At 41.7% G+C, this 60948-nt stretch overlaps 3 protein-coding genes across 6 annotated transcripts in view; 2 read left to right on the forward strand and 1 right to left on the reverse strand.

Annotated features, from left to right (window-relative positions):
- The window catches only part of prkra (protein kinase, interferon-inducible double stranded RNA dependent activator), a 14468-nt gene extending 11644 nt beyond the window's left edge, over nucleotides 1-2824 (forward strand). Inside the window, exons 7-8 of the mRNA XM_034213225.1 lie at nucleotides 7-169; nucleotides 1509-2824. Of these exons, the coding sequence (XP_034069116.1) occupies nucleotides 7-169; nucleotides 1509-1666 (321 nt within the window). The 3' untranslated portion in view covers nucleotides 1667-2824. The remainder of the gene's footprint in view (nucleotides 1-6; nucleotides 170-1508) is intronic.
- Nucleotides 2825-6251: 3427 nt separating this feature from the next.
- Nucleotides 6252-56749, reverse strand: osbpl6 (oxysterol binding protein-like 6). Of its 3 annotated transcripts, XM_034213339.1 has the most exons (23): nucleotides 56482-56749; nucleotides 46608-46832; nucleotides 23505-23627; nucleotides 23035-23088; nucleotides 21949-22062; nucleotides 21692-21865; nucleotides 20106-20244; nucleotides 19557-19660; nucleotides 19155-19247; nucleotides 18037-18205; nucleotides 17413-17543; nucleotides 15275-15382; nucleotides 14725-14856; nucleotides 13551-13638; nucleotides 12513-12766; nucleotides 12079-12216; nucleotides 11692-11755; nucleotides 11437-11515; nucleotides 10813-10957; nucleotides 10585-10729; nucleotides 10316-10442; nucleotides 9752-9874; nucleotides 6252-9247 (listed from the first exon to the last, which is right to left on the reverse strand). In XM_034213339.1, the coding sequence occupies exons 2-23, from the start codon at nucleotides 46752-46754 to the stop codon at nucleotides 9136-9138; spliced, it is 2763 nt and encodes a 920-aa protein (XP_034069230.1). In that variant the 5' UTR covers nucleotides 46755-46832; nucleotides 56482-56749; the 3' UTR covers nucleotides 6252-9135. The 3 variants fall into 3 exon arrangements, with proteins under 3 accessions (XP_034069230.1, XP_034069231.1, XP_034069232.1); XM_034213340.1 differs by lacking the exon at nucleotides 19155-19247; XM_034213341.1 differs by lacking the exon at nucleotides 15275-15382.
- Nucleotides 56750-58972: 2223 nt separating this feature from the next.
- LOC117544313 (cytochrome c) lies at nucleotides 58973-60689 on the forward strand. 2 transcript variants are annotated; one of them, XM_034213245.1, is made up of 3 exons: nucleotides 58973-59147; nucleotides 59863-60039; nucleotides 60128-60689. In XM_034213245.1, exons 2-3 carry the CDS (start codon nucleotides 59868-59870, stop codon nucleotides 60271-60273), a joined length of 318 nt encoding a protein of 105 aa, XP_034069136.1. In that variant the 5' UTR covers nucleotides 58973-59147; nucleotides 59863-59867; the 3' UTR covers nucleotides 60274-60689. The 2 variants fall into 2 exon arrangements, with proteins under 2 accessions (XP_034069136.1, XP_034069137.1); XM_034213246.1 differs by lacking the exon at nucleotides 58973-59147 and adding an exon at nucleotides 59281-59300.
- The last annotated feature ends 259 nt before the right edge of the window (nucleotides 60690-60948 follow it).

The following is a 60948-nucleotide window of genomic DNA, read 5'->3' on the forward strand; positions in this document are numbered from 1 at the left end:
TTCCAGACTCCTAAACCAAGTGTCCGATTTGAGAACTTACGGAACTCGTCGGCGGAGAACATAACTTCACTGAGGAGAAACCCGCTGAGCATTCCCAACACAGATTATATTCAGCTGATGCTGGAGCTGTCCAAGGAGCAGGGCTTTGAGGTCACATACTTTGACATTGGTAAGAAAACACACACTGCAGTAGTGTTGCTGGGGTTGCTAAGATACAGAGGGCCTTCCTCTAAGCTCCTCTCACTAAAGAAAACACTGGACGCCGTTTGACTGCGGCTCTAGTTATTGTTATAGATCTGCTGATAGTAAAACACCAGTAGACAGTTGAAATGAGCTTATGACTGAAACTAGAACAGATATGAGGAATTATAACCAGCTATACATTCTGTAAATAATATTTATCAGTTTATTTTTAAAAGGCAGCCGGTGAGTCTGGTCTTTTCAGGTACAGGAAGAGTGCGTGAGCCTGTTTTACAAAACAATGCAGCGTGACATGCAGAATTGTCCTTTCGCTTTAAATGTAAAGCAAAAAAACCCAGTTTTGACTTAAACATTTTTTTCAATTTCTTTGCAGACATTTTGATACAAAGACATTCCTTTTTTGACGGGGCCTTTGCTTTTAATGTGACGCTGCTGGGAATGTTGGGATCAAATAAGCAATAACCTACCACAGCTCTGATACCCTGCTGTGAGAGTGGACACTGATGCTGTAATAAATGAGATCAAATAACAAACTGTTTTGGAGAACAACGCACCGATAATCTTAACAACTATAGAAAGATAATATAAGGATTATAAATACTTTTAATCGGTGTTGCTGAACATAAGTACTATCATGGGCTGGAGGAAGTCAAATGAGCTGAATGGAAAGCGCCCACACACTGTATTTAGTCTTTAGGTCACATGTGTCAAACTCAAGGCCCGGGGGCCAAATCAGGCCCTTGGTGGATTTAATTTCGGCCCGCAGGATCATTTTTAATTACTATTAGATCTGGCCCGCCGGTATATTGCACGCACACCTTCACTCAACCCTGAGGATCTCCTCAGCTTAGAGCCTGAGCCCAAACATTGATGAACTTGCAGCCAAGATGAGATGCCAAGTATCTGGCTTGAACTAGCATCACAGAGCAGCACACTGAGTTTCAATGTTTCCTTCTGCACTTTCTCTCTTGAGACAACAGGGCATGTTTGGTTTTTTCTTTGGGGGAAATTGTTTTTTTGAAGCTATTGTTGGCCTGTGGAAAAATGTGATCATAAGAAATGAAGCTGCAGATAGAGCCATAAGAAATGAATGCAACTGATTATTTAATGTTTAATGTTGTTTTTATGGGCAATAATTGAAGCTTTGTTAGTTCCAGGTTTAATATGTGCAATAAGTTAATTTCAATACGTTTTGCAATACACATTGAACCAGTCCGGCCCTCGACTAGTACCCATTTTTTTATTTTGGCCCACTGTGTATTTGAGTTTGACACCCCTGCTTTAGGTCATGTTGGTGTATTCCTCAGATGAGCTGACGGTGAACGGGCAGTACCAGTGTCTAGCGGAGATCTCCACCTCCCCGGTCACCGTGTGCCACGGCACCGGCATCTCCTGTAGCAACGCTCACAACGACGCCGCACACAGCGCCCTGCAGTACATCAAGATCATGGCCACCAGCAAGTAACACTGCCACGTCTGCTCCTGCTTCACCTGTCACACATCAGCTGATCATCCATCATCCTTCACACTAGTCTTCCTGCCGTGGATGAAGTCAAGCTATATTTTTATAATTATGTGTATCACAAAGCAGATCGGGAGCCGAATAACTGGACGTTCAGACTTGAATCAGGTAGAGCAGTATTTGTGAGGAGACAAATGGGATCAACATTAAGAAACAAACACAAATCAAATGTTGTCTTCAGGTTGAAGAGTTTTACTTGAGATGTCTAACGTACTGCATTTAGGATAATGTACATGTGTTATTTAAGTAGGAATAATATAAAGCACTTGTTCTTTAACTTTTTGTTTAGTTGTAAGTGGCAGTTCACCCCAAAATCAAAGATGCACTTTTTACCTTGTACCTTGTTGTGCTATTTATCAATCTAGAACGTCTTGTTGTGAGTTAAAGATTGTTATAATAAATATATTTGGAAGACTCCACAGCACCGATTTCTCCAGACTCTGTTGTGAGTAGTTGTATTTTGTACTAGCTGCTCCTGCTAACATCACAGTACGCTTCCTTCTGCAGATGGTGCTTCAGTTAAGAGGAAAACTATGTGTTTTTGATTTTGGGGTAAACTATCCTGTTTTCAAGCTGTAATTATCAAGCTGTGTTGTTTTTGCCTCTTTGTTTGTGAGGATGCAGATATATTTAGGTTGCATTTGTCTTAAATTATTTTTTTTATTACAGTTTTTCCCTGTAGCAATATATTGATCTGTATTGAGCCAATAGAAGATCTCAAACATTCATATTGCTTCAGAGATATTTACCTTTCTGTTAAACTCAAACATGAAGACGAATTGAGATTATTTTGACTTGTGTTATATATATATATTTAAAAAAAAGGGTATTCATTTTGGTTTACAAATGTTTGTTATTTCCTACTTACACACCGCTGTCAGTATGCAATCTACAGTGCAAGCCTCGCTGTCTGTATCTGGTTAACTCTTAAATGGATATAACACATTACTTCATATTACCATCCTGTTGCCATTTTTTGCAGTGTGCCTCAAACTATTTGTGATATATTAAATGCATTTACTGACTGTTGTATGGAAGTATCCCTGGTGCGGAGCAGCAACAACATGAAAACAGAAAATAAACCCAAACACTAAATGTTAACAAGTGTCAGTGGAGTGATTTTTAATGGTCACCTATATCCAATATCCAATATCCACTTTTTCACGTCTCATTTCATTCATATACTCTGTGTTAAGAGACTCGCAAAGTTTCAGGAAAAATTATTCTCTCTTTTTTTCCTGATCCATTTATATAAAAAGCTGTCTGAAAATGAGCTGATTTTGGCCACTTTGTGATGTCACAATGTTCAACCATGGTAGCCAGCCTTATCACCTGAATCTCCTCCTAGAGCACCATTGTGTATTTATTTAACCAAACACTTCACAGAGGGGCGTGGCCAGCAGCAGCTCATTTGCATTTAAAGCGACAGACAAAGGCCCCGGTTGCGTTCCAATAGTCCATTTAGCTTAGGAACCTTCCTTAACAAGTGAAATGACCCGGAAGGCCCTCAGTGGCAGCCATGATAAGTGCCGTTCCAATTCTCTAAATGAAAGGAAAGGATGTTTCAAACTTCCTTTATAACCTCCTTTAGCTTAGGAACCACTGGACCTCCCTTACCGAAAGGAGAGGAGAAAATGCTGCCCCACAATGCATTGCAGCCGCAGCATTTGCCGTCACTCAACAGTCGGCAGTTCACGGAAACAACCGATTATGACCGAGAAATGATATTATGATAGTTACGGTGCTTATTAAGCATTTTAAAACGTATGTGGTAAGTTGCCAAAGTGCTTTGTTTTGAACGTTCATCAGTATTATAATCAAAAAGAGAAATATGAACTTTAGTTTTTACTGAATGATCAAATAAAGTCAACATTTCACAGTGTTTACTGAGCTGTGTGGGGTTTGTCCAACTTTTAAAAGATGTTTGAATGGTGATATACACAGTGATAGATGTTAAGGACTAACGTTTATAATAAATACATTTGTATTTATTTTAAGATCTTTTCATACAATCATACGTATTGGGATCATTTGTATTAATGTGGACCGGAGGGAGAGGGTGACGACCATAGGTGACGACGAGCATAAGTTTCACTTTCCTTTTTTATTTCAATTCCAACTTTGGTCATGAAGAATATGTTTCTCTGTAGTCCCCGTTCATAAAGCATAAAACAACAGCATCAGAGCACGGTGCAGAGTCTCTAGATGAGTCCGTCGTACTTTTTAAACATCCATGATGTTGTAGTCCGCTGTATAGAAAACTAGTTTCCATAGTTTCCCCACAGCAGCAGACGCACATTCATGACGTCCGCTGGCGCATCATAAACACGTCGGATAGTGAAAGTGCATTCGGATTCTCTAAAGTACCGCATTCTCTTCTCATAAGTCCTTTTGAATTCTCCTATCCACTTTCCCTTAACCCCGTGACGTTTCACTCAGAGGTCAAGGAATAGGAGATAGGGTTATAATTTAGGAGCTGATTTTTGGATTATCGGAACGCAACCCCCGTCTCAGGTCGGTTAAATGAAATCCTTGCTTCCCTCACTTGCGTCGTTTCCCTGCGTCTAGTCCCTCCCACCAGGGAAGCATGGAGAGACCTTATATATATAGTATATGGGAGAGACCCAAGGGCCCCGTCTCAGGTCGGTTACATTCAATCCTTGCTTCCCTCACTTGCGTCGTTTGCCTGCGTCTCTCCCACCAGGGAAGCATGGAGGGACGCAAGGAAACCACGAGAAGCAGGGAAATGAGTTTTAAGAGCAATGGGACGTCCTTTCCTCCGGAGCGTCACATGAAGCGACGTCCGTTTGTGATGATGCCGCACAGCTGATCGTCTGACAGCAGCTCTGTCCCCGTTGTTTTCACAAACACCACTCTCATGTCAAGAAGCATCAGATCAGTGCATGCGCTGCATCGTCCAATCAGTGAGCGATACACAGTAAGGGGGCGGGGCGAGTATCTGAGGATTTCATCGGAGGATGGTCTGGTGGTTCCTCGGTTATCGCTCCTCCATTATCGCTCCTCGCTCCTCGGCCCTCCGGCAGAAATAAGAGCCATGGGACGCTACTCAAGATGGCGCAGACAAATCAACTTCCGGTGAGACCGAGGACCGAGGAAATGAAAATAGTCGACCTGAGACGGGGCCAAGGAAACCACGAGAAGCAGGGAGTCACGTGAAGCGACGTCCGTTTGTGATGACGCCGCACAGCTGTTCGTCTGACAGCAGCTCTGTCCCCGTTATTTTCAAACACCCAGCCTCTGTTAGTACACATTTACTGACACAAACATTTGTATCATCTGTTGTAGACCCCAATAAATAAAATAAGAACTCATTCTCAAAAAAGATAAACGCCATTCTTAAAATGTATAAACGAACAATAGTTTGATTAATATTGATTAGAGTGTACAAAATAAATAAAATAATTGAGAGAAGAAAAAGAGATATATTATCTATCAAACCCAGTTAGATTAACATTCATTGGATTGCACACTTTGTTTGTTTGTGTGGATATGTAGCAAATTAACATTTTAATAGCACTTAATGACTGACTGAATGGAAATGACAATAAATGAAAATGTAAAACGGAAAAAGCGATCATGAAAATGTTTCCAATAAATGAATAAAATGATTTTTGACCACTTTGTTGTTCAGATATATCACATATTTGTAACTAAATGAAACATTAATTGAAACAAAACACGGTATAAACTGAGGAGTGACTCTCGTGAGGTTCATGTATTTTCTTCACTCCGCTGGGAAACGGCTCTCACGTCAAGAAGCATCAGATCAGTGCATGCACTGCATCGACCAATCAGTGAGCGATACACAGTAAGGGGGCGGGGCGAGTGTCTGAGGATTTCATCGGAGGATGGTCTGGTGGTTCCTCGATTATCGCTCCTCCATTATCGCTCCTCGCTGCTCGGTCCTCCGGCAAAAATAAGAGCCATGGGACGCTACTCAAGATGGCGCAGACAAATCAACTTCCGGTGAGACCGAGGACCGAGGAGCGAGGAAATGAAAATAGTCGACCTGAGACGGGGCCACAGAATCAGCACTTTTGAAACAGGGCTGAAACAGAGGGGATTATGGGACGCTACAATGGGTGATCTGCTTGGTATTTGGAGCCAAACACTTCAGAGACATGTTTTTTATATATCTGAGATCTATAATATATTGTTGAAAAATAGTTAATAGGGGACCTTTAAGTCTGGTTTCTTTTAAAGACAATTCTGGACTTGCCCAGTTTTCTATAGAAATATTGACCAATTTAGAAAACACATTGGTACAATATTTATAATGTATTTGACGTCAATCAAAAATAATCCCAACATTCAAAAGTGGCGTTACATTCATTGATAACAGATGCTTGGTTTGCCCTTTTACGACAAATTGTTGGAAAGTGTGTTTGACAATGATATGTAACTTCTTAACCCTAATAATGTTGGCCACCTCACAACAGCTTTATAAGCTAACGTTAAAATGAATTGACTTCCATGGGATCTATGATAAACCACACTCGCCATCTTCTGAGTTTTACAGTTTTATTAGAACAAGCACTATGTAGCAGCAGTGTACAGTGTTCATGGAAAGATATGTACTTTGTTAAAATTGCACTTTTGAAGGTACCCATCAGGAAATAGATTTGAAAGGAACTGAGCTGACAGTGCTTTGTGATAAATGTCAGTCCAAAACTAAACACAAACAATGAGTCTAATTGGTCAAACTAAAAACATCTTTTAGTAAGGCATCTGCAACATTCATTGGCAGGCTAAGTTGTCTAGACATGCAGGTAGAATCGTGATTAAGAGGTTTTCATGATTTCCTTTTTTTTTTTTACTACCGTCTGACTATGATGCCAAACACTATGCAAAGCTTTTCTCCTACATCCACACACAACTGCTGGGATTCAGTTTTGTTCTTAAAAAAAAATCTGTAGGAGGATAGAGAAATCAGCTTCTGCAGTCGTGACCCATCTTCTAAATGTGCCGTATTTACAGTGATCACCAAAAATGATTTGGTTAAATGTTGGAGAAGCAGAGCAGTGCACAACATCTTTTAACCTCTGCAAGCGTTTTACAGTCCCTCCTTTTTTTTCTTTCCAAGTCATCTCCCTTTAAGACTTTAGACATCACCTCTATCCTCAGTTCATGTTTTCATTCGATGAGCCTGGGTAATGTGTGGAGTTTGTTAACGGAATACCTTCTTGCCATGGGGTTTCCTATCAGTAGTGTTTGTGAGGCATTAATAAATGCATTAAGGCACAGCAAGTGAAACCGACGACAACAAATTGTATCATTGAGTGTGTGATAGAATTTAAAGCACATTTAAAAAAAAAAAAAAGAGCAAAGCAGTACTACCCTTTTGGTGTGTGATCTACAGTACCGTATGGACAGTGCACACAAGATGGATTTGCTTCACATAGTTTTCACTCTTCATATATTCACTTCTTCCTGTTGTGGCGTCACCCTAAGCGAGGGGAATCCACTTAAATAGCTCCTACACAATGTGTCGCTACTTGTGTGTGTTATAGTTTGTTCCTCTGTAACTCAAAAGGGGGACACTAGTTAAAACAATAAAGCTGCTTTGCAATAAATACACAAAATGCAAACTGGTGCTTTGCATAAACCATAGCAGTAGAGTCTCTGGGGAATCACACGCATTGAGATTCTTCCAGTGTTTTTGTTACCGTACACAACTGGTTCGGCTTTAAAATCTTAAACATTTCAGTAAATATTTATTTTGTTGACCCAAAGAAACTGTATGTTCATGGGACGGCCTGCAGGTGGCTCTGGTGTTTCAACTGTATGTTTAGTCATGGGAGTGCAAACATAATTATGTAACTTATCAAAAGAAAAATGAATTCTTATTTAATGGTTGATTAATAATGGAAGCAATTAAGTAAGAAAAACACCAAAACAGCTGCTGGTTACTTTTTTTCTTCTTTGTTTCATATCATTTTAAGTTTTTGGTTGTTAGTCAGAACGAGGATGTAAATTAAAGGCATTGCTTTGGTAAACTGTGATGGGAATTTGTAGTCTTTTTTTTCAGAAAATGAATAATTTGTTAGTTAACAACTTTTTGAACATTTAAAAATAACTGTACGACTTCTATAGTTGGATGTAGATGAGAGTCATGCCTCGTGCTGGAAATATGTATCTGTTTTCCTCATGTTTCACTGTCCAGTCTATTTATAAAGCTCAAAATCACGAGTGTCTCTGAAGGCCTCACAGTCTGTACTACACCATATTTTCTGAGACCTCTGAATGGGGAAAGTGTTTGACGTTTGTGAGTACGGTAATATAGGGTGCACCTACTATATATGGAGGGAGTTATGTGTGTATTTGTGTAACCACGTGGTTCAGAGGAGTTGGTTTCAAGTAGCAATGTTTAAAGTTAGTGTGGTGGTGAGGTGGTCCCTCTATTTACACGGACTCCATGACAGATGTGTGTTGACCTTTAAAAAAAAGAAAACATCCTTAAAGGTAGTAGTATCCTGCGTCACATGTCCAAAACACCAGAATAGGTTTTACATTTTAAAACCCACTTCTCCTCCATGATCAGCTTTGAGAGCCGGTGTTACTCCATCAATGGACGCCATACTTCTCCTCCACTGCAGATTATTTTGAATGAGTTGTTTCCCGAGAGAGAGTACTGCTATCACACAGATTCAACAGTATTAAAAAAAGGCAAAAATAAATGAAATCTGCCAATTCACATGATGATATTTCACAAAATTCTGAGTCCAAGATATTTTATAAAAATACCTTTTTTTCTACGATGATTGATACAGTAAATGCGGCTTTATGCCAGTGAAAGCTGCTCTCTAAACATGCACGTAGGTATCGTAGGTAATCAAAAGGTCTACTTCATAGATTAGTCTAACCCGAACTGCTGTCAGAAATCAAATGGCTTCGACGATAAAGCGCTTAATCGTGTGTCTTTTTAAGGCAAGGACATACTCAGAAGTCAAAGGAGCCGAGGAGAGATCTACATGGGAGTGGTACGATTGTTGCCGTGACAACTCAGCGTCCACAAGCACAATGAAGGTGATTCTTCCGGATGTTTCCAGGGATGGATGGCCGTGTGGCAGCAGGACCTCCGCAGGGTCTCTGCGCATCAGGACGTCCCTCAGCTCTGCGGCCGCTCGTCTCCCTGCACACGGACGTTTCAACATGTCTCTCTCAACATGTCCCTCTCAACATGTCTCTCTCAACATGTCCCTCTCAACATGTCCCTCTCAACATGTCTCTCTCAACATGTCCCTCTCAACATGTCTCTCTCAACATGTCCGTCTCAACATGTCTCTCTCAACATGTCTCTCTCAACATGTCCCTCTCAACACCTCATTGTGCATAGGTTACGGCTGTCGTGCCTGCGATGACGATATGACGGACGCATGTTTCTCCGTGTGCTACCATAGGTTCACCGTAGACTCCATGTTGATGAAGCCGGGGTTTTTGCGCAGCTCCCAGTACGTGTTGTTGGAGACCCACCGCTCCCTGTGGTTGGAATCAACCACTTTCCTGGAAGAGGGAGAAGGGACACATGTTAATGTAAAACTACGACAGAATAGAAGGGGCATTAAAGGTTACAAAATATGTACGGAGCCGTGGGAAGAGGGGTAATAGGAAGACTAAGAATTTCTGTAATTTAAGTCTTAATTTGATTGGAAACATAAAAAAGCATGTATATTCTATGAGATTTAAAAGGAAAATGATGACGAAACATGAAAATGTTAAGTATTCTCTTATTTATTACATTTAAAAAAGAAGGGAAAATCATAGAGAATAGACGAAATAATATGATATTTTGAATTTAATTTTATACAACTTTTTATATGAATTTTTATGTTTTAATTATATTAATATGATATTTTATTATTTTGTTAAAACATACACACATATAATATGCACAAAATAATGAGTCATTTCTATACACCGCTTGATAAATTGGATACAAATAATGAATATGTGCATTTCTGTCTTTGTGCATACACAGAGTAATACACATCTAATCTCTGTGTTTACTTGAAGAAGCGTGGCTCCATTTTGATGTTGTTCTCCTCGTTCCACTTCCTCCTGACTCTCTGCAGGTCCTCAATGCGCTGCTTATCTGAAGAGGCCATCTCCAGGTTCCCCTCCTCCAGATGCCTGCGTGACCAAACATCACATTTCAGTCAATCAGATGTAAGTGAGATGCTGTACAAGAACAGCAACAGCATGTGCATTTACAAAACCTAAATATTAACTTGGCTTCTCAAAGTTGAAAAAGCCAACTTTTAATGATAAGTAAAAGTGAGAGTATTGACACTTTATAAAGGTCATCTCTGTCTGCACTCATCAGACAAAAAGCAATATAACAAGCAGATTTTTTTGCATTTGTATTTATTTATAGAAGGACCATGCATACAAAAACATTAATCTCAGCAAAGAGAAGAGATGCAATATGCCAGATTATAGCTAATAGCTCATTTCCATCTGTGGTCCTCAGGCAGGTTGACTCATGTTGCTATCTGTTTCTGGGAAAAGAGTGGTACAGTATTTGCACTTTGTGGCAGCAGTGTATTGGGAGCAGGAGATGTGACGATGCACCTTTGATCGGGCCTGAAGCGGGCGTCTGTACGGGGCAGAGCATCCTTCAGCTCGGGGCAAAGCTCGTTCAGCTCGATGGCGAACCTGGTGAAGCCGTAGTACAGCTCATAGTCTGTGGGCATGGAGCCTGAGGAGGAGAGGAAACAATGTTAAGAAAAATCAAATCGTCTCAGTTGAGAACTTTAGTTCCGCACAACCTGTCCTCTGGAATGCATCAGGAACAACATCTTCTGATTAAAAAAATGTATGGCCAGTAAACCAGCACATACCTGGCCTCCAGACGCATTTGGCAGAAGGTGGGACACCACAGTAAAGACCCTCATGCCATTTCCCAAAAAGCCTGTGGATGACTTTCCCTTCTTGATCCATCACAAACCCTTGCACCTCATTCACATTAGAACTCCAGTAGTTTCCCTGTAACACAAACAGTGGGTTCCCTTATTACAATGCAGTGGATTTGAATCACATCCTCACAGGGACTGCTGGAGGAGTTTTACCTTAACAAAGGTGAGTTTGCAGAGGCACGCGCTGCTCTTTGTGTTTCTGATGGTGATCTCCCCGTAGTGTTCGATCCATCGTCGGCCACTGAGGATGTTGTGCACACAGGTGGTGACTTTGTTCCATTCATATTGATCTCCAAACCTAAATGAAAATACACGAGATCAGCAGATTGGCTGGTGTGCTGCAGGAATGACATAAGCCCACAAAGGTCATGAAAGGCAAGTCATGAATCTGTCATAATAGATATTTCGATAGGCAAAAGATAGCCCAAGAAGTAAACATTAGATTTAGAGATGAGAAAGATTCACATATTTTGAGACCTGTGTGCACTCAGACAACCCAAAGGGATGCCCTTAGGGTGAAAGCACTCTAAATAAAGAATTCCCCTAAAATGATATAGTTGTTTTAGGGGCTAAAACATCTTGAACTACTCCCCGTAAAATACATTGAGTAGCTTCTTTGCAAGTACTGTCTGTTCCTTAAAGCTGGCGGTGTGCAGACCTCCATCTACTGTAGTTAACTGACTATGGATAATAATGTCCCTTTTCAAAAAGTCTGAACTGTCCCTTTAAGGTCTGAGGACATCTGTGGCTTTAGGGTTAATCAGTATGCAAAGTTACCTGGGAATCATGAGGTTCACGGTCCCGATCGGCAAAACCTCCATAGACTTTCCCCAGAACTTGTTTTTCCATCTCACATCTGGAAAGGGAGAAAATGAAAAACATCACATCTTAAATATAACATACTCACTCAAATCCTTGCATTTCTTCTCAATATATAATAAAGGATAATCATTAAATGTTAAACTGGATATCAAAGAACCTAAATGAGACTGTCCCATGAGGAGACCCCTCACTAATCAGGTCCGTGCCTACCTTGCCAGAAGGTGAAATTCTTGGACTCACAGTGGCAGGCGGAGATGGGGGGGTGGTGGCTCACCTGCGAGACCAGATCAAATAAACAGTCTGACAGCTGCTGTTGTTGACATTATGCATCATGTACATTTCTACTAGTCTCCAAACACGTTTACACACTAGGAATGCATTAGAGAGCTGAAACAATTATAAATAAATAATATAATACATATTTTTGTTGATTCTCTTAAGATGTATGAATTCATCTTTTCAGATTTTTTAATCAAAAATTAAGAGAATTTTCCAATGCCAGTTTTAGAGATGTCAAGATTTTCCTTTACTTTCTGCTTATTTTGTAAATGACTCAATAATTAAAATGTTTCAGGACCTTTTTGGTTGATATCATACCTGTTCGGAGAAAAAGCAGAAGCCCTTGTCTTCCCGAATACATTCATAACTCTCCCCGAGCAGCGGGTTGAATGGCTTACTTCCTGCTCTGTAGTAGGTGGATGAGTAACCAGAGACGGCAAAAGCAGCAACGAGAACCTGCCGAGAGTCAAAACCACACAGCCATTATAAACAGGAAGGGATTACTTGCTTCATATTTAAAGGCTTTGTCAGGAATAATCCCAACATTAGCATGCATTGGGCGCTATCAAAAGGACAGAGGAGCGATACAAATAAGAGGATCCAAGGTCGACAGCTGCATCGAAGCGTAGCGACAGTCGTGACTCTGACTGGGACTTTTTCTATTGGTTGTGATGTCGATCTTTTACAGTAGATAAACAAATACAGAAAACTGCATTATGAATAGCAATGAGCAACCATCATGTTTTCCTTACCATGCGTTCAAAGGGATCCTCGGTCTCAGCAGCTTTGTCCAGCAGCTCGCTGTACTCCAGCTCCTCACACATGCGCTGCAGGGTGTTGAGCGGCTCGTTGAGCTCCACCGGCATGGACACTTTGGACAAGTCTTTGCCGATGTTGTTTCTCAAGATGTTCCAGAGGTTGATGTTGCTGGTGTCGGGGCACGGCGATGGCAGGCAGCTGCGCCGCCCGTTACGGAAGGCACTGCCAGCAAAGTCTCCATTTGCCACTGGGAAGAGGAAGAAGAGAAAGACGACCTGTTTAGAAATATACTCATTGCACATCATTAGCTATGACAGTCTCTGCTCCAGGGCTGCACAGAATATATTGTTTATGTTGTCATGGAAAATCTGTGATATTGCACAGAGGGATTTACTGTTGTGTGGCTTTGGTGAATCCAAAGTTAAACCATTCCTATCAAACCAAACTCACACAACAACACAAACAAACAGATTAACACTGCAGGGGTAGACCAGCAGGTTGAATTACTGCTCATGTTATTGGAGTCTAGTGGCTTTAAAGAGAGCATCGATTATGGCTTCATTTACGCGTCGGAAAGAGCTGTCTGACTGTAGAATAAAGCAGTGAAAATATTCATAAGTCAGCATACAGTTGAACTGAAATGCTGATTTTATAAAAAAAAGACTGATTATGGATGAGTTCCTCGTAAAACCCCACTTAAAGCATCCCAACCATGCCTTTAAATCACCCTGAAATAATATTACCACACCCAGATATTTTCCCAACCTCATCATTTTCATCATCATGAGGTAGTATATTTTACTGTGTGTTATGTGACAAAGATGGAGGAGAGCGATGCCATCCCTCTCACACAGATAGCTTTCAAAGAGGAGCCCTTGGCACAGAGCAACCCTGCAAAGTCAACTGCCTCGGCCGCGCTGATAGATGATCTTGCCAGAAGTGTCTGTGTCCGTTAGTAATGGTCATACGTGCTAATAGGGAGCACATGGATGCTTTTTGAAGGGCCAATCATGTCGCAGGATTGGACTTACTTTGTCTGGAGACGTTATCGGTCACACTGGCGTTGTCCTCGGAAATGTTATCGCTCACATCGCTGACATATGACTCATCGTCTGAGCCCTGCGAGCGGAACAGGTACAAAGCAGAGTGAGTCAGTGCAGCGGAGTACAACACCAACTCTGATCACAACAGCAGACGGTCGTAGCCCCACACACACACACACATACCATGTATACATCACTTCAGGGGACATTACATTGACTTACATGCATTTCCTGGAGACTTATCCTAACCTTAACCATAACCAACACATGCCTAACCCTAACCCTAAACCTAACCAAGTCTTCACCCTAAAATGAATGATTCCCCCTATGGGGACCTCCAATTTGTCCCCATAAGGGAGGCGAGTCCCCACACGTGACTGTGTAAACAGATTTAGGTCCCCACAAGTATAGTAATGCTAGGCCACACACACACACATACACACTGCGGTTTGCCAGTGGCTAACAAAATGCAGCAGTCGTCGGCTATCTGTCCCGCTGCAGTAATCATAAGATGAGACACTGCAGCATTTTCATATTTTTTATAGCGAACACAATGAGGCCAGTGACGCCGCCAAAGTGGAACATATTGAAGCAACTAGTTGTAGCAGCTTCTATATGCTGGTGGTGGTTTAACCAACAGTGAAACACAGGTCTAATGTGCTGCTGCTGGATGGAGAATGGGGGGAGGGGTGGGGTGCGTTGATGAATTTCCTTGTTGAGTAATCCTTCAACAAGGCTCAATGCATGCCTGGGGAGCTACAATGCTTAATGGCTCTTCAGAGACCACTTTTATTGGGAGCTGGGTGTTAGAAGGGGAGAAGGCAGTGAGTTTCAAGTGATGGTGAAAAAAGCAAGTCGCTACAAATCAAGAGGAATAGACCGAAGAGGCGTGTTATGACTCTGAGACTCAACTGAGGGATGAAGGCTTGAGGCAAATTGAAAATAAGTCCTCCCATTTGTTTGAGTTTCTATTATATGCTATCTCTGCTTTTCATGCTGCTCTCATTATTTGCTGACTAACTCCAGGTCCATCACAGTGGCGTTTTATCTCCCCAGCAGCAGGGCTAGTGTAATGCCTTCCTTCCTCTACAACCCCCCCCCCCCTCTCCTCATGGACCACACTGACGTATTTTCCTTATCACGCAGCTGTCCTCCGTTTTACCTCATTCTCCGACGAGCTGGCTGACAGAAGAACTTCCTGGGCATCAAAGAATTCGGAGACAGACTCCGACATGGAGAGTCGACTCTCATTAGAGGCCTGCTGAGTCAGAGGGATCCCAATCTGTTCTCCAGCCTGCAGGAAAAACACACATTGCGAACACACATGATGTTCACTGCCCCTTGCTGCATAATGATGACACGTTTAAGAACCGAAACAGACCTGGATAAACACCATGAGAAGACAACACAGGGTTCATTTTGCAGCATGTGTATCCTTCCCAGAGGGCAAGCTCCCATCCGTTTCTAATTAGTCATTTTTTCCATTAACCTTGATGTCAGGCTCTGCATAAAATAATGATCCTTTAAGCTTACCTGCCAGGGTGAACCGGAAAAAAACATCTATCTTTAGAGACAGAGATCAATAATGCAACTGACAAATGCATGATGCAAACACTACAGCTACCCGGGTCAGCCCTCGTAGCCGTGTTGCTTCATCAGTGTAAGAGTCAGACATGAGCTCCGTCAGTGACACACTGACCACAGCGACCTACCTCGTCAGGCGTGGAGATGATGTTCACACTGACAACTTGTTCAGTCAGGACAGACTCAGAGTGGATGCGGTTGAGTCGGGTTCGATGTTCTGCGTTTTGGGACAGGGCCTGAACAATAAAAAGTGTGGTTTACTTTCCAAATGCTTTGTGGTTTATCTGTTTTTGTTGGGCAGGGGTTTGAGGGAAGATTTAGTCGTTGATGCACTGGATGTAGATCATTTGAAAGGTTTATAATCAGGGTCTGAAATTATGTTTTCTTTTTGTATCTGCCATTTCTGATATTGATGCATAGAACACTGAATTAGTGTTATCGTACATTAGAAATGTGGAATATTGACCCTGTATTTGGCAGGGTGCAAGTACTAATTTCATTCCCTGCTTATAAGAAAAAATAATCCCACATGTTTGTTGCTGCAATTCCTCCTTTCCATTCAGGCTGTGGTGAGACCCCTTTACTAGATGAACTTCACTGTAAAAACATGGGGTCAGAACAAGCCCCAGTCCTTACAGGTCACCTGCAGATGATATGGCATCAGAAGGGTTAGCCAGTATGAAAGGATCTCTTTGTGAGTCCATGGACAGTGTGTTGTTGGTTGGATGAAGATACCACTCCTACGACTAACTCAAGACCGCTTTTATTGTCTGCCATATTTTGGAGAGTCTCTTTACGGTTGATTTGGGCAGGAGGAATGATCACAACAACAGATAAGTTTCGCGACATGCATATGGGCATGTCATTTTGTTTTAAGATGGACTTGACTTATTTTAAACAGCATTAACTGTCAAATGGAGAGCAGATGCCTATTTACACATCTGTCAGATTGGGAGCAACATTATAATTAATTTGAAGTTGTGTTTCTGTCCACCTGATGAATTAAACTCTAATACTCAGTCTATAGTAAGCTCTGTTTTAGTTTTCACCAATTCCTGAAGGTAACTGTTTAGTTGCTCAATGCTTCACTATGTCCATCAGCCAGCTGCTCCCAATGCTCGTTGTTTTGGTCAGATAGAGCACAGTGGGTTCATCAGAGTTTTGTTTTCTGAATATACCTGACCACTGCTGACCAAAACCAAGCTGAAAGGCACTAAAACAGGAATAAATATGCACTTTGAATGTAGCTTCTAGTCTTACATTTGAATACTGCGAAAACATCTGGCTCATTAGTGGCTAAACGCTTCACTCCACGTTTCACCAGCCAGCTGATAACCTTTTCTGCTCTCTTGGTGCTGAGCAAGTAGTGTACTGTGGATTTACGAGAGGTGTTTTTCACTACAAACAGCTGCCCACTGCATCCACAAAGCTTAGCACTAATAAGAGCAGAGAGAGCAAACCAAAACCAAAACAGTTGCACAACTTAAAACCCCAAAAAATGAGCATGCTATAAAGCTCAGTAGAGCTGAGGGAAAACGTGGAATCAGGCGGTGGGTTCATCTTCAAATACCAGACCTTTTATAAACAAGTAGTGATGTGATTTTATATGCACACTTTACCTAAATGTGTGTAAAGCATCAGCAGCTGAAACAACCATGAATCCTGATTATCAGCTTCCTACAGAGCTTTGCCTTAAAGACCTGACTCTCAGCCTAAAACAACATTGTGACACTAGCATCCAATTAGGAACAAAGCGGGGCAAAGCAGCAGAAACATTTGTCTAAAAATGATGTTGACTGTTAGCAGAGGAAGTCCAATTAAATGACTGGGGTAGAGAGACAGCCCTAAGGAGCCGAGTTAATGAAGCGCACAGCACATTTTTCTCTCACCAATTAATACGGGAGAGATGATTGAACTTTCACTTGCCTGCTCTCTCCTCTCCACACATCATCTTTCTCAAATGTGATTACAGTGACTGCTTGGAATGATCTGTAGTTTGAGTGTTTCCTCTGACAGCCTGTCATCGTGAGCGTGTCTAACAACATGACAACTACAAAGAGTAAACACACCCAAGACACATCGTTCAAATCATTGCAGTAATTTCCCTGTGATGTCTTGATCACTCTGGGTAATTACAAGTTAAAACAGCATCATACTTAGCATTAGGAAGGGGAAGTATTTCTTACAAACAGCTCAGTTGAACTACCCTTAATAAATAGTGGAGGGACAGAGGCATTATGGGTAATGGTAGTGGGCGGCTCATTACCTGTGACAGAGATTTCCTGAGAGAATTGATCTGGGCCGACTGGTCCGTCTGCTCCTGGTCACACAGAATCTGTTTGATCTTTTCTTTCTCGATGGCCACCGTGTTGAAGGCCGACTTCAGCAGCGAGTGGACTGCAGAGAGAGGGATGGAAGGAAGATTTGTTCACAATCCCCGCATGAATGACATTGTACATGCATTTCCTTTTGCAGAGAGTTCTGAAACAATTCAAATGTTTGATTACAAAAATCCTGTGCCACGTAGCTTCTGTGTTGTGTAAGAGTTTTCTAGGTTATTTAAATTAATCTTTAAAGTGTCTTAACATAAGTGATTGTCTTGCTTTATAAATAAAACATACTTTTATAATAAGCATAGCTATATTTAATTTACTCAATAACGCATTGTGTTAAAATAATTAACTTCAAGCAGTAAAACGACCTGGGACTTAATTTAAAACGTATGTGATTGTCACAGAAGTAATTATTTTTATAAGAGAAGCAAAGCAAAAACTACTGTACTGTATGAACATTTGACTCAGGTTGTTAGAAAAGAGAAAAATGCCTTAAGATTTACATATGAAAAGAAACCACCGGGACATTTCTCACTGATAACGTATTGCCTGTCTACCTTTCTGGGCGATGGTGCAGAATTCCTCCTGAAGTTTGATGTAGTCACTGGCAGACTCTACGCTGTCCGTCAGCCGGGAGGCAGGGGCTTGAAAGTCCACCAGCTCGGCACACAGGTTGGGGTTGGAGGAGTGGAGGCGGACGGGGGACATACTGGCAGACAGAGGGACCTGGAAACAGGCACAGAGGACGGCTGTCAATCAGCTGAGAGGCACAGTAATGTGTTGTGTGTCTGACAGATCTGGGAAGAGCAAGGACCCTGGTCCTATAAGGCACAGTCAAATGATACTAATTATTCTGTCCAAGTATCTGCATGTCAAGAGAGAGGAGTGTCAGGCTTTTCTCATAACGGTCCTAAACATGCAGGAAAATACCAAAATAAATGTCCTGCTTCCTCATAATTCTGTAACTACTGCGCTACTGTATAAAGAATCCGGGTCATGAAGGTCATTAGATATCAAAAACGAATAAATGAAAAAGAAGATGGACGTGCTGTTCGAAACTAAAGATGGGACAGAAGCTGCATTCCTTTGGTTTTTTAATCCAGATGTCTTTGACCTGCTAAATCTAGAACTATCTAGAAATCTATAGATTATTGAGAAGCTTTTGAATTCTGTGAGGGCAAATCTGTTCATTAAAGGACAATCTCTTTTATAATTGGTTGATTAAATAAAAAAGCAACAGTGTATAAAAGAACATTTAGTCTTTTTGTGAAGCATAGATTAATATATTAGGCAGAATAAAGCACAATTTGCAGAGATGGAAAAATCATTACTCAGGCCACGGTGCACCACAATAATGAGAGCCTGTTGCTGTGTGGACTGATTAAAGAACAAAAAAAGATTAAGAAAAATAGGCTGAAAATGCTGGATTGTGTAGGTGTGATGCAACAGCCTCCCCTCTCGAAAATGGTAAAAAGAGCAGGAAAAAGAGTGGGAGTACATTTTACATTTGACTCTTTCCCAATAACACTTTAACTGGACATACAGGCACATACAGGAATTAAATCCCTGACAGTTACATAACCCTTACCTAACCCTAACCCCAAAAGTGACTGCGTGTGTGTGTGTGTGTGTGTGTGTGTGTCTTATGAGGCAGAACTGTAAATCTGAGAGGTACCTGAAGCTGGAATTTGGCGTCTTTGCCGACACTTTTTGTTCTCCATCTTCTGTTCAAGCGCTTTTCTTTCTTTGACAATTCTACACAATTGGTCTTTGTGGCACACGTGGATCAAAATATGCAAAATGTGGTTAATAGGACAAACAAGTCACAAATAAAACACAAGCCCACACACAAATTGATTGCAGTGAAATGGCAAAATCAAGACTGCATTCCCACAGATGAGTTGCAAAACAAAACACTGAGGTAGATGGAATGTGTGTTAAAAATAAAAAGTTTCAGCCAAAATGTATAGTTAATAAAAATGTAAAAGATGATCAGTTAGAGATGCACTAGTATACTAAAAGTGTTCCCCTGATTTTGCATGTGTGCATGCATGTCTCTATGTATTTGTTTTTTTACCTGCATTTCTGTGAAGTTGGGTGCTGACTGTGTCCTTTGAAGAATCTCCAAACTCTGCAGGAGCCGGCTCAGTTCGGTCAGGTTGGACTGGCATCGCGAGAGCTCTGAAAATAAAATTCACACCCACACACACATGTACAAACACAGTGTTATGTGTCATGAAATGGTCATGAATCCTCTTCGTATGGTTCAGAGAAGAGTCTACCATAAGGCCTGAGGAATGTTATATCTTTTGTGGCAGGTCTTCTTTATTGTTATTTAAAGTTAAAAAAAAATTAAATACATTCCAATTACAGAATAGACACAATGTACAATGTTTCTTCTCCAACATAACCCCAACCCTAATTTAGCATTTCTATATCATTCATTCATCAAACAGAATCAATTCTACATCTTAAAATAAATACATTTAAAGTGACAGAAGTGAGACACTAAAACAAATTGAAAAAAGGAAAATAAAACAATAATTAATAACGGATTAATTGTCAAAATGTCAAAATGTTTTTAATATACAGTAGATCCCAGCATGAGGAAGAAGATGACACCCACCCTCTGAGCACTTGTCCATCTCCTCTGACTCCTGCAGCCAAGCAACCACCTTGCTCTGGCCGTTGCTGTAGGAGGCCGGTAGGCTGCTGTTGCTGCTCGGGGCAACCGGCTGCCACGGCAAGCTGCTCGGCTTGGCCTGCTGAGAGGCGACATGGGGACAGACACTCAGATCACTGTACACCTACGAACTGGTTAGGAGTGGTTCAACTGGTTTGAATCATACGTTAGTTACTTATAGGCTCTGACAATGTGGAAAAAGGAATGTTCTGGATTCTTGAGTTAGAGAATCTCTGAATAAGAGAGAGAATTATCCGTCAAAATGATGGATTTAAATTCCTTGTATGGTCAGATTTAGAATAAATCATCACATGAGAGAATCTAGCAGCAGCATATTAAGCACACTTCTAGTAATTTAATTTCCTTTCAAGTGACTCAATTTCAGGGTAGATCATTGCTATTAAAATGGTTCTCTTTTACCATCCTATATGAAGGATCTGTGCTGTTGACCTACTCACTTCACCTACCTGCAGCAGCCATAGTAGATAACTAGAAAATGATAAACCCTTTGACATACAGCAGGGTTAAGAAGAAAATAATGACAGATATAATGGGCTGTATTATCATCTATTAAGAGCATGTTGAAAGCTTCCTTTATAAGGATTTATTTTTATTTGCAAGAGATCTTGATAGTCCTCCCTCCAAGAACTAATTCTGACTCTAGGATTGGAGTCTCTTATTTAGCTTTTCTTCAGGGAGACATCATCAGGCTGAATCCAGATCCTACTGATCACCTCTAATGGCCGCACCGAGATACACTCCCAGGAGATCCTCTCATTTACCTCACGTTCAGACATGCCAGCAAAGACTAGGGGTTTACACTAAGTGGAGTCTGGATAAAACAACCAGGTTCATTATCCTAATGAAGAGTGTAGAATTACCTTTCCAATCAAGGTTACTGCATTAGGCAGATATCAGTCTACACAGCCCCAGCCCTTAGTCTAGCAGGGTCCTTGTTGTGACAGCAATTTGGAACATGTTGTAGATCATTTATGTAAAACAGTGACATTTAAACCGAAGAAATTGCATGTTTTGTATAAAACCTAAATGTAGACATGTTGGGGGTCATTGAAAGGACAACATTGGCTGTTATGTCTTCCTGTCACTACTGTGAATGTTCAGTGAGTTGAACTTCCTCTCTTCTGGTAATTTGGTTCACTATCGCAGTTTATAATAAAACAGAACTAGGCAGTCTCTCCTTCCACATGACATACCCTTTTTGAATAATTGCACTTTGCTCAGAGCTCAGAGAAACTGCTTTTAAGCTCGATACTCAGGAGGAGTATGAACTAAAAGTACAAGTTTGCTGATCGTATGCCTCGCCAATCGGATGCAGTTTTCATCCATGTCGGCTCCAAATACAATCACTTCATAATTATCACAGCTATCCTGGATAAAGGCCAACAACTTGAGTCCAAATCTAAGTTTGTGCCACATTTTTACGAGAAGTCCTAGTCACATTTTTGGCCCAGATGATTAATTGATTAGTTGAGGAAATAATCCTACAGTTAATTGTTGGGAGGTCTCACCTTGGCTTCGCGTACCACACTGGAGGTCGGTTGGGGGGACTCCATGGCAGCGGGTGGGGGAGGAAACGTCCGCATGGTGGCCTCTCGGGGAGATCGCACAATCTCGTTCTGTCGGTAAAGCCGGTGATGACGCAACTTGGAAACCCAAGCATCAAAGATGTCTTGAGATTTGACCTGGAGAGGAAGACAGCTTGAATCTCTGCTCGGATGACCTCCTGTTTATCTTTATTGACAGGACAGTATTGACTCAGTGTTACCTTCAGGTGATAGATGTGCTCCTCCGTGTCCAGGTCGATGCGTCGGGCTCTCTTCTTGATGGACATGACTGAGAGGCCGACGTCAATGCTGCCATGAAGCTTGCCTTTTTGGATCTAAAACGGGCAAAGACACACATTTTTCTTTTGTGTGTTTACTCAGTTAGTCAAATAATTAGTACATTTTGTACAAAAGGGATTTCCAGCAATTACCAAATACCTCAACACTAATAAGTCTGAAGAAAACTCAAAGATCCTCCCTGCTGTAGATCACTTGTATTCACTTCATCAATGTTTGACTCTTCAGATAAATTCAATACAAAATTCAAAAGGCTTATAAAAAAGAAACCTTAAATGATTCAATTGATTATTTGATCAACAGAAACGTTGATGACAACATTTTTGATAATCAAAAAATTGTCGACATTAAGGGCTTAATGTAAGAGCAGTGTCTCAGGTCATTCGAAATATATATATACAGTATATATATATACTATAATTTCATTAAACCAAAAAAACAATGTAAATTCAAACGTAGGATAACTTGAAATACTTAAATGTAAGTACAAATATGATTATACATTGCTGTTATGACAATTAAGTAGAAATGCCAATCATTCACAGATTCTGCCCAACGAGCTGTAAAGACGTAATGCGTAGCACTCTCTTATACATATATAATATTGAAATCATACGTTATGGTTGAGTTATATTGTTGGTTGAACCAAATATTCAAGGGTGTCTTTCATTTGGACATGGATTTAGGATTTTCTCTTTGCTGGTTTCCTCTTTATTGGATAGTTTTAATAGGTAGACAGGAAACAAGGGGAGGAAAAAGGTCCAAGGGTTTCTAAACACTAAAACATTGTAAATAAAGTCAAACAGCAGTTTGTGTGATGCTTTGGTTTCTTCAGTTGTGTGTTGTATTTTCATTCTGTCAGTAAAATTGTACATTAAATGCAAAGTGACATGGTTTTCTGAAAACACTGTGAACATCGTGACCGTGTTGCAGATGTTTCTGCTGACTCATTGCCGAGCTGATGTCAGGCCAGGCTGCCCTGCCCAAGGGTAATAGTCAGGGTTACTTACATCAATAGGGGTCTTGGAGTACTTCAGGATACCATTGTCCAGAACAAAAAAACGCTGCAGAGAATATAAGCACAAAAACAACGTGTTAAATAACAGGAAGGGCAATCATAGAAAATAGATCACATCGTACTTGTTGTTGTGGATTCAATATAAAGTCATCTAAAATGTATTTTCTCCCGATTAGCTGTAGGCTCTGTGTGTTCTGTGGTGTTGTTAGTACAAATATGCTGACGACAGGAACTGGTTTCCACTGTTAAGTGTTTTGCGAAAACAACAGTTACGCTGATTCTGAAACTTCAAAAGGAAACAAGGCTTGCGGAAGAGGCCCAGAGCACGAAGCGAGGGGCATGAAAAGGGGAATCTATTTCTTACTAGACAGCAAACTGCTTAACATTCAAGGAGCGCCTGTGTGTGAAAGTGTTTTTCCATCAACAAAAGCTTTTGTGTCTGGCTGTGCCTGAGGATCTTACCTTGTGCCAGCCTTTCAGGGGCCATTTCCGCTTCTTTAACATGAACCCCTCGTGTTTATCGGGCCTCTGGACGTTGCTCTGGCCGATTTTCAGCCCCTCAATGATTTCCCAGCTGTCTGCCTCCTAGAAAAAAAGAAAAAAGAACAATACTATTTTATAAATAATGAACTCACTCCTCTGGAATAAGAAAAGAGGTGATACACTTGCTGGTACAAAAGGAAAAATACCCCTGTCAGGCCCACAGAGTGAAAAAGGCAAATCACAGGAATACACTTAAAACGTATTCTTCTTCCACTAAACTACAAATTCTAAAAGAGACTGCCCGTTTCAGATTCCCCCTGCTCTCTCAGTATTTCCACTCCATTAGCTTTCCCCTGACTGGGCTCTTCCTGGTGGGTCTGTAAATCAAAGTGATGTTTGTGGAGCAGAGAGACAGCAAAGTCAGGCAGGGACAGGTGAAACACACGTTGTCCCGGTGGTGGGGGTCATGATCCATTCAGAGTCTTTAGAAGTTATTTTGTGTAAAAGTTTGATATTTTATTAATTGTCAGGCTTACTGTTACTGTACCCTTTTCTTCCACTTCCTTTTTTAACAGGGCTGCCCCATCATTATCAATTATTCAACTTATTGCTTGTCAAGCTTATTGCTTATTTTATGTTATCCATTCACTATCAATTTCGTTTTTTCAATCTTCGATAACAAATAAAATGGTATTATATTCATTTGCTATAAATACGTGTTTGTATGGTCAATCAGCTACAAATCGCTTTTTTTCCATTGGTATTCATTTGCTAATAATCTTCTCTTGAATGGTCTTAGTTGAATATCATGTTTTGTATTGTGTTCAGTTTTGACAAAAACGTATGGAACACATATTACAGGACAGTCCAAAGAGGGAAACTAAATCAATTATAGAGTGGTAAACTCTTAAAAAATAACCATTTTGATTTCCTTCCCCCTCAAACTTTCCTTTTGATTTTTGCTTATTTGATTGATATTTTTTTCAGTGGCTTTACGCAAAGCATGATTGCAAGGCATGTAACTCGATATAGCTGTGTTCAACGTGACACTTCAGAAAGCAACCGTGGTATTGATGTAGAATCAAGAGTATAAAATAAACTAATGGTCAGAAAGTGTTGTTGTGAACAGCGTCAACATTGATATGACATGACATGTAGTCCTCCATTCTCTGGCAGTTATCCATCAGATTAAGTAGGATATTAATGAACTGGAATGCATCATAATGTAATATTGGTGAAGTAGGTCAGATATTTAATTTTAGACTTGAATCAGCCTCTGAGGCAAAACCCACAAGTTAACACGAAAGAAGCATCTCCAGAAAACCAGATGAAACCCTGTGGCTCTTCACTGCTCGGTGCGATGCTGCGATCTTCAAGACAGCTCGTTGGGTGGCACCCGACCTTGTCTCGCAGGACGTTTAACAAAAGGAGACAACAGCTTGTTTAAATTAATGGCCGGGCGAACATATCTGCTTGGTAATGAGGTCATGTTTCTCCGGCAAGGATGGCCCCTCCCTCTCTGAGTGTCCCTGTGCTACTGAGGAGGTGAAGGAGTTCAACTGCATTTGCAAAATGTACATCACCATTCAAAGCAATCATATCATAAACGGTAGCTCATTATGACCAAAGCAAAAAGGTCATTACCCGTTGAACGACTCAACTGTACTGTATAATGTAAGCGATTACTGCTTCCACGCTGCAGTGTTGAGACCATAACAGCCCAACACGTGACGAGCACCCCCACTAAGAGGCAATAACAAGCAGCAATCTAACAGAAACCCTTATTTCAACACATTTCCTGTGTGTTACCGGTGGCATTACAAACAGACTTTCAAATGACTCTAAATTGATAAATCAATACTGCACTAAATAAAGAATGGCCGCCACTATTGCCATTCAATGCACTTTCCCGGGCATTGCTTTAAGAGCCAAACCATTACAGACATCAATCAACAAAATCTTCAGGAAGAGCAGTCAAGCTCCCGTTAAATGACAAAGTATATGCCAACTATCGGTTTATATGGAAATTGCCGCTACAGTCGGAGGGTTTGCTTTTGTTATTTGACCCTGAAAAAGGAACTCAATTGAGCTAAAGTGATTTCCTGCACTCCACTCCGTTCATTGATCTCGCTGCAGAATGATTTAAATCTGAATGGTGAGTTTCCCACTTTAATGAAGGATGTTGTGTCAGACTCCGTAAGAGGCTGTCTGCCTTTCTACGTCAACATTTCAAAAGGTTAGCCCCATGAGCTTGTTGTTTAATATTTTGATACGTTTTTTTTGCCTTTCTCTCTTCTTTTCCAAGTCTTTAAAAAGACTCATATCAGAGTTACAATAGTTGCCAGAACTAGGGCTGAACAATATATCCATATTATACAGATATCATGATATGAGGCTAGATACTGTAGAACATTTTGGTTATTGTGATATCGCAATTGGCATTTGTGACTTTCATGGTTTTGAAGGCTGCATGAGAACATTTAGATTTACTTTTTGAACTTTCCAGACTTTTCTATTATCTGCCCCAACCAACTTAGTCATTATATCCACATCTTACAAAGAAAATATTTTGTGAAAGCCCCAATTGTCAACCCTACAATATCAATATCATGTTTTTCGCTAAAATATTGTAGAATTTGATGTTATTCATTTTACCCAGGCGGGCGAGAATAGCAAAATAATATGTTAGATCCCAATCATCAACTGAATCATTCTGTGTGGGTCTCGTGGTGTCTGCCATCTGCAGTGACTCTGTAGCACAGTGGACTCTTTAATGCTGCAATGAATCACAGCATTACAGTTAAGGTCTCCCTTTGCAGGAGAAAGGACAAACACTCCTTGGGGACACCTTAGGCTAAATCAGGACTATAAATATCAGTACAGCCCACTTCTGATGAAGTCTAGGTCCTTTTATACAACTGACTCTCTGAAAGATATGGATCTACATGCAGAGAAACAATGTATTCTGCTTCTGACTGCTGATATACTGTGTGAAGAGCTGCACTTCATGAACTCAACATAATCACCAAGTTATTTCAGTCTAATTCTGTTTTACTTTTTTATGTTAGTGTCCTCAGAAGGCAATAAAAGATAATGATCTAATAACAGAGTGATCTAATAATGAAACAGATGAATGTTTAGTCTTTCATCTTGTTAACTCGAGATGCCAAGTTTAAAACAAAACTATCTCGGGATAATTAGGTGTTGATAGCGCCATATTTTCTTCTTGACTTAGCAAAATAAATATCTCGCTTTTTTTCTCAAAATAACAAGTTTTTCCATGATCTTATGAAAAAAACCTATTGTTTTTTAAAGATATGTACAGTGTTGTCAGTAGAGCTGCAACAATTTGGCAGAAAATGAATATAGGCAACGATTTTGATAATCTACTAATGTTCTGGTGACTAAGTTTTAACAAAAAGGTTTATTAAATGTGAGGATTTGTTGGGATATGTTTACTTTAGGTCTCTTACTGTTGGTCAAACAACAAGAGACATTGGAATCTGGAGAAGTGTAAAGACTGTTTCTCACAGTTTTCTGACATGTCATGGAGGAAAAGATGTATTAAGTAATCAAGAAAGTAATCAGTCGATATATTGATGGCTTAAAACAACAGTTAGTTGTAGCCCTGATTGCAAAAAAGCAACTTTGTTAGCTAAACAATTAAGTTGTGATTTCAACATCACAGAAGTATAAAACTATTGTAACTTCATCTGTTCTTAGCTTCCTCCCCAGGCGAGACTCAGACGAGACTCACTCATCTACAGTTTTATATAAGGCTGAAACAGCATCTTCAGTTTCAGCAACAACTAACCGCGACACAGACATTAAGTACATACTCTATGAAGAACCCTTGATGACCTTTCAATGGCTCTCTATAAAGCAACCACGAGCAGCCATTATTATTAACTATATTTTTGTTAAATAAAGCTGACTCTCTCAATCTGACAGTCTGCTTTAGTATATCAGGAGGACTGTTTGACTCTAGTTCAATTATAAACAAATGCAGATCTTGGAAAAACTGTCCTCCATTATTACTTTACAATTTAAAAATATAAATAATTACAAATGATTTAAAACTTGAATGTCTCGTCCGACAGCTACATTTTAAACCATTCACTTCAAATCTATTTAGTGACGTCTGTGATTGTCTGTTTCTGCATGCACTTTGTTTATGTCTGGCTATTTCCTTGCAGGTATTTGCATTTCTGTCTGGTGCTGCTTTCTTTTATTTCCCTCTGCTGTATCAGGTCCCTCTTGGGAGAGAGTCTCTCCTAAATGAGATTACCTGATCAAATAAAATGTATATAGGCTATGAGGGTGGATAGTGGATGGGTGGGGTGAGGGATAGCAGCTAAAGGTATAATCTATGAATGTTTAAAGGGATGTAGGTCCTAATATTCTCTTATTGCTTAGGTTGACCCTCACTCATCTTAAAGGTCCCCTATTATACTGTTTTTCATCAATATATTATAGATCTCAGATATATACAAACATGTAGGGATGGGTATCATCTGAAATGTATTGATTCCGGTTCTTATCGATTCCCCGTTTTGATTCCAAAATTATAAAAGAAAGAGGTCAAACGTTTAGATAACAAAAATATCTTTATTCTTTTAAGCTTTAACTGACATTTTTACAAATAAAAAAAATACATGCAATACAAATGTATTACACAATAGCTGTGCATTATTTTAACTGAGCTATGCTCAAAAGAAAAAGACAAGGCACCAGGGGTGCACATAACTTTTTTGCCCTGGTTCTCAAAGGAGCACCTGGAGATGTTGCTTGGTGCTCATCCTTAAAATGAAATAAACCGTAACTTTTGAGGGGTCTTGACTTTATTTGCCAGACACACGGCACTGAACACACATGCAGAGGTGAACACAGAACACACATAAAGAGGTGAACACAAGACAACATTAGCACGACCAGTTATCCTACAAACTGTCATCACTACCCTCCTGACTGTTCTCCTCACTGTCTTCCTCTCTGTCAGACATGGTAGCTGATGATGTAGGCCTACTTCTTTCTCTCTGGTTGAGTCTGCGATTAGCTGCTTGCATCCACAGCTGGTTTTGGGTCGAAAGTCTCTGTTGTCATCTTAGACAAGTGGATGTAATCAAATAAGTATGTGAACATAACCAATAACCTACCATAGCCAATAACAAATGAATGTAACTTATTTTATTTATGTTGTTCATTCATATCTTATTTTACCTTAACATTTATTTATTTATGCATTTTTTTTTATCTCTCCAGTTTTAAAGGATATTTTTGGTTACTGTCCTATAGTATACATTGGAATGATTTCAAACCTGTTTATCCCAATAATTATAAAGGAGTGCCTTGGAAATATGTGTTTACATAAATTGTGATCAAAACGTTTGAACTTAGACTAAAGTGAACTATCTAAACACTCAGAGTCCTTTACCTCACTGAGCTGTAGTATCAGCCTCTCAGTCTGACTGGAGAGGACTCTCCCTCCACAATATTGTAGAAACATATTTTTCTTATATCCGTTAAAGCAGCTAGCACCAGATTCTAATAACAACAGCGCCGGTACCGGTGCACCCTCGCTCACTCGCATTTTGGCTGTGAGCTGCGGGCGCCAGATAAGCCAACATCCCCCATTTTCATCACTTACAGCGCCCATCGTACAGGGCAAATGAAACGTGTAACCGGGGTGAAAAGGGTGTACATTTACTTAATTGTGAATATTGTTACATCAAGGCCGAAAATTAGGATGAGCCCCAACGGTCAAAATGTTTGTTTCCCTCCCAGAGCTGCCAGCGCAGCGCCTCCACAGATCTGGCGCCCTAGGCGAACATCTATTACGCCAGCGCTACGGGCCGGCCCTGAGTTCATATCATAGGTTCATATGCAACTCGCAAATATATTTCTCTCTCTCTCTCTTCTCTTTTCTCTCTTCTCTCTTCTCTCTCTCCCTCTCCCTCTCTCTCTCTCAATGTTGGTACGCAAATGCGCCTTTTTTCAAATGACACGGTGCTCTTTATTTGGCGGAGGTGCGCATGCGCACCAGTTATGTGCAGCCCTGCAAGGCACAGTGTAATGCCTGTGGCAAGTTGCCACAGGCATTACACTGTGCCTTGTCTTTTTCTTTTTTTAGTGTAGTGGAGCCTCACAGAGCGTTTACTGCGATCCATCTTTGGTGTTATGAAGTGACTGAGCTCGTGAACTGTCTACGGGAGGGCGGGGGGAGCCTCGCTGCGGGGAAACTGTGGACCTCTGCCGCCTGTCAGCGCAACTTACAGTACATGATGCCGTTTAAAAAAATTAAGGACGGCCGTTCTGTGATTCTCCAGTACCGATAAAAAGACCGCTAACGTCGGAGCTTAGCTTAACGGTACCACGGTCTTTAATAATTCAGCCCCGGGGCCCGTTTAATACCGGGGCTCGGTAGTAGAACACACAGATGGCCAGTCCGCCCCTGTATTCCACCGGGTCGCCGCAGACGGACCTGGCGGAATACAGGGTCTACCGCGTTTAGGAACCGTTAAGCAGAACAAAAATGTTGTATTTTGTATGGGTACCCGGTACCCAGCATTTTCTTATCGGTTCTCATCTGGAACCGAGTTGCGGTTCCCAACCCTACAAACATGTCTCTGAAGTGTTTGGCTCCAAATACCAAACAGATCATTGCAGCATCCCATAAACCCCTCTGTTTCAGCCCTGTTTCCAAAGTGCTGATTCTCTGTCTGTTACTTTAGATGAAAATAAGGAGCCACTCCCCACGCCCCTCTGAGAGATATTTGGTTAAAAAGAACACAATGGTGCTCTAGGAGGAGATTCAGGTGAAAAGGTGGGGGGGGGGTTACCTTGGTTGGTGATTGGCTAATGGTTACACAAGCCAAACAATCGTTATGATGACATCATAAAGTGTCCAAATTCTGATCAGCTAATTTTCAGGCAGGTTTTTATATAAATGGATCAGGACAAAAAGTGAGTGAATCTTTTTCCTGAAACATTCCGAATCTCTTTACACAGAGGGGACACATGTTTATGTATAAAAGAAATGAAAAAGTGGATTTTGCATAATAGAGTGGCGAAGTCACGCCCATCTACTTCCGTCCCATGGGACCTTATTTCTGAAAAATGATGTATTGAAGTCAATGGAGAGAGAATACGTATCTTTCGATCCCATTTGAATTGTGCCATGAATTACATATGATGTTTGTCAATCTTAAAAAATAAGTTCCATGTCAAAAAAGTCACAGTTTGTCTTAAAACTGTTGAAATATACGACTATGAAAAATACGCAACTAGAAAGATTACAAATCCCAGTACATTAACGTTACACATTACACTCGTGTTACTCACCAAAACCTTGTAAAGCCGGTCCTGCATGCTGGCTCTTACGGAACCGACTAACTCCCCTTTTGTGTATGTACAGTTCTCAATATGGCCAGACTTGTAGTGATTTTCACCCATTTTAATACTTTTCACTTCATTCTGAAAGAAAGAGGTGAAATGTGCTAACGTGACGGCCATCTTGATGTTGGTGACGTATGCAAGACCAGGGTTGCGTTCCAATAGTCCATTTATCTTAGGAACCTTCCTAACCAAGTGAAATGACCCGGAAGTCCCTCAGTGGCAGCCATGATAAGTGCCGTTCCAATTCTCTAAATGAAAGGAAAGGATGTTTCAAACTTCCTTTATAACCTCCTTTAGCTTAGGAACCACTGGACCTCCCTCACCGAAAGGAGAGGAGAAAATGCTGCCCCACAATGCATTGCAGCCGCAGCATTTGCCGTCACTCAACAGTCGGCCGTTCACGGAAACAACCGATTATGACCGAGAAATGATATCATGAAAGTTACAATGCTTATTAAGCATTTTAAAACGTATGTGGTAAGTTGCCAAAGTGCTTTGTTTTGAACGTTCATCAGTATTATAATCAAAAAGAGAAATATGAACTTTAGTTTTTACTGAATGATCAAATAAAGTCAACATTTCACAGTCTTTACTGAGCTGTGTGGAGTTTGTTCAACTTTTAAAAGATGTTTGAATGGTGATATACACAGTGATAGATGTTAAGGACTAACGTTTATAATAAATACATTTGTATTGATTTTAAGATCTTTTCATACAATCATACGTATTGGGATCATTTGTATTAATGTGGACCGGAGGGAGAGGGTGACGAGCATAAGTTTCACTTTCCTTTTTTATTTCAATTCCAACTTTGGTCATGAAGAATATGTTTCTCTGTTGTCCACGTTCATAAAGCATAAAACAACAGCATCAGAGCACGGTGCAGAGTCTCTAGATGAGTCCGTCGTTCTTTTTAAACATCCATGTTGTAGTCCGCTGTATAGAAAACTATAGTTTCCATAGTTTCCCCACAGCAGCAGACGCACATTCATGACGTCCGCTGGCGCATCATAAACACGTCGGATAGTGAAAGTGCAGTCGGATTCTCTTCTCCTAAATCCTTTTGAATTCTCCTATCCACTTTCCCTTAACCCCGTGACGTTTCACTCAGAGGTCAAGGAATAGGAGATAGGGTTAGAACTTAGGAGCTGATTTTTGGATTATCGGAACGCAACCCGGAGTTGTAGTTCATTGAGCGGCTTCACACAAAAAAAATGTGTTACTTCACAGTTTTACGACACATTTTTATTTTTTTGACTTGCAAAATTATCTTTTAAATTGACAAACATCATATGTGTAATTCGTTGCACAATTCAAACGGGATCAAAAGATAATCTTTCTCTCTCCATTGACTTCAATACATGATTTTTCCAAAATAAGGTTCCATGGAGGTCCACCGGAAAGGGAGGGACTTCCCCACTCTATTGGTGACCTTTAAGTCTTTTCACTGTGTGTATTATTGAAGTTAAAAGCAGACGCATCCCTATGTAACTTTGCTCCCAACCAAATAATAAATCATTCAAACCGCAATTTACAGTATGTGGTCTCTTGTTGTACTTGTGAGATAATATAGTGTGTAAGAATACACTGTATTCCCTGATAGAATAACCGTTACAGGTTCACACCTTGTCTTTCACAATCACAGGACAATGATATCAGCAGCCACAGAGGAGTATTTGTGAGGATGGATTTCACTGCAGTGTTGGTCTGGCACAGCAGTAAAGCTTAGAGTAGGAGGGTTGGTTGCTCTGTGGATGAGAAGTTAACACCCTGAGAGACAGACTGCGTATAAGCACAGTTTTATGCTCTATGTGAGAGATACTGAGGCTGAAAACATGTTGGATAACTGAGGATGAGGAGGGGAACTCTGGATGAAGTCAGTCATGTGCTCAAACACCATTTATAACATTGGACACAGTAGTAGATGGAAAATAAATCTCCACTCAAGGTCCTCATACTAGCATTTAGACCTTGGGTTGAATGTGTTTATGCCAAACATAATCAAAGATAACAAGAAAAGGGAATAAAAAAAGGCCATTCAATGCAATATTTGCAGTATATGAAGACAATGATACATCTGTATTTTCACATATTGTCTAGAATAACTCATATTACAATTTAAAAGATATTAATCTAAAACAGATAATTTTTGGTCCTGTACAAAATGCACAATCTGGGAATTATTTGTGACCATATATCAGACAGGGGGCCGTCTTGCCGTCATTTGACGCCCTTATTCAGCTCGGAACGCCCTGAACCCGAGCCGAGAGCGTCCAAAAAAAATAATAATTTGAGAGAAGATCGAGAGTTTTTATCGCTTGATATTAAGAAAAGGAAAAAGGACAAGGACATCCCTCTGTTGGAGGGGCAAAGGAGTCTGGTGGGATTATTTTCGCTGCCAGCAAAGCGTGTTCCTGTGACGGAAAGTGTACTGCCGGCGAGCCTTGGCGGGGGGTGCTAGTGGAGCACGCGCGTGAACTGCGAGCGCCGGAGCCTCGCAGTGGCGAAACTGAGGCCCAATCCCAAACCACTCCCTCGACCCTACCCCTCCGTGACGGAGTGAACTCCGTCTGTAGCCACACTCACAGCTGAATGAGGCTCCCTCCTGTCAGATGGAGGGAGTAAATACAGCGGCAAGCTTTGGGACAAACTCCCCTCTCTCCGGCAGAAACAGGAAATGCCGTAACTGTATGTAACAACGGTTTCAAATCAGCATCTCTTAGACAAAACATGTAAATTAATAACTCAAATAAAACTCCAAACATCTTTCATTGTGTTACTTTCTTGTAAAGCTCTTTTGGTTTTAAACCTGATGTTTATAAGCTTCTTAGTTTTTGCAACAGTCTGTAAATATACACAACTTTATAATAAAATGCACACATTTACCTTTTTCTAGACTAAACACAGGTATGATCCTAAGTAAAAAAAATACGAGGTTATCATGAGGTTGTTAACATCGCAGTTTATCAGTGGATGTTTGCTGGAACTTGTAAACAGCGTGTTTCCTGACGGACACACACAGCGTTGAGATCGGTCAGGTAGAGACCGGTCTCCAGTCAGCCACGCTGCAGACTCGCTGTTTAAGGGCTTGATAGCTCACTCCCCAGGGCCGGCCCTTGGCATAGGCAGTATAGGCGAATGCTAAGGGCGCATCAATCAATGGGGGGCGCCGAAAAAAAAAAGAAGTCAGAAAAAAAAAAAAAGGACATCTTATTATCTTATACTAACAGAACTACGCCTATATTGCGTACAGCGCCCATAAACTGTGGCGCACCCCCCCCCCCCTCCAAACCAAGTTGAACTGCCCCAGCCCCAGTAAAAACCAGAGGTTTATGTGAAATTGTTCTTTTTTTGAAATAATGGTTTTAGTGTGCAATTATAGGTTTTCATTTTGTATTTGTGTTCATTTAAAATAAATCAAACTCCCAAAAAACGTATACAGCTTTTATTAACATTGGAATTTACTGTGTAAGCGGCGGCGGGGGGAGAGCTTTAGAGAGCTCTCTCCTGAAAGACTGAGAGGCTCTGATAACCTCAGCTCAGTGAGGTAAAGGCACACCTTTATATGATCATTATAGTTATAAAAAAATAAGAGAATAGATTTTCATCTATTCTCTTATAGTATAAAATACTATATGACAGTGTTGTAGTCAAGTCACCAATTCACGAGTCCAAGTCACTCTCGAGTCACCACTCTTCGAGTCCGAGTCACCAAGGGAGAATCGTAGTCGAGTCCGAGTCCAGGTCCGAGTCACCCAAGGAGTGTCCGAGTCGAGTCCGAGTCATCATTACCTGTGTTCGAGTCCGAGTTCAAGTCCGAGTCACCTAAGAAGAGTCCAAGTCAAGTCCGAGTCACAAGTCTTCATGTATTAATCTTCGTGGATATGTGTTGAAATGTAGCTGCTCCTTTACATTGCTTTTATCCTGTCATGTTATACTAATCTGTCTATTGAACTGCTGTGAAGCGAGTTTGGCTACAATTCTTGTAATAGGTGCTATACAAATATAAAGTTTATTACTAATATGAATATTAATATTATTATTGTAAATGACCTATAATATGTCTAACTATATTTAAAATGAGTTACCTTTTAGAGAAGTGATTATATTTGTATGCCAATATTTTCCTATGGTAAAGTTTTAGTTTTGCACTTTTATTTTGATAGTAATAAGATCGAGACTCTTATTTTGAAGGAACTTTTACTGGTTAAATCGGTTTACTGATAAAGATTTAGCCCCAGAAAGCACATGGCTACTTGGCATGCAAAATGACTCATTCTGCATGTTAAGTAGCCATGTGCTTTCGTGTTATTGGCTGAATCTTTATTTATTGATTAGATCACATTACTCTGATCATAGTGTTCAAGACAGCCTATATGTCTGAACTCGATCCTTAGAGTAATGTGTTACGGAGCCTTCTCTTCAATATTGTTTCCACATAACGAGCATTTTGCGCTGCTCTTTTCCAATGTGGAAGCAGAATGTGTGAAAGCATACAGCACGATGCGGGGTGTGTCTCTAGACATCTTTAGACTGGAATAGCGGGGCCCAGTACGTGAACTGGCCTCGCAGGTGCACACGCCAGGATAGAGGACATTAGACTCCAGAGAAAATTAGCTCGAGTCCGAGTCCAAGTCGGAGCGTCAATGTACAAGTCGAGTCCGAGTCATCGTGGGGGGGGGAAATTCACGAGTCCGAGTCTGAGTCCAAGTCATCGTGCGCGAGAATTCACGAGTCCAAGTCCGAGTCGCGTCAATCAGTGAGCGAGTCCGAGTCGAGTCACGAGTCTCGAAAATTGGCACTCAAGTCCGAGTCCAGGACTCGAGTACTCCATCTCTGCTATATGACAGTAAAACAAAGTTGTTATTAATAAACAAGAATACAGTTTAAAAGGGGAGTGATTTGTAAAATATCCATAAAGAAAAAGAAAATCTGCTTACAGTTCTGTTTCATATGGGAGTTGAGATGTATCCATAGATCTCTTAATGTTGCTCTCAAAGTGCACCAGATTGATGCTTTTAACTTCAATATAAAAAATAAAAAAATCTTCCCGGGGGAGCATGCCCCCGGACCCCCCAAGAGGAGGTTAGGTCCACCCCCCACTTAAATCATGTTCAAATGGATAGGATACTAAATACATTTGCACACATCTTGTGTCCATATCTTTCTGTTTTGGTGATCATGCCACAACCAGCGTGCATGCATGTGCGAGTCATAGTGAGGCGCCAGCTAAAATCTTGCCTAGGGCAGCAAATTGGTCAGGGACGGCCCTGCCCTCTCCCTCCCTCTAGTCCTGCCTCAGTAATGGGTGAGGCAGGATCCTGATTGGAACAGTGATGCGGGAAGGAGGCTCAGGTGTGGACGGTCTGAAAAGGTAAGCTCTCACCTTTCAGAGGGAACTCTTTAAACTCCACAACTCTTTATGGGTAATCTCCGCCATAATGAAGGAAAACATCATGAGCTGTTGTTCAGAAACACCTCATTGAAATGTCTTCACTCTGAAATGAACCAGTTAAATGTTTCAGTTCCTGCAGCTCTGAAATCTGTGATGCGACCGGCTGGCCTGCATGGTTATCACCCAGGAAGAGCGCCTCTTCAACCCCTATTCCTACTAGGAAACAGCCGTGGACAGCTGCTAAAGGGAGAACTACAAACAACCCTCCTAAACCACAGAGTGTGCTAATCCAGAACAGATACGCTCTGCTGACCCAGAACCGGAGATCTCTTTCTGATGACCTGGATAACCTGTCCTCTTCAGGGTAAGGACCAATAGCTACTCCAAAAGTAAAAGGCTAGAGGGAAAGCTAACGACTGGGCCTGAAACTCTGATTGTGGGTGACTCTGCTGTAAGAGATGTAAAAAGTCTGTGTAGTAAGAACAACACCAAAGTACTCTGTTTTCCCAAGGATATGGTCTCTGACTTGGCTGAGAAGATCCTGTATATTGGGGCTGAACATCCGACTGTGAAGAATGTGGTACTGCATATTGGAACAAATGATGTTGTGAAACAAGAGTCAGAAGTGCTGAAAAAATACTTTAAATGTTTGCTGGAAACTGTCAGCTCTTTAAATGCAGAGGTGTTCATCAGTGGCCCTCTACCGCCAGTCAGAAGAGGAGTGGAGAGATTCAGCAGATTGTTTGCACTGAACACCTGGCTTTCAACTGTCTGTACTGACCATTCTGTCAATTTTATTGACAACTTTAACTTTTTCTGGGACCGCAGACATATTTTTAAGGCAAATGGAGTGAAATTGTTTATCTCTAACGTATTCAACTGCCTACATCATCAATCTGTTCCCTCTGCCAAGGACAAGCAACAAGAGGAATCAAAACAAGAGAAAGACACAAACACATCGCTCAGAAGACCTTGAAAATCTATCACTGCACCCGCCTGAGGAATGTCTTGATTATGGGAGACAAAGGAGTCTCCACCGCCCTTCACCCCCCCTATCACCTCTGAGGATACTCTTCCTTCACCCCACTCTCCGTTCACCCTTTCACCCTCGCCCACCCTCCTGGAGATCGCTGAACACATGAAGGAGATACAGAGGGTTGGCACCAATTCGTTCCTGGAGTTCAAAGACCAAACTAAGGCGATACGCAGGGTTGGCACTGCAGCATGTCCTTTACCCCCGCTCCTCAACGACGCCCACCAAAATCACCGAAGCAGAGACGCGCACCATCTCCCCCGTCTCCATAACCGTGCCTACGTCAACCACCTCCCCTCCCTTCAAGAAAGCATCTGCAGTCTCCGAAGCCTGATAAGGATGTGTGTGTACAAAACGCAACAAACTCTTACTGATATGTGCTGGGTCCAGGCTCAAGGGCGTATGGCACTCTCAACTCTTTCCAGGACATGCCGGGGCCCGGCCTGCCTGAAGCTTTGCCGATATCTGTGTTGATAGGTGATAGATTAAGAATGGTGAATCAGCTTAGAAACAGGAAGTGCTCAAACGTTTGTGTGAGTTTATCAAATTTAGCAGTGATTCCATGTCAGCCACAGCTTGTCACAAAAAATCTTACTGATAGTGTATTTAACAAACTTAAACTAGCTTTATTAAATGCCAGGTCTTTGGCAGGAAAAATATTTGAATAATATATTGTAGGGCCATAAGGTATATTTATACGTTTTCTTTTTCAAAATACCAAACAGATCATGCCTCATTTCGCTCTATTTTGCTCTCCTCCACCCCTGTCTTTGCATGTCCTGCAGCTGACCACGCCCCCCTGCAAAGGACGGGGCCGAGTTACGAGTGTCATGTTACCATGCTGTTACCATGCTGTTACCATGCCACGGCAACCTCTCATTCCCCTGATTGGTGGAGAGTTGGTCATATAGGCGGAGCTCCTCGTCACTGACGTCAGAGATATTTCAAATCTGTATCAGTCTGTATCAGATCCATTGAAGCCCCGTTTTTAGAGATTTTGGGTATGGAGGAAAAGAGAGAGGGTTGTGTTTTCTGACACTTGGTGGGTTCCCTGACACACCGGGGACACATATTCATGTATAAAAGACGTACAAAGGTGCATTTTGCATGATAGGTCCCCTTTAAAGTAGAGACACTACATACTGATATACACCTGAACATCAGCAGGAGAGGACTCTTTAAAGTAGAGACACTACATACTGATATACACCTGAACATCAGCAGGAGAGGATTCTTTAAAGTAGAGACACTACATACTGATATACACCTGAACATCAGCAGGAGAGGACTCTTTAAAGTAGAGACACTACATACTGATATACACCTAAACATCAGCAGGAGAGGACTCTTTAAAGCAGGGGTGGGGAACCTCCGGCGAGACCATTTTATACGGCCCTCGAAGTAATTTATAAACACAAGAAAAAATAATAATAAAGAAATCTAGACCGCAAAATAATTAAGCGAGTGCCTGTTTTTCAGGGTCCTTGAACACAACACGAGCCTAACGACGTGGTATATGTCTCGTCTGACAGGGGTATAGTGCTGACAATTGCAGTACGCATAAGGAGTTGTACACATGCCACAGTTTTTGCGTGGCTGTGTCTTAGTTGTAAGCCCAGTGGCCAGGGCCGGCCCTTGGCATAGGCAGTATAGGCGAATGCTAAGGGCGCATGAACCTATGGGGGGCAGCGAACATTTTTATTTAAATAAAAAAAATATACATTTTTTTTTTTTAAATGAACAATTTCCCAATTTTGGATCAACAAATCTTATTTTCTTATCTTAACAGAACTACGCCTATATTGCATACAGCGCCCATAAACTGTGGTGCAAAACCCCCCCCCGACCCCCCCAAATCAGGTAAGTTGAACTGCCCCAACCCCGCTGCGAGGGGGCGGGTCAAGTGCAATTTTTAATGTGGAAGTAGATAACAGCCCTCTCTTGACTTGATTAGGAGAGCTCCCTCTGTAATTAATGTAAATTACTGTAAAAAACAGGTTTATGTGAAATTATAGGTTTTAATTTTGTATTTGTGTTAATTTAAAAGAGGGGGGGTTGGGGGGGCGCCAGCTAAAATCTTGCCTAGGCAGCAAATTGGTCAGGGCCGGCCCTGCCACTCCCCCTCCACACCGCTCCACACTCGTTGGTTTGGAACAGCACTTAATGTGGCGGACCCTCCGCGCGAACGCGCAAACGGAGGGCTAGTGTGTAGGGGTAGGGTGTAGGGGGCGGTTTGGGATTGGGCCTGAGGCTCCGTGGTAAACTGTGGTAAAATGTAGAGCCGTTTAGGAGCCGTTTAGGAGCCGGCTCTTCTTAGTGAGCCGAACCAAATGATCTGGCTCACTAAAAAGAGCCGGAATTCCCATCACTAATACATAAAGAGATAGTATCTATAAGGGACGGCTCAATTCAAAATTCATGTCACGTGATACAACGTGACGTCAAACAACCCCCCTTCCCCCCGAGAGGGGGGGACGCCCTCTCAGCCCTGGTCTGGTGGAAACACTGCATCAGATCAGACGATAAGCCACCATCCCCTTATTTGAATCAATATAGAAAAGCGGTTAAGATTGTTTATGTAATCAAATATTCATGCTATTAAAAAAATGTATAATACATATTTTAATTTATATCTATCATCTCTGTGTTGTCACGATCTGTCTTTGTGGTGTTTTGTCTTGTCTATATCTGTTTTTGGTTTTCTGTCTGCGTTGTGTTTTGTCTTGTTTGTCTTGTCCATGTACTTTTTTCTTTTAATGTTTAATTGACAGCACTGTAACTTTTATCCATGTATTTTTTCTTTTAATGTTTATTTTATTAGCTTTTCTTTTTAATGACTGATTTTAAATGCCATTTTCTTAATCTCTTTCATTTTTTGTAAAGCACTTTGAATTGCCTTGTGTTGAAAAGTGCTATATAAATAAACTTGCCTTGCCTTGCCTTGTTTGGATTTGTCTGTGGTTCCCTGTCGTTAGTTTCCCTGGTGTGTCTGATTACCCGATTGTGTTCACCTGTGGCCCCTGTGTTTTCTCCTCCCTCCTCACCTGTGTCTTGTTTGTGTGATTAGTCTTGTGTGTATTTAAGTTCTGGTTTTTCTGTCTGTCTTTGTCGGTTCGTCTTTTGTCATGACTAGTTCGTCGGTGAGTGTTCTGTTTTGTCTTTGTTGTTCACCTAGCCTTGAAATAAAGGAAGTTTCACTTTGATCTGCATTTGGGTCCTACCTGCTTCACACACTGTGACAGAACGAACCGACCACAAAATGGACCCAGCAGATGATCCATGGGAGGTTGAATTACAGCATTTAACCTTCTATCTGGCTTCGATTGGTGGAAGGGAGCGTCCAGTGTTCGGCAGAAGAGGGCCGCTCTGGTAGAGGCGCTCCGGTTGGCAGCAGAGAAACCATGTTTTGTTGAGTTTTTACCTGACTGGATTTTGGACTTCCTTCAAGCATGTGATTCCAGCCATGCTAGCTCCCTGTCTCCCAATTCCCAACGTGGCACCATACGCCTTGGTGGGTTCCGCCTGAAGTCAACCCGTGCTTCTGCCCCAGTTCCTGCTCCTGTCCAGGAGTCGTATTCCGGAACTCGTCAGGCTTATGGAGGTCCACGGAGTATTCAGGAGGCTGCTAAGAGGAGTCGTCGCAAGGCCAGGCTAGCAGCCCGAGCCCCAGCAGCCATGGTTCCGGCTCCAGTACAGGCCCCAACAGCCATGGTTCCGGCTCCAGTGCCGGACCCAGCAGCCATGGTTCCGTGCTCCAGTACCATCCCACATAGCCATGGTACCGTGCTCCAGTACCACCCCACACAGCCATGGATCCGTGTTCCGGTTCCTTGCCCAGCAGCCATGTTTCCGGCCCCAGTTCCAGCCATGGTTCCGGCTCAAGTACCGGCTCCAGCAGTCATGGTCCCGACTCCAGCACCTCGTCTCCTGCTGGCTCCCCAGCCGACGCCAGCTCCCCGAGTCTTGTCGGCGTACCGGCCGACTCCAGCACCTCGTCTCCTGTTGGCTCTCCAGCCAACACCAGCTCCCCGAGTCTTGTCGCGGTACCGGCCGACTCCAGCACCTCGTCTCCTGCTGGCTCCCCAGCCGACGCCAGCTCCCCGAGTCTTGTCGGCGTACCGGCCGACTCCAGCACCTCATCTCCTGCTGGCTCCCCAGACGACGCTAGCTCCCCGTGTCCTGTCGGCGTACCGACCGACACAAGTTCCCTCTCAAGTCCCCTCTCAAGTTCCTACCCGAGTCCCCTCTCAAGTTCCTACCCGAGTCCCCTCTCCAGTTCCTCTCCAGTCTCCTCTCCAGTCTCCTCTCCAGTCTCCTCTCCAGTCCCCTCTCCAGTTCCCTCTCCAGTCTCCTCTCAAGTCCCTTCTCGAGTCCCCTCTCCAGTCCCCTCTCGAGTCCCCTCTCCAGTTCCCTCTCGAGTTCCCTCCTTTAGTCCCTCCTCTAGTCCCTACTCTAGTTCCCCTCGCGAGTCCCCTCTCGAGTTCCCCTCGCGAGTCCCCTCTCGAGTTCCCTTCTCTAGTTCCTCCTCTAGTCCCTCCTCTAGTCCCTCCTCTAGTCTCTCCTCTAGTCCCCTCTCGAGTCCCCTCTCTAGTTCCCCTCTCGAGTCTCCTCTCGAGTCCCCTCTCGAGTTCCCCCTTGGTTCCCCTCTCGAGTCTCCTCTCGAGTCCCCTCTCGAGTCACGTCTCAAGTCCCTACCCAATGTCCTGGTCCGTTGGAGGTTCCGCTGGGGGTCCTGCCAACTCCATGTCCTGTCCCGTTGGAGGCCCCGTCGACTACTCCTCTGCCGGGGGTCCTACCAATCGTATGTCTGTCCCGTTGGAGGTCCCGCCGTCTACTCTCCTGCCGGGGGTCCTGCCAGCTCCTTGTCCTGTCTCGTTGGAGGTCCCGCCGACTACTCTCCTGCCGGGGGTCCTGCCAACCCTTTGTCCTGTGCCGTTGGAGGCCCCGCCGACTACTCTCCTGCCGGGGGTCCTGCCAACCCATTGTCCTGTCCCGTTGGAGGTCCAGCCGTCTACTCTCCTGCCGGGGGTCCTGCCAATCCTTTGTCCTGTCTCGTTGGAGGTCCCGCCGTCTACTCTCCTGCCGGGGGTCCTGCCAACCTTTTGTCCTGTGCCGTTGGAGGCCCCGCCGACTACTCTCCTGCCGGGGGTCCTGCCAACCCTTTGTCCTGTGCCATTGGAGGCCCCGCCGACTACTCTCCTGCCGGGGGTCCTACCAACCCCTTGTCCTGTTCCGTTGGAGGCCCCGCCATCCTCTGTTTCGCCGGGGGTCCTGCCAATCCCGTGTCCTGGTCCTCTTCCGTGGGGGATCCTGCCGAGGCCTGTCCCACCAGCTCCGGTTCCTGTCCGGCCAACACCGGGTCCTGCCCGGCCTCCGGCGCTGGCCCGTCAGCACCTTCCTGCCCGGCCTACTGAGCTCTCTGGTCTTCGCCCTCGATCCCGGCCCCCTGAGAGCCGCAGTCTTCGCCCTCGAGCCCGGCCCTCTGTGAGCCGTGGTCTTCGCCCTCGAGCCCGGCCCTCTGTGAGCCGTGGTCTTCGCCCGCGAGCCCGGCCCCCTGACTCTTCCTGCCGCTGCCCTCGTCCTCGAGCCCGGCCCCCTGACTCTTCCTGCCGCTTCCTTCGCCCTCATGCTCGGCCGCTACCTTAGACTCTGCCTTGCCCCCGGGCCGTCCGCCCGAATCCCCCTTTTTGAACTCTGCCTTGCCCCCGGGCCGTCCGCCCGAGATCCCTTCCTGGTCCTCTGCTGTGCCTCTGGGCGGTCAGCTCAGTCCCGTCCTCCTGACCCCCTCCACCCACCCTGCTTGAGGTTTTTTTTTGGGACGTCTGGGATCCGTCCCTTGAGGGGGGGGGTACTGTCACGATCTGTCTTTGTGGTGTTTTGTCTTGTCTATATCTGTTTTTGGTTTTCTGTCTGCGTTGTGTTTTGTCTTGTTTGGATTTGTCTGTGGTTCCCTGTCGTTAGTTGCCCTGGTGTGTCTGATTACCCGATTGTGTTCACCTGTGGCCCCTGTGTTTTCTCCTCCCTCCTCACCTGTCTTGTTTGTGTGATTAGTCTTGTGTGTATTTAAGTTCTGGTTTTTCTGTCTGTCTTTGTCGGTTCGTCTTTTGTCAAGACTAGTTCGTCGGTGAGTGTTCTGTTTTGTCTTTGTTGTTCACATAGCCTTGAAATAAAGGAAGTTTCACTTTAATCTGCATTTGGGTCCTACCTGCTTCACACACCGTGACAGATGTGGTGTTGCTGAGGAAAATGATATTAGCATACATGTCAAACCAACCCTTCAGGCATAATGATAACCTGGTCATGGATTAATAAAGGAGGATGTCTCTACAGGAGGGAGGACACTGATTTATACAGTTGTCAATACAAGTCCATCCATCATTCGCTCATCTACAATAACACCATTGTGTCGTCATTACCATGAAAACAGCAACTATCTGACCGTAGAGCAACAGATAATGATTGATTTCCTCACCCTTGTAAAATGAAAAGGGACCTTTCTTAAATATTAGCCACAACTCTCCCTTCAACTGTCTCCAAGCCGAGAAGATCTCATCCTAACAGGTAATGACATCCTGAATCAATGTGTTATGTCCAAGAACTGTAAACTGTGTGTGTGTGTGTGTGTGTGTGTGTGTGTGTGTGTGTGTGTGTGTGTGTGTGTGTGTGTGTGTGTGTGTGTGTGTGTGTGTGTGTGTGTGTGTGTGTGTGTGTGTGTGTGTGTGTGTGTGTGTGTGTGTGTGTGTGTGTGTGTGTGTGTGTGTGTGTGTGTGTGCGCTAACTGCAGGTGGTGCCTCTAATTGCTCTCATGAGGGTCTCTGGAGTGAACTTTAGTCGTCAGCAAAGGGGAAAGTGACATGTATTGATTAGAAAATGTGGGCTGGATCTTATTAAGGCTTTCCCCGAACAAAATGCCCAGCTCACATTTTTCCTCAGAAACTGATACCCAGCCAAGCTAGCTAAGGTCTTTTCTCAGCGTCTACTGTGCTTCCTCCGGATGTTCCCGGGGAAGATATACTGCACAAGTACACGGACAAAATATCTTTCAAAACTCCCTACACAGAGCACACTTAAAATGACAGAAATTCAAGAAAACCCTACTATTAAGGTAAAACACAAAGAAAGGCATTAGAGATACACAACTGGGAGACATCCTTGAAATGAGTCAGCAATTTTTTCACATGACTTTTGTCACTTGTACTTAATTCTTTATCTTGGGAACAGTGGTTCAGTCTCACCACATTGTGAATTTAGTGGCTTTTATAGAGCTTCAGTTGTCACAGAAATGATGTAATATGATTGAAAGCTTTAGAACAGCTACTAAATTGACCTTTTTGTAAGACAGCTAAGGTCAAGAATTAACTTAAAGGGCAACATGGATGTGAAAAATGGAAATTTGAGCAATGAAAAAGGGGACAACTCTGCTTGCTAAGGAAGTCAGTGTGATTCAATCGAAAGCTATAATAATAGACTATGTGAGCTGAAACCCTGAGACAAACAAATGAGTATTTGTAACTCTATGATTTTGAAGGATACACCTGCATTTCCCACAGCTCCATCACCACAGCATCACTTCGCAAACGCTGTTACATCATAAAACAACACAGCTGCAACAATCAAGAACTAATTCCCAATGATATGCATAATATGCCGCTGATATCTACAATACACTGGCAAGCATCTTAGGTCTTGATCAAGCAGGTGTGCAAAAATATGTGATACTAATTGACAAATACTTCTCTGCTATCTCATTGTCTGCCTCATTGGACAGTCCCTGACTTCATTAAACACATCAAAAGAGAATAGGAAGTGCCAGCAGATAACCCTGCTCTCAGATTTAGCATTCAGGATTACAGAGCGTCTGGGAAATGAAATGCTGAACCCTTTCACCCATGAAGGCTTTGTTATCCAATGCAGGTAGAGATATGGAATAAAGCAACAATGGACAGAAGGGTTAACTGTCGGCCTCATCAAGCAGAAGGCTACCGTGTGCTTCAAACAGGCCCCATTTCTTAAAACCAACTCCCTTTTTCTCCTGAGAACGCCAGCTCCCGCAGACGCAAGCTGGGCTCCCACCCCGCATACCAGAGCGTGCCACAGTGGAGCACCGAGCCTGCGCCTGTCCGTCATGAAATATTCATCACCCAGTGCTGACGGAAAAGCTGTGATGTCAGAGATTCCAGTTACGGTGTCCGGTTTCAGTGTGGCCAGTGACACAGCAGCAGCAGCTCAGTGAGGTAAGAGGGGTGGGGGGCTTCACATGGCTCACTGCAGGGGCTACGTATAAACACTTGTCCTGTTAAATGTGAAATGAGAGTGCATTGTTTACTATACCTATGAAAGGTTTATACTAACTAACCAGGGAATTAGGGCTGCTCTTTTTGAGCTGATTGGTCATTTTATCAGTAGATAATGTCGGGATGATAGTCTATTATATTAATAAACTATTCTTTAGTCAATGTCAGGAGGAGATTGTTCTGTATGCTGAATTAATTTGCAGAGGGAAAATAAAGAAATCATTTGACATATTTAATATATCAATTGAGTACTAATATTACTTTAAACATGGACAGATTAAACCACATTTTAATCGTTTTCTTATACATATATTTGTGGGGGAGGGGGCATCTCTTGCATTACATGTTGGATCATATTGCTGTGGCAAATGTAGTCTTGATTGAGACTGTGCTGTGATGAAAATAAAACGTCACTTTCAGAACTGGCACTAGATATTATCTGCATTTTCTTGCCATCTGTAAATATTTGTCCATTTACAGCAGAACGACATCTTTTCGAATACATTTGACTGGAATTGTCCATAGTGTGAGTTGGTCTGTACAGTTTGAGCAGAGAGGTCATACATTCTCACCATGTAGAAGAAGACATCACAATGTTAGCACACAACGTGCAAGAAAGGCCACAAAGTAAGTGTAGGACATCCCTACAAGAACACACTAACTGTGCACATAAAACATTGGTAGAGAAACTTTGGGGCAGCTGATTTTATGAAGAATGAGTCATCACATCACATAATGGTTTGGATTGTTTTTGTTTCACCCACTAACAATCCCACTTCCTGGCAGTTCCCTTCCACCCGTCTGTTTTTCTGTTCCATAAACAGCCTGTCAAGAGGACTCCACTGACATAACACTGCAACAGCCAAAATAACTTTCACTCCTCGGCTCAAGTTACATTCATTTAAAAGTGCTTCTATCTTGAGAAACTATATCCATATGGATTCCTGATGAAGCCTGGGAATTACCTGCCGGCTGTCGCGCTGGGAAGAAGAAGAGGAGGAGGCGCTCTTGTAGACCGGCGTGGCGGTTTTGTGGACCGGCGTGAAGCTCCGGTCCTCAGAGCTCATGGTGCGGCCCTGGTTGCCTCGCTGGTAGTGCTGGAGGTGAGACATGATGGGCACCAGTTGGCTCTGCAGATCTCCCTCAGATCAAGAGCATCCTCTGACACTTCCTCACTGCTTGCTGTTCATCTGAAAAACAAAAAGGTCAGGAAGTCACAATCATCGCATCTACGCCTTCCTCATTCTCACACAGTGCTGTTGTTTACACCGGCAGACACGAGCCACGCTGCCATTCATCAAACAACTCGTAGTCTAGTAGGTTTCTCCTTGTAGAGAACTATCTGCCATCAATTGTTATTACCCACAGAAGCTCAGTCGAGATGCCCTGAGCTATTCTTTGAAGCATGGGGTTAGAGATTCTCCTCATTACATGTGCATTAGTAGATAAACCTTACTTTGTGTTTGCTATGAGATGGGTGCAGATCTTCCAAACTAGGATAATACCTGAGATATTGTAGTTATAAGTTTAACAAATCAAGCAATACTTATTAGTGTCATCTCAAACCTATATTGACCAATGCCTTACTTAGAGTAGAGTTGTTGTTTAACAGCAAATACATTGGCCACTACTAAGTAGTGTTGCACGGTGTACCGATACTTGAAAGGTACTGCGATACCCTGCCGTTAAAAACGGTACGATTCCTCCGTTTCATTAGTATCGGTACTTTAAGAATGACGGGGAAAAGTACTCCGGTGAGAAAGCGCTGTTTTAATAAGAGCCGTGTGTGTTCAGCGCTTTGCTTCCACTCCCTGCACTGCAGCCGTGCCTGCAGTCCCTCCCCTCTCAAGCACGCTCTAAATCCCTCCCCTCTCTCGTGCACGCGGCCACGCGCTAGCTGCCAGAGCATGTGAGAAAACGAGAAGCATGGCTGCAAGTGGGAGTGCAGCTGCCGCTGCGCCTCGGCTTGTTGACACAAAAGACGCCAGAAGCGAAATTTTGATGTATTTTAGCTATATCTCTGACAGTGAGGGCAAGCCTACGGACACCACGAGGCCTGTCTGTAAGAAATGTATTAATTTTATTTATTGTTCTCATTGTTTAAATGTTTGAGTTAAGGTTATGGTTCTGGTGTGAAATAAAGCACAATAATTACATTTAAGACTGTTTCCCTTTTTTTAAGAAAAGTATCGAAAAAGAATCGCAATTCTAAGAAATGTAAGTGCTTTTGTAAGTAGAATTAATGAAACTTTCTTTGATTCAACTTCTTAAATGGGAGAATTGGATGTTTTTTCTCAGTCTTACAGTACATCATAGTCAATGTAATATTTGTTGACTGTTGCTCAAACAAAAAAAGCTATTTGATCTATCACAATGTTCTGATGTTTTACAGACCAAAGTTATAACATTTTAATTGGCAGATTAATGGATATTTCAAAAAAATAAATAGCGGTTCCTACATCAATCTTTGTACAGCTACAAAACTCTGTTTTTGATTGATTGATTGATTGATTGAAAAGTTTATTAACAGCTTGTATATTGGGTACAGTACAGTACAACTCAAAACATACAATTGTTAAGGGGATGCAGACCAGAGAAAGACTTTCGTCTTGTTTACATCAGGGTCCCCCATTTTCAATTCATCATGTCATTTAAGACATATAAGACATACAGATGGCTTATTTACAATTTACATACAGGTGGTTTTTTTACATACAGATTGCTTATTTACAATTTTCATTTTAGGACATGTGAAAGGTCTGTCGGTCCATTTGACTGTAGTCACCCTGCCTCCACTGCAGAACGTTCCCGCAGGGCTGTGTCTGCAACATAAATCCTCAAACATCTAATTACAACTATGATAATGATGGTAATTAGATGAGCAAACACATTGATAACGCATCTCAAGCTTACTCTTCAGTCACAAACCAGTGATAACCAGCCTATTCTCACGACATGAGCCAATGCTTATTTATATTTGTGGTATATTTTGAGTAACTATACCAGGTCCAACATGTCTGACTAACCTTCTGTTCCGATAGCTACTGGGAGTGCTAGTTTTTTGTCATCAGTCATGGGTCTGTGTTTCTCCATGCTGACACACATAATACTGCCTGCAGTGGTGCGGTGTAATTGTCTAAGCTCTCAGGAGGTCTTGGCGCTGATAAAATATACAAGATAGAGGAAAACAAACAGATAAACAAAACAAGTTTGATTTAGAAACTGAGGCATTTGGCGAGATACTTAGGATACTATTGGACCTGCACAAGGACAAATAGCCCAATATTTTTGATGGAATGCCTCAATGTTTATATTGACGCTGCTGGGGATAACATTCAGAAGATGTAGTGCAACACACCAGAACTGGTTGGGAAGAACATAAATATAATGTGGGTAATATAAACAAATGTTTATTGTTTATTTTCACAATGAACCTCAGCTTCACAATAAATCCCGTATGGTGGAAAGCATGTTGCAATGGTTTGGTTTATTAAGTGTTTATGCTGAATGTAGAATGTGTAGCCTGTGTGTATGTGAAGCTGACAATTGAGCGGCCCGACCAAGCAAGGAGGCAGAACGTCCAAAAATACAACCCGGTGTGGACATTTATTAAAACATGAACACATTACACACCGCCTCAATCCTGCTGCTGCTGTTCACGTGAGCCCAGCCTGCAGCCACCAGGATCTCTCACACACTCCCTGCCCTAACAGACAGGGAAACAGAGCCTAAATACCCACACACACTAATCAGCAACTAGATACAGGTGAGGGGGGAGGAGACAACACAGGGCACCAGGTGCACACAATCCAGCAACAGACATAACGGGAGGGGGAACACTTTTCAAACACAAACATATAACTGAACAGAAGTACACACATACAAACCCAACTAAACGCAGTCAGCACTTGTACAATTAATGCCACTTAACGCTATGATGTCTACACCCCCACATATTATTTGCATTATTCTTAACCGCTGTCATTCTACACCAGCATAAGCACTTTCGGAGCTCTCGCTAACTCCCCTATCTTGTCAGGCGGAGCCGAGGACCCGACCAGCACCTGCCAGACGACATTTCAATTAATACGGTTTAATCCTTTAATAAATACTATCTCAATAATTAGTAGCCTATTTAAAATGTGCAAATATACCATACCAAACGGTACTGTGCAATCACGCTAATAAAGTGCAAAACTGTTCACTAAAGTGCTGAGTTACCAGGCCCGAAGCCTTCGGTTCACTGTGACGAAGTACCTTAGTCACAGTGCAGCTACTGTACAATACAATATCATGCTATTATCTGGAACAATTTGTTGATTAAATTGAAACCATCATATATTCTACACAATATAATTTTATTTTAGGCTAAAAATGCAAAAATATGCCCGTCTTTTTCTAAAGTGATATCAATATATTTGTGTTTTGGAGTTCATTAAAGTCAAATAAAAAATACAATTGGATGACATTACCTGGCTTAGGTCATAGGAATTTATGATTTATATCTTTGCTGTGTTTTATATTGTTTAAGATTAAGAAAATAATCATAAACTATATTATGGCATACAACTATTCTTAATTATCCAAATCAAATGTAAATTCAACATCACATTTGACATTTTATTATATTTTGTATTACATTATTATTATTTCTGGTAATATTATGGCAACTACAGTATGCAACGGCAAAGACTAAATCTTACAGACTGACACGGACTGGAGCAGTGCAGGATAACATCAGGCAGCGATACACAGTGTGTGTTCCCAGGCAGTGCATACAGCTCTGGAGCTCCCTGTGGTTTCAACTACAGGATGCGTCGATTCTTCTAGGCTCTCCCATTTGTCAGGGAAACTCCCTGAGTCCACTGAGCAGCTCTCACTTCAGCACTATGCACTCTCACATGCAACTGTGCGGTAAACTCACACACTATAATCTATAATTCAGATCCTTTGAAAACATCATCATCGCTGCACTGTTTTAAGCCAACTGGGATCGAAGCTACAGTACTGCAAGTCAATCTGGATAGAGTAGTTAACTATTTAGTAGATCCACTCACCCTGAACTTATAAGGAAGCAGAAGGGAAGAGTACTTTAGGTGAAAGTTCACAATTTAATAAATTGTCTAGTTTTCGAGCTTGAATTTAGATGGAAATCTGTCGAGAAAATAAATAGCTGCAGTAAGTAAGAGAAATCTTGTAACCAAGGCTGTTGGCTTATGCAGAATCCAGTACATAACTTGATCACTATAAACACAAGTTACATGTTTTTACACTAGACATGCAAGAACAGAATCTAATCCATTACTTAGGGTAAGCATGTGATCTATAAAACAAAAAATATTTGAAGTGTCCAATCTTTTTTGGTTAAAAAATGACAAATGATTAGGAAATCATCAAAAAAACTCTAATTTAGTAAAAACAAATTGCCCATAATTCCTCCTGTTACAGCTAAGTGATGTGAACAAAACAGATATTTGGTAGTATAAACCAGCAGTGCCAAGCATAGCAAGCCATAGTAAACAGTGGCTAAACAATATAGGTGTTTGTTCGACTGCTATCCAGATGGACTGTGTCGCCCCTATTCAAATGCAGGTACCGTGTTGGGGAACCTCTAATCAGGATCTGATTAGTCATGAGCTTAATCGTCTAAATCCAGTCACAATTATTACGGTCCCTTAAGCAGGAAGGAAGACACAGCAGGTGATGCCATGTGGACGCAACATCAACACTTCTTAAGCACCAGGTCAGGACCTCAAGAGTCCAAATAAACACTACTGACATCACAGATCTGGGATTGTGTAAGTGTGTGAGTTTGTGTCCTTGTTACATACTGCCTTGGTTTTTTTAAACATTCAAAACAATCCGATGGACAATAGTTCTAAGATCTGGAATTAAAACCACAAGCAGGGACGGCATAATGGTTATATTTCAAAAATGTTAATCGTTTTAAGAATGCAGCTGTATGTATAATATATGTTGCAAAAAATCACAAACAATAGTTAGAACATAAATGTACTATTATTTATTGATAATAATGATGCCTTTCCGTATTTAGTTTAGTGATGGAAGGAAGGGTCTGTGGTAATGTGTCTGCTAACCACAAGCAAAATAAGCCATGTGGTAGAGCACATAACCGTGGAATATGTTTCTATTTGTACACTTTATGCTTAAACTCCTATTCTGAAAGTCTGAGGTTAAGGTGAATAGGTTCAGATGTGGTTGGGATGTTTCTAGATCCTTCTGGACAAAAGAGAGCCTTCAGTCACATACAGTTACAATAGCACCAGTATGCAGCACTCTGGGGAAAAGACCCTTCTCCCCTCATTCTTTCAATGCCTCAAGTAAGAGTAAAATGTCACAAAACCTCAAAAACCTTCCCACATGCACTACCACAATGAGGCTTAAAATGTCATGCCATTACCCATCAGAACCAGAATATAATGTCCTCGATAAAGCACCATTTTTATTTTAAGTTACAATGACCCTTAAAGGAAAGGGAATCCCAATTATAAAAGAAACAGAATTATGAACCTGATTTTTTTTAATTGCTAGAAACCATAATATGCTAACATGTTTATGTACAAATATGATATGTAAGCAGCACCAATTAACTCCTAATACTGTGATGCCGGTATACTGTACCTATTACTAACACTATTCTGTCTATGGGACCAACCTGAGGGCAGGATTACAATAGAAGAAGTAGAAGGAAACCAATGACTGGTATTGCAACAACAAATTGTGATTAGAAATGTCCAAGTCTCCCTGTTTCAGAACATCAACGGAGCAAATGTAAAACGTTGTAGCAGTACTGCATACTGTGATGTACTCCTTTAGCAAGGCATGTGAAATAGACCATACCAGTTAAATAATTACTAGCTCATTATAAAGTTGTCTTTTAAACACAACGTTCAGGGAACTACATGATGACGATGTTCTTTTTTGAGAAAACTAGTTTCTATATTCGGTGAGTACTTTCTATGGCCCAATGACCAACTAGCAAACACAGTGCCTGTGATCATGGGAAAAACACAGGTGATCTTTTCTTACTTTAACAGAAGAAAAGTTGTGAGGACCTTTATGAAGTTTGATCGGGGGGGGGGTTGAAACAACCACCGTCACCTGCAATAACAACAATCTGCTCTACTGTCTTTGATCATTGTCATCATGCTGCATTCCTGCAGGCTTCAGAGATGTCTTAACTGAAAATGTGCTGTGCCCTTAGGGGTTGGCAGACGGGAAGTCACATTTCTCCAGCAGGGATCAATAGAGAGCATCACAAATAAAACTGTCTATTATCCATCCTGGCATAGGTCAAGCCAGGGAGAGCAACGCAGAGCTTTCTAGAGTAGTTTAGAGGACCGCAGTAATCCAGATATCTGTGTGCCCTGCTCTGTGATATCTGAGGGATGAGGAAAATACAGTTTTAGACAATATGTCAAGCAGAACTACAAGAAGCCAAGCAAACCGAGGAAAAATAACAACCAGACATTCTTTTTTGCCGTTTATCTGAAAGTGTGCTGCTGTTACTGCACATTACAGTTTTTCTCGATTGCTAACACACATTTTTTTTTAATTGCTCGGTTTCTCAGAACACTAAACACAATTCACAAAACCACACACCCAAAGTGCAAAACTCCTCATTTCTCCTGCTAAATTAAGAACTGCCCTCAAAACTACATAAACACTTAACAAATGCAAACTTTAGCACCAAATATAACTTCATTCATAACACTAGATGGTTTGACCACCCAGCTACACACTGCTGAGCATCATCTAAAGCACTCTCATCTGTTCTGGGCTGTGCTCTGTACAGAGAGGGTTCTGCAGAGAAAGATTACTTGAGTTTACAGAAATACAGTAAATGAAGAAATACAAATGAGTTGTTGAAAAAAATCACATTGTATTCAAAGATAACATTGTGCAACATGCATCTCAGCACATAGCTACTATGCTTCGGATCTCTCTGAGTGTGATGCATTGTTTGCCAAAACCCAATTTGTAACTGCTGCTTCCTGTGCCTCATTGGAAACCCTTAGCCTTCCACCTCTTTGTTTCTCAGTCCTTCAGATAAACAACAAAGACAGAGTGGTTGGTCAGTGTCTCTGTGTTGCATAAAAGTGAGTCTACCACAGTACATTGTGCAGGATGTGTGTACAGTTATAGTATGCAACATGCCAACAATTCAATGACAGTAATGAAGTAAATACGTTTCACACAACAGATATAAGCTCTGATATATCATGAGTTATGCAGAGCTAAAACTGGTAACTAACCTGTTATCAAGTCTAAGTGTCCGGATTACAGAGGCGACAGTACATCGGCTTAGATTAGGCTGAACCCTGTGTCCAGCCTCTCTCATCGTCAAACCATGGTTGATAACATTTCATTTCATTAGAGTACTCTTCCTCCTCCTCTCACTCTCAGCCCAGCTCTTCCTCTTCCTCTTGCTTCCATGTTGGCTTCCATTGTTGCTGTAAGAAAGTTCTCACCTGTGCTCTTTTTATAGTGCTAACATCCTGATTGATGAGCCAACAATGATGCTACCAGGTGTTTGGTCAGGTGGAACGTGTTTCTTGATCATTGGTCCATGTGTGAGGCATTTTGAATATCAGTGTTTTAAACCTAACACGTGACTTTATGTCAGACTCCTGTGTCTCACGTGGAGAAACGTGTGCAGCGGTTTGCACAAAGTGCCATGTTGATTTGCAAATTGTGTGAAAAGCTGAAAACGTGTTTAGAGTTTTGGAGATTTGAGCCGATGTTTTGCTCTTTGAGTGTCAGTTAAAATAATTGTGCTTTATGTAGAATTTTAGTGTGTTAGCAATCGAGAAAAACTGTAAGCTTAAAGCCACTCAAATAATAATGGCATCAGTCATCAGTAACATGTAAGAGCATGCAGATGGTGATGTTTGGGTTGTCACCACATCCAAGCTGCCCAATATCACATTATCGACCAGCACTCTACAGCGGACCAAGTTTGTTGGTCTCCCCTCTCTGTTGCATAATTAAAGTAGCCAACCAAACCAGACTCAGCCGTGTCCCAGGGTTATATTACAGGGTCTTTGAGGACAGCTCTTTGGCTGAATTTACAACCAGCTAATAATGCGTATCGATCAGCAGAGCCGTGTTTTGACCATTTTCCTGGGTGTACGATAGCAGGGTGAAGGGATATAGATCATGTGTGGCATATGGAAGCACTGAGCAGCAATTCCCTTTAATAAAATAGCCCTAGTCTTTTTTTTAAAGCAATCTAACTGGACAGAGCCAGTTTATCCTGCACTGCACACATTACATCATCTAGGTAGAGCTGGGTATCACACTGTAAGTTCCAAGTACTGACAGAGTTGTGCCCATATTGGGAACTGTTAGGAAGAACTGAGAGTTGGCCCTGAATTCCTGTTCTGATCCTGTCAGGTGCTGCCTTGTGAACACCATGATTTGTTAACTTTGCTGTATCTTATTTAGTCATTGAACAGTTTTACAAATGAAACATTCAAATTTCATAACAGTGTTACATTGAAGCATTTTAGATGTTTGGCTTCATTTATAAATGACTAAAAACCTGTTTATACTTGTCATCATATAAGTATATAACAGCAGAAAGAATCACTGTTCATTGAGTATTGATCTTCCAATGAGATATTTCCATAAATGATGAATGGTGCTTACTCCCAAAAATACAATATATTATAGCCACAAACATTACACAGAAATGAACAAGATAATCAAGAACCGATCATTAAAGCTAATCAAAGGAACAGCTATACACGAGCCATAGGCCTTAATGCTATGCTTCCATTTGCAATGAACTTTGTGCTTGAAAGTGTCAGCTAATTAAAAGAGCAAGAAGAAGCAATTATCTGATTTACTCCCTACTGTCAGTATTAATGACAGGTTGCAAAAAGACTATCTGAATCCAATATGTTGGGCATCACAGTGAGGCTGGCACTCTGCTTCATCTTCTCTCGCTACATCAAGAGATAAGGCACATAAAGCTCTGCAAAGATTGCATTTAAATGGGACAGGGAGACCTTCAGGAGGATTCTTCAGACCGAGCCAAGAAATATATCAGAAAATCAATCAGCACTGCTGATCAAAGCAACATCTATTCAAGAAAGCATGCCAGTGACAAACTACAAATTGCATCCAGCTTTCCAGCCCCCTCTGCTGTTCTTTAATTTATATGATTCGTGGCTATTTTAAACAACTGCAAAGTCACTGGCTGACCTTCATTGAGGCAGAGTGATATTGTGGAGCAATCCTGTAAGTGACAGAAGTTGGCTAACTTTCAATTAGTTGGCATCTCACCTTTGACAACATATATGAGTGAAATATAAAGGATTATGAGTGGAGACCATGTTCATCAATTATACTGTAATATGTGATGGGCAGCTGTCTGATGGCACGTTAGGGGAAGCCATGAAGCTCGGTTAAAAAGGTGAACATGTCAGTGACGCATTACGTCTACATCATTTAAGTCAGTAACAGAGTTGGCTGCCTTGATGTTTTATAACTCCACCACAGCATCCATGTTTAAGGGGTGCTTACTCGTTATAATGCACCTGTTATGTTGGGACATGCATGTTACAAAACACGGTCGTTTCATCCTGTTAGCAGCAGCTAGTCAGCGGTAGCTAGGTAGTAATGTCTGACTGGTCCTCGGTGATTCACTCGGGATGCAAATACAAAAGGATGAGATGCTGAGGTAAATGCCAGAGCGCCTGGATAAGCACAAATAAAGGACTGTGCACCTTAATTCGACATAGCATTGTTATGACTAGTAATTGCAGTAGTACTATTGCAAATGCATTAAAAAGGGGAAGAGAAAAGCCTTACCACAGATGCAGTGTAGTGACCATGTCTTTACAGTTCTTGGCGCAGGAAACAATTGGGGGGGTCACTGATTCCCAGCTCTTCAAAGACACACGGCCTCCATTAGGGTCCGATCCGAATATGTATTTATTCTTATTGGAGAGGTGGGCTGTACGCAGACTAGAACATTATGGAAAGTCAAAAAGTGCTGTGTTTGCCCGTTTCCTTGAATGCGGGATGTGATGCTCAGCTCGGCTGCACTCTCCGGTCGCTCCTCCCTGCAGCAAGATCGGCTTTGGGCGGGAAGAAATCACCGGCATGGATCAGACACTGGAGGACAGGGGCCGTGTGCAAAACATGGCGACGGGGTCAAAAACACGGATCCGGAGTAGCTAGTTATGTGACCGAGGACACCCCATCTAGCTTGATGGAGTAATGCTTGTTATATAATTTTCCTGATGAGAAAATATAATGGAGTGCAATAATGAACTCACTTAAGAAACGTAGCCATAGGTCAGAGAATATAACGTTACTGGATTGCTCATGTTTGTAGAAGTAGTTTTTTTTGTTTAAATGTTTTTAGATGTGGTGGAGCAAGGGGGTACTTTTAGAGATTTGTCTGTTGTCTGTGTCATAATCGGTCTGTTTTAATTGCAAATCAAATCTACCTTTTGGTACAAATAAATAAACTGAAACCTGAAAGGCAAAGTGCCACATGAATATAGGGTACAGTTTTCCATTTGAACAATACAAAAATATTAATAAAATATGAATGATTACTGAAACTAAAAGAAAAAGATCACCCAGCCGCTTTCATCTTTTCATTTTGCTCAACTCTATTCAATCTGATCAGTTACATACATACTTGCTAATTAAATATGCAACCAACTAACAGAGTATTGTATAATGTATTGTTGTATATTCTGGTTGTAACATTATATCACTGTCAACCTTAGCTGTTTTTTTATACTGAATATTCTGTAAAGTTAAATGTATATTTGTTCATACGTAATTTTTGCAGCATATTTCAGCATCTCCACATCAATATTGTTCACAATAAGCCAAAAATAATTCTGATTTATAGATATGTTATGTCCTTAGCTGATTACTACTGCGTGGTATGGTTATGAATATAATTATAATTTATACGTCTTTTTTATCTTCTTTCACGTTCTTTCTGATGCTTATGGGCTGTGTTGCCTGGCAACAGCCATGACCAGCCCACCTATAGCTAATGCAGTCAGGCGGCTGTATGTTGTACACATTGAGTTGCCGAACTTGCTGTGCCTGACAATTACTTGAGCAGAAGTCTAAACAGTATAGCTGAAAATAATGAATCTACAGTTCAAATAGATAGATACTATGTCTTTTGGCTCAAATGGGTCATCTGTCAGCCAATACAGAAACCGCCACATATAGAAACACACCCTGCTGATGTCAGAGTTCAGACAAGGTGACCCTAGTATCAGCATAATACACATACAAGGCCTGGAGCAGATTGTGATTGTTTGGTTCACTTTAATGTGTGAACTTCTGCATGGTATCCTGGAAACCTGCACTCCTGGGCTTTTCCCACACAGTGGGGAATACTTTGTTTACAAATGTAACATGAGAGGGGGGCTTTATGGAGAATATTTTACACAAGTACAAGTTACTTGTGTACCTAAAATATTCTCCATAGGCAGTCCATGGGAAAGGGTAACCAACTCTTTCATCTGTCTTTGTCTGTCCCAAATATGGTTGGGTAACATATTTCCTGTCTTGCTTATCCAACCTGAAAATGCTCCAGTTTAAGCTCTTCCTCCGGTCACATAACTTGCTCTGTATGGGCTGGTGAAAATGTATGTTAATATCTGTTTCTTGATTTGAGAATATAGAGAAACATTCTTAATGTCTACTTGTTGTGCAAAAGGAAGACATTATTTGGTTTTCACATGCAAAATGTTTTATTAAAAATAGTTTTAAAAAGTCACTTAATTTAGAAGAGAAGCTACTGACTTTCTCCTCTGGTCTATAACAACATCTACTAGTTTATATGGGCCAAATATGATTTAGCCTGACATGGTGATCATCTCTAACTTTTACTTTGGCAAAACAACTTCTAAGTAGAATAACCTTATTTTCAAAAATGTGCTGCATTCATGATTCACTCATCTTCAGAATCTTGTCTGACATATATAAAAAAATAAACAGTATTGCTGTAATTTACTTGAGCCAGAACTGTTGAAACAACCTAATTAAGCCTTGATGACATGATGATCCACACCTTGCGTTTAGCCCTATTATAAAAAAAGTATTCACTTGACAGGGAGTCAAACGTCAATGTCAAGGCACATTCATTCCTAAGAAAAATTATTATTAAGCCAACTTTGTTAATAATTAAGCAAGAACTACAAAAGAAAATCATACTGACAGTTAACTACCCTCAACGAAACACGTCACGTTGTGGTTTTACGTTGAGTAATTTGCAGGTAATTTGATAACAGAGGAATTTGAACAGCTGTCCTTCCTAAGGTCGTAACAGAAGGACGTATGGAGTATGATGAAACTGGTCACATGACTGATGACGTTCCAGCGGGAGTAACTCCGGTGATGCACGTTTGTGAATCACTTGACTGAGAGAGCCGGTAGAGGAGGACGAAAAGAGAGGAATTAAGTCTCACTTAGACGACTGAACACAACCAGAAAAGGTACGAAGCAGATTGGTAAACTCTTTAACTGTTCTGCCTTTTATTTAACATTAGTGTCTTTTTATAGGATGTACATTTGTCTTTGCCGGTAACTCTCTGGTGCAACGTGGTCTACTGCCGGGTGTTAACGCTGTTTCCGGAGATACGCCTACAGTTAGTTTTTATTCAGCAATCCTCTTTATATTTGACTTTAATAGTGTTTATATGAACCTTTTAGATAACATTTGTTTGTACATATCGCAGTCAGTGTTTAACCTAATGTTGGTATGTGAGACGATTTGACACTAGGCCTGTGAAAGTAGGATACCGTATTCAGGAGCCTCATTTCACACCCTATAAGACTTTTTTGGGATGAAATTCATTACGGATATTTCAACCAGTTAATGATGTATTTATTAAAACAAAGACTCTGGTGTTTCGGTAACTAAGTTACCTAAGTCAGTTTTATAACAATGCCAAGGACACATCAGTTACGCAACTTTGAAGTGAACGCCCCCTTATGGCAAAATGAGGACACAGCGCTTTATTTCTTATGACACAGAATACCTTTATTCGTCCCACAGAGGGGACATTTACAATCAAAATGAAAATAAACCTTGGATAATGTCAAAACAATTGCATTACAATGGAAATAATTCAGCATTAATTGGTTATTTCTGACAATAATGTTAAGAAATGGAGTCCTAATTGTGTGTATTTGTTTTACCTTTTGTAGAAACCATGCCTGCAGATATTGCCAAAGGAAAGAAGGCGTTTGTCCAGAAGTGTGCCCAGTGCCATAGTGTGGAGAATGGTGGAAAGCACAAGGTCGGGCCTAACCTTTGGGGTCTGTTTGGACGCAAAACAGGCCAGGCAGCCGGCTACTCCTATACTGATGCCAACAAAAGCAAAGGTAAATACTGTACATGTGTTTTAAACTAACTGAATATTCTAAGGAATAATGCTGTATGCCTTACACATTATTCTTACTTTGATTTCAGGCATTGTCTGGGATGACGACACCCTGATGATCTATTTGGAAAATCCCAAGAAATACATTCCAGGAACAAAGATGATCTTTGCTGGCATCAAGAAGAAGGGAGAACGCACGGATCTTGTAGCATATCTCAAGTCTGCAACTTCATAAAGAACATTTCATATGTGCAGCTTTGCTATTATTTTGTGCCCTGACAAACGGTTAAAGACGAACTCACGCCGTTCTTTCAAAACCAGGCACAACTGCAAACAAGTTATTAATGATATTGGCATGACAGTTCACCATCTTTGTCACAGCTGTACCTCTGTTTCTGACATGATCCACGTGTGGTGGACAAGCAATGCATAAATCCCCTGGTTTTAACAGGTTTCATTTTTCTATCATAAATTATTAAACCATATACTGTGTGTTCAGAATGTAGGGACTGAAAGCTGTATTTTGTCATTGTCATCCTGATTTTCTTGATTAATTATGAAGTTGTATGCCTTATCTGCTTCCAATTTTATGATGCCTTTTTAATGCCTTTTCTGAATTTGCAAGGTGAATAAAATTGACACTAAATGTTATTTTGTATTTGTTTCACTTTTTGTAACTACTAAGTGGTCTGTATTGGGTTTCTGAAAAAGTGTGGATTATCATTTCAGGTCTCAATTATTGTTTCAACAGAGTTGGCTCAGAAATTAGAGCAATAGTCTCTGTATGTTCTCCTTGAGGAGAAGAGTATTTGAAAGAAAGTTGAAGAAGAGTGCATGTTGGGTTACAGATGTTGACTATCTGACAGTTGAGTGTCTGGGGAACTGCAGGTTGGCAACATCTGCTAAATGA

The sequence above is a fragment of the Gymnodraco acuticeps genome, unplaced genomic scaffold, assembly GCF_902827175.1.
Source record: "Gymnodraco acuticeps unplaced genomic scaffold, fGymAcu1.1, whole genome shotgun sequence".
Classification (NCBI taxonomy): domain Eukaryota; kingdom Metazoa; phylum Chordata; class Actinopteri; order Perciformes; family Bathydraconidae; genus Gymnodraco; species Gymnodraco acuticeps.

Coding starts and splice junctions, on each gene's coding strand:
- osbpl6 (XM_034213339.1), bottom strand. CDS start 46,754: ATGTCTCACCTCCAGCACTACCAGCGAGGCAACCAGGGCCGCACCATG. Junction 21,866..21,948: donor AGCACATCTATCACCTGAAG/GTAACACTGAGT, acceptor CTTCCTCTCCAG/GTCAAATCTCAAGACATCTT. Junction 10,958..11,436: donor GTGAACCTCATGATTCCCAG/GTAACTTTGCAT, acceptor ATTTTCATTTAG/GTTTGGAGATCAATATGAAT.
- LOC117544313 (XM_034213245.1), top strand. CDS start 59,868: ATGCCTGCAGATATTGCCAAAGGAAAGAAGGCGTTTGTCCAGAAGTGT. Junction 60,040..60,127: donor TGATGCCAACAAAAGCAAAG/GTAAATACTGTA, acceptor CTTTGATTTCAG/GCATTGTCTGGGATGACGAC.